This window comes from Macaca nemestrina, chromosome 1 (genome assembly GCF_043159975.1).
Source record: "Macaca nemestrina isolate mMacNem1 chromosome 1, mMacNem.hap1, whole genome shotgun sequence".
Classification (NCBI taxonomy): Eukaryota; Metazoa; Chordata; class Mammalia; order Primates; family Cercopithecidae; genus Macaca; species Macaca nemestrina.
Genome location: NC_092125.1, coordinates 101,101,437 through 101,173,525, shown reverse-complemented (window position 1 = coordinate 101,173,525; position 72,089 = coordinate 101,101,437). Strand labels below are relative to the sequence as shown.

Sequence of the window (72,089 nt, the reverse complement as noted above, 5' to 3'; positions counted from 1 at the left end):
CCTTAGAGACTTACAAAGAGACTTAGACTCCCATAGCCTCGCTGCTGCCTTGCAGTTAGATCACAGACTGCTGTGCTAGCAATGAGGAAGGCTCCGAAGGCGTGGGACCCTCCTGGCCAGGTGTGGGATATAATATCCTGGTGTGTCCGTTTGCTTAAAGCGCAGTGTTGGGGTGGGAGTTACTCGATTTTCCAGGTGTTGTGTGTCTTAGTTCCCCTGGCTAGGAAAAGGGATTCCCTTCCCCCTTGTGCTTCCCAGGTGAGGCGATGCCTCACCCTGCTTCAGCTCTCGCTGGTCGGGTTGCTGCAGCTGACCAGCACCGATTGTCCGGCACTCCCTAGTGAGATGAACCCAGTACCTCATTTGAAAATGTAGAAATCACCTGTCTTCTGTGTCTCTCGCGCTGGGAGCTGGAGACTGGAGCTGTTCCTATTCGGCCCTCTTGCTCCGCACCCCCATTTTCTTTTTTAAAAAAAGACTTTTATTTTAAGTTCTGGAGCACATGTGCAGGTGCAGGCTTGTAATATAAGTAAACTTGTGTCATGGCGGTTTGTTGTACAGATTATTTCATCACCCAGGTATTAAGAGTAGTAATCATTAGTTATTTTTCCTGATCCTCTCCCTCCTCCCCACCTGCACCCTTCAATAGGACCCAGTGTGTATTGGTCCCCTCTGTGTGTCCATGTGTTCTCATCATTTAGCTCCCACTTGCAAGCGAGAATATGGTTTTCTGTTCCTGCATTACTTTACTAAAGGTGATGGCCTCCAGCTCCATCAATGTTCCTGCAGAGAATATCATCTCTTTTTTTAATAGCTGCATAGAATTCCACAGTGTATATGTACCACATTTTCTTTATGCAGTTTACCACTGATAGACATTTAGGTTAATTTCATGTGTTTGCTATTGTGAATAATGCTACAATGAACATATGCACGCATGTGTCTTTATAATAGAATGATTTATCTTGCTGCAATGAACATATGCATGCATGTGTGTTTATAATAGAATGATTTATATTCCTTTGGGTATATATCCAGTAATGGGATTGCTGGGTCAAATGGTATTTCTGTTTTTAGGTCTTTGAGGAATTGCTACACTGTCTTTTGTTACATTGGTTTTGTATCAAAAACTCTCAATTTGGAGTTCTTTATCCAGGAGAAATATCTTCAAAAATTAAGATGAAATAAACTCTTGTTCAGACTGTCCAAAGCTGTGAAAATTTATCACTAACATACTTTTACCACCAGTAAATACTATATATAGCTTCAGGTATATAAAAATTTATCAGATGAAAATGTGCATCTACACAAAAATATGATGAGAAAATAACATGCTAGATAGAAGTGTAAATATAAAATTCATTCTCTTTTATTTAAACAATCTCTTTGAAAGATACCTGATGGCTTAAAGCAAAAATAATAATAAAGAATTGTATGTTTAGAATAGTTGAAGTAAAATACACAGCAATAATAGTACAAATAATAGATTATAAGGATTTTCATTATATATTAAATTATATAATATTACATGAATGGTGACAGTTATACATTATACATCATATCTAGAGCTATGTTAGCTAATGAAGTAATCTTTAGCTCCATGTGAGTATTTAATTTTAAATTAATTATGTTTCAATAAATGTAAAAATTCAGCACCCTGTTTATATTACCCACATTTTAATGCTTAATTAATAGCTACATGTTGTTGTGGACATTGTATTGGATTGAATAGACATGGAATATTTTCATCATCCCAGGAAGTTACCCTAAACAAACATTAGTAAGCCAAAAGTGAGGTAAGTGGAGACATTAAAAGATACTTAATTAATGCTTTTAAGAAGGTGGTAAAAAGAAAAAAAATAGTTTAAGAGAAGATGTCAGATTGGATTAAAAACTAAGACCAATATATACATAGCCTATAAGGATAGTATAAGTCTCTAGAAGAATCTTAGGAGAAAATTTTTGTGACTTTAGACAAAGATCTTTAAATCACAGATATTAAAAGATGAATTCAATACATTACACTTCATGCAAATTAAAAACATTTGCTCTTCAAAAGGCCTTTTACGGAAACCGATAAAGCTTACTAAGTCAAAAAAATTAGCAAAACATATAACTGACAAATACTTGCATTGGAATGCAAGAATAATTCAAACACTTACAAAGACATAAATCCAATTTAAAAATGGGCAAAATATTTGATTAGATCTCAACAAAAATATTTTACAAATTGAAAATTAATAAAAAGATGTTAAATCTCAATAGTCCTTAGGGAGATGTAAGTTAAAATCAACAAGATACCACTATATGCCCTCTAAAATTATCACATCAAAAGACTGACATTATTAATCATTTGTGAAGTTATAGATCAATGGAAATTCTCACAGATTTTTTGTTGGAATGTACAATCATTCAGTCACTTAGGAAAGTTTTCCAATTTTACAAAACTTAAGCATAAACTTTCCTATTTTCCACTTATAATCTCCCCAACCAACCCTCATCTCCTAAAGAGAAACAAGTCTGTATTCACAAGAAAACTTGAACATTCATAGCAGCTTTATTACTAATAGTCCAATGTTGGGAAAAAGGCTTATGGGGTGACTATATAAACTGGCCATAAAAATATGGGACCGTAAGTTGTGGAAAGTCACAGGAGGCCTCTGAGGAAGAAAGCCTCCTTATTGCCATCACGTTCCCATGACCAGAGCGTGACCTGCTCTCTTATCTATAAACACTGGGCTCAAGGAGAAAGACACTCCTTTGAAGCACTGGAATGTGGCCAGATATGCCGACTCCTTGTTAAGCCCACTCCCCCACACAGCTGCTGTCCGCTAAGTTAAAGAATAAATCAGTAGTTAAGTTTATGCTGCTTCAACTCAAAGAAAATTTACCTAAACCGCCACTGCTATAGATTAGGTGTATGACACACCATCCCCCTTTCAACATTTCACCCCTAAACATCTGCTTCTTAGATCTAAGTGATTGTACTCAATAAATATATTGTGTGGAGACCAGAGCTTGGCGTCTTTGCAGCCTCCAAAAGTGCATTGGCCCCTGGCACCCCGCTCTTTTTTATTCTTAACCTGTCTCTTCTCATTCCTTCATCGTCACCAAACTTTAGGTACCCTACGGGTCGTGTTGAGGCTGGTCCACAACAGTCCAAACTAAAAATCACCAAGATTTCTATCAACTGATGAATAGAAAAACAATTGTGTTATATTCAGATGATGGAATATCACTCAGTGATTCCATGTAACTGATGCGTGAAAGAAAATGGAACAGTCTCAGAGACATTATGGTAAGGGAAAGTAGCCTGACACATAAGACTACATATTGGATGATTCCATTTATGTGAATTTCTACACAAGGCAAAGCTAAAGGAGCAGAAAGATTATCAATTGCTGGTGACTAACGGTAGGGGGATGAGTAGGAGATTTGATGTAAAGGGGCATGAAGACAATTTATAGGTTGATGAAAATGTCCTAGAGAACAAAAACATTCATGTTAATTGTTTTTGCTTAAGAATATACACATTTTCTCATGCCTGTAATCCCAGCACTTTGGGAGGCTGAGGCGGGTGGATCACGAGGTCAGGAGATCAAGACCATCCTGGCTAACATGGTGAAATCTCGTCTCTACTAAAAATCCAAAAAATTAGCTGGGCATGGTGGTGGGTGCCTCTAGTTCCAGCTACTCAGGAGGCTGAGGCAGGAGAATGGTGTGAATCTAGGAGCTGGGGCTTGCAGTGAGCCGAGATCACACCACTGAACTCCAGCCTGGGCAACAGAGCGAGACTCTGTCTCAAAAAAAAAAAAAAAAAAAAAAAAAAAGAATATACACATTTTCAAAATTCATTGAACAGTATCCTTAAAAAGGTGAATTTTATTGAATGGAATTACCCTAAAAACATATTTTTATAAAGGTATTGTGTAACATCAATGGGAAAGAACTGAAAAGTAATTTCTAATAAAAGCTCTGATGGGGAAATGTAGAAAAGTTTTTCTTTAATTGCTTAAAATCTTGAAAATATAATGATGTACTTAATTTTTATTGGTGTTTCCTGAAGCTTGGGCCATTCATTGACTTCGAACTTTCTCATCTGCAAGTGAGTCAATTATGATTAGATGGTGTGAGTTTATTTTAATGAACAAATGTCAGTGTCTTTATAGAAAAATTGAAAGGGTCAGAGAAAGTGGGGGGACAGAGTAAGGAAATCAAAAAATCTATAACTGAAAAGATAGAACAAAAATATAAATAACTAGAAGAGATGAAAAACTGATAGATGACAAAGTCAGAACAAAAACATTCATAAAGGAGGAATTGGAAGCAGCAAATAGTCAAAATGTATTCAAAATTCCCATTTTCATTTCTATGTCTGAACATATATTTATTCAATTATTCTTTTGACAAATTTATTGAGCACCTAATGTGTGCCATAGTTGAATGTACACATGAAATATTAGTAAACTAAACAGACAAAAATTCCTCCTGGAATCTGCACTTTAGTGGGAGAAAATTATAAACATGAACAAATATATACATGCAAGGGCAAAACAGTGTTCTGAAAACAAAAATAAATAAACCAATGAGAAAACTGATAGCAGAGGCCGGGTGGTTCAGGAAGCCTTCTTTAATGAGCGATTTTAATGAAGTTAGGAAATCATCCTTGTGTATTACAGGTCAAGGAATCAAGAGAAAAGAAACTAAGGCAGGAAGGGACTTTGATAGTTTTAGGTATAGAAGAAGGCAATTCATTTCATAACTCTTACTCTGTTTTAGATGTTTCCACTGCAGCAGGGTTAGCCTCTCCAAAGAATGCTATACTTGTAACCTCCTTCCCCCAAAAAATTCAGGTATGTGGAAATTTCATGAGATATCACAATAAGGAGACAATAGTCAATAATAAATAAATTGGACATTTTAAAATAACTTAAAGAGTGTAACTGGGTTGTTTCTAACACAAAGGATAAATGTTTGAGGGGATGGCTACTCCATTCTCCATAATGCACTTACTTCACATTGCATGCCTGTATCCAAACATCTCATGCACCCAATAAATTATACACCTACTATGTACCCACAAACATTAAAACTAAAAACAAAAAGAAAATTATGAGAAAATTTCAGCTCTGAGAAACTGGCTTGATCAGTGACATTATTAAAAGGGTATCTGGTCCTGGCCTACTTGTCTTGCTCCAATGTCCTTGACACCCTGGCTAGTCTCTTCCCATTCATAACTTGATAGTGCGTTTGGGAAAGAGGTCAAAGATCCTGAAAGAGATGTGCAGCCACCAAAACTTCTTCCAACTTAAGACCGGTTGGAGTGAGAGAACCTGAACAGGGAAAGAGAATTTGAATTGAAATTTAGTTTGGTTATTTGTTGACTTGACAAGAAATAATCCATGAGAAGTTAGATTCCCTTTGCGATACTATCACATAAGAACAGAGGTGGGGTCTAGAATTTTAATTTGTAAGAGTAAGCAGTTACTGTATTGGGGTCTAGAAATGTGTGACCTCGATCCCTGAGAGCAAAAACTGTCTTTTATGTGGAAAAGAGAGAATCACACAAAAGAATGCTGATTCAATATCCTCTGTGTCTTCCCTTCTTGGGAATTTGAACCAAGCAGTATTTTTTTTTCAGACATAGACAAATTGGCATTTCAAGGATTTCTGAAGGTAAAGATTCAGCATGGTTTTCAAGAGTGCACAGGTATAGATACCATGTCAGCATTCTGAAATAGTTTCCAGAATTAGGAAAAAAATCTCTGTCTTGATCATCTAGCCTAAATTTTTAGTGATAGAGTTGGACTATTTGTGAGGACATGGAACGACAGAGTATAAGGGCTGAGTAGGATTTAGTTTAAGCTTTAAATCTAAGACAAAATGACAGGTCTAGAGAAGTGTGAGGTGGTTGATTGTCAGGCTCTAAATGTAGGCATATCTTAGGTCACAAATTTTGTCTCTCTTCCTTTCTCTCTCTCTCTCTCTCTCATCTGTCTAGTTTATTGTTTTTAAGCATACAATTTCAGCAGTTCTCACTGTTTGCAAAGTTCTGCAACTGGTATAATTACTTAATTCCAGAACATTTTTATCGCCCTCTAAAGAAGCCTCATACTGATTAGCAGCCACTTACCACTGCCCTCTCTCCCTACACTCAGCCCTAGGCAACCACAAATTTACTTTCAGTATCCAAAGATTTGCTTATTCTGAGCATTTCATATAAATTGAATCATACAATATTTAGTTTTCTGTGTTCTGCAATTTTTACTTACCATAATGTTTCAAGGATCATTTATGTTGCATCATATGTCAGTGCTTAATTTATTTTGTGGTTATATCATACTTTGTTCATCCATTCATTGTTCATGGATACTTGGTTTGTTTTCATTTTTAGTTATTATAGATAATGCTGTTATGAACACTTGTGTATAAGATTTTTGTGTGCTTGTGTTTTCAATTCCCTTGGGTAAACCTAGAGGGAAAATTACAGGGTAAACTAATTTTTTGAAGAATTGCCATGCTGTTTTCCAAAGTAGCTGTACCATTTTATATTCTCATCAAGATTACAAGAGAGTTCTAATTTCCCCACATCCCACTGATGCTTGTTACTACCTTTCTTCTTTTACTTTAGTCTTAACATCCCTAGTGGATGTGCAGTGTATCTTATTGTGGTTTCAATTTCAATTTGTTCAAAATTAATTGAATATACATGTAAAGGTTTATTTCTGAACTCTCAATCAATTCAAGTGATGTATATGTCTATCTTGAAGCTAGTACCATGCTGTCTCGATTACCATAGCTTAGCAGTAAGTTGCTACACTGGAAAATGTAATTTGTTCAACTTTATTCTTCTTTACCACCAATTTTTGGCTATTCTCTGTCTCTTTCATTTCCAAACAGACTTTAGGAAAATTTTGTCAATTTCTGCAAAAAAGTCAGCTGGTATTTTCATTAAAAATGTCTTGAATCTGTCTATGAATTTGGGGATTATTGCAATCTATTAACAGTTCTCCAATTCATGAATATAAAATATTTTTGAATTTAAGTTTTCTTTAATTTCTTTAACTGGTGTTTTATAGGATTTAGTGTATAAGTTGTATTTATTTTGTTAAATTTATTATTTTGTGTTTTATTCTTTTTGATGCTATTGTAAATGAAATAGTTTTATGAATTTCATTTTTGGATTCTTCATTGTTAGAGAAATACAACTGATTTTTGTGTGTTGATCTTGCAGCCTGTGAAATTGCTGAAATCACTTAGTTCTAAAATTTGTGTGTGTGTGTGTGTGTGTGTGTGTGTGTGTATTGCTTAGTTTTATCTATACAACACAAGATCACGTCACTTGCAAATGCAGGTAGTTCTAATTCTTCCTGTGTAGAACCTCTAACGCAATGTTGAATGGAAGTAGTGAAAGCAGACATCTTTTTTCCTAACCTTAGGCATAAAACATCCAGTTTTCTTTCTTTTTTTTAAATTATACTTAAAGTTCTAGGGTACATGTGCATAACGTGCAGGTTTGTTACATATGTATACTTGTGTCATGTTGGTGTGCTGCACCCATCAACTCGACAGCACCCATCAACTCGTCATTTACATCAGGTGTAACTCCCAGTGCAATCCCTCCCCCCACCCCCCTTTCCATGATAGGCCCTGGTGTGTGATGTTCCTCTTCCCGAGTCCAAGTGATCTCATTGTTCAGTTCCTACCTATGAGTGAGAACGTGTGGTGTTTGGTTTTCTGTTCTTGTGATAGTTTGCTGAGAATGATGGTTTCCAGCTGCATCCATGTCCCTAAAAAGGACACAAACCCATCCTTTTTTATGGCTGCATAGTATTCCATGGCGTATATGTGCCACATTTTCTTAATCCAGTCTGTCACTGATGGACATTTGGGTTGATTCCAAGTCTATGCTATTGTGAATAGTGCCGCAATAAACATATGTGTGCATGTGTCTTTATAGCCACATGATTTATAATCCTTTGGGTATATACCCAGTAATAGGATGGCTGGGTCATATGGTACTTCTAGTTCTAGATCCTTGAGGAATTGCCATACTGTTTTCCATAATGGTTGAACTAGCTTACAATCCCACCAACAGTGTAAAAGTGTTCCTATTTCTCCACATCCTCTCCAGCACCTGTTGTTTCCTGACTTTTTAATGATTGCCATTCTAACTGGTGTGAGATGGTATCTCATTGTGGTTTTGATTTGCATTTCTCTGATGGCCAGTGATGATGAGCATTTTTTCATGTGTCTGTTGGCTGTATGAATGTCTTCTTTTGAGAAATGTCTATTCATATCCTTTGCCCACTTTTTGATGGGGTTGTTGGTTTTTTTCTTGTAAATTTGTTTGAGTTCTTTGTAGGTTCTGGATATTAGCCCTTTGTCTGATGAGTAGATTGCAAAAATTTTCTCCCATTCTGTAGGTTGCCTGTTCACTCTGATGGTAGTTTCATTTGCTGTGCAGAAGCTCTTTAGTTTAATTAGATCCCATTTGTCAATTTTGGCTTTTGTTGCCGTTCCTTTTGGTGTTTTCGACAAGAAGTCTTTGCCCATGCCTATATCCTGAATGGTATTACCTAGGTTTTCTTCTAGGGTTTTTATGGTATTAGGTCTAACATTTAAGTCTCTAATCCATCTTGAATTAATTTTCCTATAAGGAGTAAGGAAAGGATCCAGTTTCAGCTTTCTACTTATGGCTAGCCAATTTTCCCAGCACCATTTATTAAATAGGGAATCCTTTCCCCATTTCTTGTTTTTGTCAGGTTTGTCAAAGATCAGATGGCTGTAGATGTGTGGTAATATTTCTGAGGACTCTGTTCTGTTCCATTGGTCTATATCTCTGTTTTGATACCAGTACCATGCTGTTTTGGTTACTGTAGCCTTGTAGTATAGTTTGAAGTCAGGTAGCATGATGCCTCCAGCTTTGTTCTTTTGACTTAGGATTTTCTTGGAGATGCGGGCTCTTTTTTGGTTCCATATGAACTTTAAAGTAGGTTTTTCCAATTCTGTGAAGAAACTCATTGGTAGCTTGATGGGGATGGCATTGAATCTACAAATTACCTTGGGCAGTATGGCCATTTTCATGATATTGATTCTTCCTCTCCATGAGCATGGTAAGTTCTTCCATTTGTTTGTATCCTCTTTTATTTCACTGAGCAGTGGTTTGTAGTTCTCCTTGAAGAGGTCCTTTACATCCCTTGTAAGTTGGATTCCTAGACATTTTATTATCTTTGAAGCTATTGTGAATGGAAATTCATTCATGATTTGGCTCTCTGTTTGTCTGTTACTGGTGTATAAGAATGCTTGTGATTTTTGCACATTAATTTTGTATCCTGAGACTTTGCTGAAATTTCTTATCAGCTTAAGGAGATTTTGGGCTGAGACAATGGGGTTTTCTAAATATACAATCATGTCATCTGCAAACAGGGACAATTTGACTTCTTCTTTTCCTAACTGAATACCCTTGATTTCTTTCTCTTGCCTGATTGCCCTAGCCAGAACTTCCAACACTATGTTGAATAGGAGTGCTGAGAGAGGGCATCCCTGTCTTGTGCCAGTTTTCAAAGGGAATTTTTCCAGTTTTTGCCCATTCGCTATGATATTGGCTGTTGGTTTTTCATAAATAACTCTTATTATTTTGAGATACGTTCCATCAATACCGAATTTATTGAGCGTTTTTAGCATGAAGGGCTGTTGAATTTTGACAAAGGCCTTTTCTGCATCTGTTGAGATAATCATGTGGTTTTTGTCTTTGGTACTGTTTATATGCTGGATTATGTTTATTGATTTGAGTATGTTGAGCCAGCCTTGCATCCCAGGGATGAAGCCCACTTGATCATGGTGGATAAGCTTTCTTATGTGCTGCTGGATTTGGTTTGCCAATATGTTATTGAGGATTTTTGCATCGATGTTCATCAGGGATTTTGGTCTAAAATTCTCTTTTTTTGTTGTGTCTCTGCCAGGCTTTGGTATCAGATGATGTTGGCCTCATAAAACGAGTTAGGGAGGATTCCCTCTTTTCTATTGATTGGAATAGTTTCAGAAGGAATGGTACCAGCTCCTCCTTTTACCTCTGGTAGAATTCAGCTGTGAATCCATCTGGTCCTGGACTTTTTTTGGTTGGTAGGCTATTAATTACTGCCTCAATTTCAGAGCCTGCTATTGGTCTATTCAGGGATTCAACTTCTTCCTGGTTTAGTCTTGGAAGACTGTAAGTGTCCAGGAAATTATCCATTTCTTCTAGATTTTCTAGTTTTTTGCATAGAGGTGTTTATAGTATTCTCTGATGGTAGTTTGTATTTCTGTGGCGTCGGTGGTGACATCCCCTTTATCATTTTTTATTGCATCTATTTGATTCTTCTCTCTTTTCTTCTTTATTAGTCTTGCTAGTGGTCTGACAATTTTGTTGATCTTTTCAAAAAACCAACTCCTGGATTCGTTGATATTTTGGAGGGTTTTTTGTGTCTCTATCTCCTTCAGTTCTGCTCTGATCTTAGTTATTTCTTGCCTTCTGCTAGCTTTTCAATGTGTTTGCTCTTGCTTCTCTAGTTCTTTTAATTGTGATGTTAGAGTGTCAATTTTAGATCTTTCCAGCTTTCTCTTGTGTGCATTTAGTGCTATAAATTCCCCTCTACACACTGCTTTAAATGTGTCCCAGAGATTCTGGTATGTTGTATGTTTGTTCTCATTGGTTTCAAAGAACATCTTTATTTCTGCCTTCATTTCGTTATGTACCCTGTAGTCATTCAGGAGCAGGTTATTCAGTTTCCATGTAGTTGAACAATTATTATTGAGTTTCTTAGTCCTGAGATCTAGTTTGATTACACTGTTGTCTGAGAGACAGTTTGTTATAATTTCTGTTCTTGTCCATTTGCTGAGGAGTGCTTTACTTCCAATTATTTGGTCAATTTTGGAATAAGTGTGATGTGGTGCTGAGAAGAATGTATATTCTGTTGATTTGGCGTGGAGAGTTCTGTAGATGTCTATTAGATCTGCTTGCTGCAGAGATGAGTTCAATTCCTGGATATCCTTGTTAACTTTCTGTCTCGTTGATCTGTCTAATGTTGACAGTGGGGTGTTGAAGTGTCCCATTATTATTGTATGGGAGTCTAAGTCTCTTTGTAAGTCTCTAAGGACTTGCTTTATGAATCTGGGTGCTCCTGTGTTGGATGCATATATATTTAGGATAGTTAGCTCTTCCTGATGAATTCATCCCTTTACCATTAGGTAATGGCCTTCTTTGTCTCTTTGGATTTTTGATGGTTTAAAGTCTGTTTTATCAGAGACTAGGATTGCAACCCCTGCTTTTTTTTGTTCTCCATTTGCTTGGTAGATCTTGCTCCATCCCTTTATTTTGAGCCTATGTATGTCTCTGCATGTGAGATGGGTCTCCTGAATACAGCAGACTGATGGGTCTTGACTCTTTATCCAGTTTGCCAGTCTGTGTCTTTTAATTGGAGCATTTAGTCCATTTACATTTAAGGTTAAGATTGTTATGTGTGAACTTGATCCTGCCATTATGATATTAACTGGTTATTTTGCTCGTTAGTTGATGCAGTTTCTTCCTAGCCTCGATGGTCTTTACATTTTGGCATGTTTTTGTAATGGCTGGTACCGGTTGTTCTTTTCCATGTTTAGTGCTTCCTTCAGGGTCTCTTTTAAGGCAGGCCTGGTGGTGACAAAATCTCTAAGCATTTGCTTATCTGTAAAGGATTTTATTTCTCCTTCACTTATGAAACTTAGTTTGGCTGGATATGAAATTCTGGGTTGAAAATTCTTTTCTTTAAGGATGTTGAATATTGGCCCCCACTCTCTTCTGGCTTGGAGAGTTTCTGCCGAGAGATCTGCTGTTAGTCTGATGGGCTTCCCTTTGTGGGTAACCCGACCTTTCTCTCTGGCTGCCCGTAAGACTTTTTCCTTCATTTCAACTTTGGTGAATCTAGCAACTATGTGTCTTGGAGTTGCTCTTCTTGAGGAGTATCTTTGTGGCGTTCTCTGTATTTCCTGGATTTGAGCCCACTTGAGCAGACAGTCTGTCCATTCTCAGATCTCAATCTCCGTGTTGGGAGATCCACTGCTCTCTTCAAAGCTGTCAGACAGAGTTGCTGGCGTCTGCAGAGGTTTCTGCTGCTTTTGTTGTTGTTGTTGTTGTTGTTTAGCTGTGCCCTGTCCCCAGAGGTGGAGTCTACAGAGACTGGCAGGCCTCCTTGAGCTGCTGTGAGCTCCACCCAGTTCGATCTTCCCAGGGCTTTGTTTACCTACTTAAGCCTCAGCAATGATGGGCGCCCCTCCCCCAGCCTCGCTGCTGCGTTGTGGTTAAATCCCAGTCTGCTGTGCTAGCAATGAGGAAGACTCCGTGGGCGTTGGACCCTCCTGGCCAGGTGTGGGATATAATCTCCTGGTGTGCCTGTTTCCTTAAAGCACAGTATTGGGGTGGGAGTTACCCGATTTTCCAGGTGTTGTGTGTCTTAGTTCCCCTGGCTAGGAAAAGGGATTCCCTTCCCCTTTGCGCTTCCCAGGTGAGGCGATGCCTCGCCCTGCTTCAGCTCTCACTGGTCGGGCTGCAACAGCTGACCAGCACCGATTGTGCAACACTCCCTAGTGAGATGAACCCAGTACCTCAGTTGATAATGCAGAAATCACCTGTCTTCTGTGTCATGCGTGCTGGGAGCTGGAGACTGGAGCTGTTCCTATTCGGCCATCTTGCTCCCAACCAAACATCCAGTTTTTTACCAGAAAGCATGATGTTAGCTGTGGATACTCCATAAATGCCCTTTGTCAGATTGCAGAAGTTCCCTTATTGTTCTAGTTTGAGTATGCATGTGTGTGTGTGTGTGTGTATGTGTGTGTGTGTGTGTTTTAATTATGAGGTGGTGTGGGATTTTGTCCAATACATTTTCTGCATCTACTGAGATTATCATGTCATTTTTGTCCTTTATCTTATAATCATATGTTACATAAATTGATTTTTATATGTTGAAGCATTCTTGCATCCACTTGTCATGGTATATAAGCCTTCTTATTTGTTGCTAGATTTAGTTTATTAGTATTTTGTTGAAGATTTTTGTGTCTATATGCCAAAAAAAAAAAAAAGGAAACAAATTGCTATATAGTTTTATTGTCTTGTGATCTTGTAATGTATTTTTCTGGTTTATTATCAGGTAATATTGGTCTCATATAATGAATTGGAACATATTCCCTCCTCTTCTACCTTTTGAAAGCTTGTGGAAGTTTAAAATTAATAATTCTTTGAGTGCTGGTAAGAATCACCATAAAGCCATCCAGTCCTAGGCTTTTCTTTGTGAGTAGATTTTATAAATTATGAATTCAATAATTTTCTGGTTATATGCCTATTTGTATTTTCTATTTATTCCTGAGTTAGTTTCAGTAGTTTGTGTATTTCTAGAAATTTGTCCACTTCATCCAGGTTAGGTAGTTTGTTAATACAAATTGTTCATAATATCCCCTTATAATCTTGTTTATTTCTGTAGGTCAGTAGGGATGTCTTCTTTTTTATTTCTGATTTTAGTAATTTGCATTTCTCTCTCTCCCTTTTTTTGGTCAGCCTAGCTAAAGATTTGTCCATTTTGTTGATGCACTTAAAGAACCAACTTTTGAGCTTGTCAATTTTCCCTATTGTTTTTTATTCCCAGTTTTCTTCTTTCTCTGGCTTTGGACTTAGTTTGTTCTTACTCTTTGAATTTTATAAGGCAGAATGACAAGTTATTAACTTGAGATATCTCTTATTTTTAACATAGGTATTTTTCATCTACAAATTCACCCCAGGCACTGCATTAGCTGCATGTCATATATTTTGTCATATATTCTGAGTTTCATTTTTATTCATCTTGAAGTATTTTTAAATTTCTCATTTGCTTTCTTTTTTTATTCATTAGTTATTTAGGAGTATGTAGTTTAACTTTCACATATTTGTAAAATTTCCTATTTTTCTTCTGTTCTTGATTTCTAGCTTTATTCTATTATGGGTTAGGGAACATATTTTATATGATTTCTATGCTTTTTAATTTATTGAGTCTTGTTTTATGTCCTAGGTCTGTCTTCAAGTATGTCCTATGTACAGTGGAGAAAAATGATGGGTTTTTTTTTGCTGAGTATTCTACAGATGTCTAAGTGTATTTAGTTTCCAGTGTTTCACTTTTATATATCCTTGCTGTTTTATTGTTTGTTCGTTCTATCAATTATTGAAGTGGAGTATTGAAACCTTTGTCTATTATTTTTGTATTGCCTTTCCCCCTTCAATATTGTCAGTTTTCAATTCATATATTTTGAGAATCTGTTGTTTAATGAATGTATGCTTACATTTGTTAAGTCTTCTTGATGGATTGAATCTTTTGTCATTATAAAATGTCCTACTTTGTCTCTAAAACAATTTTTGTCCTTACTGGCTAACATGGTGAAACCCCCTCTCTACTAAAAAATACAGAAGAAAAAATTAGCCAGGCTTGGTGGTGGGCACCTGTAGTCCCTGCTACTCAGGAGGCTGAGGCAGGAGAATGGTGGGAACCAGCAGGCGGAACTTGCAATGAGCCAAGATTGCACCACTGCACTCCAGCCTGGGTGACAGAGCGAGACCTGCCTCTAAAACAAACAAACAAACAAAAAACACAATTTTTGTCTTAAAATCTATTTAGTCTGATATTAACATAATCACTACTGCTCTCTTTTGGTTACCATTTCATGTGGTATAGCTTTTCCATCTTTTTACTTTGAACTAATTTTTGTCTTTGAGTCTGAAATATATCTCTTGTAGAAAACATGTGGCTGGATGTTTTAATCATTCTTATTAATTCTATTGTTGAGAGGCTCTTTTTACCCCAGGATTATGAGGATGACAAACCACACAATACTCAGTACATCCTGTTAATTTCTGTCTTTAGATTGAAATATCAATCTATTTATATTACTTATAAGACAGATTTATATCTGACATTTTGCTATTTGTTTTCTATATATCTTATGTCTTCTCATGCCTCAATTCTTACAATTTTTTTACGTTAAATAGATGTTTTATTGTGTATACCTTAAATTTCCTTGTCATTTCTTTTACTAGATACATTTTTAGTTATACACGGTGTTTGACCTGGGGATTGCAATTAGTTTCTTAATTCACAACAATCTGTTTCAGATTGATGTCAATTTAATTTCAATTGTATTCAAAATATTTGCTTCTATATATCTCTCTTTCCTCCTCTTTGCTTTGTATTATTGTTGTCATATCAGTTATGTCTTTATTTATGATAAGCCCATTAACACAGGCTCTTGAAATTTTGATCATTATGCCTCTAGATATAGATTACTTTAAGTTTATACTATGTAAAGTTTGTTGAACTTCTTGGGTATACTTGGGTATGTAGATATTTGTTTTTGTCAAAGCTGGAAAGCTTTTGGTTATTTATCCAACTATACATTCTTCCTCTTTATCTCTCTCATCTCCTTCTAGAACTTCATTATGTATATATTGGTCTGCTTGATGGTGTCCCATGGGTCTCTAGGTGTATTAGTCTCTTCTTGTACTGCTATAAAGAAATACCTGAGACTGGGTAATTTATTTCAAAAAAGTTTTAATTGGTTCATAGTTCTGCAGGCTGTACTGGAAGCAAAGAGGTTCCTGTTCAGCTTCTGGGGAGGCCTCAGGAAACTTTCAATCATGGCAGAAGGCAAAGGGGAAGCAGACAAGTCTTACATGTCCAGAGCCAGAGAAAATGAGAGCAAAGTAGGAGGTGACACACACTTTTAAACAACCAGATCTCATGAGAACTCTATCAAGAAAACAGCACTAGGAGGATGGTGCTAAACTATTAGAAACCATCCCCATGGTACAATCACCTCCACTAGGCTCCACTTCCAACATTAGGGATTACAATTCAACATGAGATTTGGGCATTGACACAGATCCAATTCATATCACTGGGGTTCTGTTCATTTTTCTTCATTCTTTTTTTCTCTCTTCCCCAAACTAGACAATTTCAATTGTCTTCAAGTTTGCTGATTTTTGTTTTTGGTCATTTCAAATTTAATGTTGAGACTCTCTAGTAAATTTTTTATTTCAATTATTGGATTTTAAATAAGGAATTTCTATTTGTTTTTTTTTTTTTTTTTTTTTTAGAATTTCTCTCTATTGATATTCTCTTTTTAAAAAAATATTTATAATTTAATTTTAATTTTTTTTTGAGATAGAGTTTTGATCTGTCATCCAGGCTGGAATACACTGGTGTGACCTCGGTTCACTGCAAACTTCATCTCCCGGGTTCAAGTGATTCTCCTGCCTCAGTCTCCCAAGTAGCTGGGATCACAGACATGTGCCACCACACTCAGCTAATTTTTTGTGTTTTTAGTAGAGATGGGGTTTCACCATATTGGCCAGACTGGTCTCAAACTCCTGACTTCAAGTGATCCACCTGCCTCCACCTCCCAAAGTGTTGGGATTACAGGTGTGATCCACCATGCCCAGCCTCTCTATTGATATTTTCTACATGGTAAGACATTGTTCTTATGTTTTCCTTAGTTCTTTAGAAATAATATGTCTAATTCTTTAAACACATTTGCAATAGCTCATTTAAAAGATTTATCTGGTCACATTCATGTTTAGGTTTCCTAAGGGACAGTTTCTACTTACTACTTTTTTTTCTGTGTGCAGGCCATAATTTCTAGTTTATTTGCATTCTGAAAAGTTGATTTTGACAATTTTTGCCAGTGTTACTTCTTCTTATATGAAAGTATGAATTTTCAGAGGTTCTTAATCCATCATTCTATTTTTAAAAAATATTTTATTTTATTTTATTTTATTTTAAGTTCTGAGATACACGTGCAGGATGTGCAGGTTTGTTTCATAAATGCACGCCTGGTGGTTTACTGCACCTATCAACCTATCACCTAGGTATTAAGCCCAGCATGTATTAGCTGTTTTTCCTAATGCTTTCCCTCACCCAGTCTCCAACCTCCATGGCCAGGCACCAGTGTGTGTTGCCATATCTGAGAGGAGGGACCTCTACACATCCCCATTCTCTTTTTTTTCCTCTTTGGAATCAAAAAGTCACAAGAAGCTAAAACATTAGGGGAAAACTGAAGGTGTCTGACTATGCCAGTTCATTGGGTACGGAAATTTCTCTAATTGGAGGGTTCAATATTCCTCCAACTTGGCCATAAACAATAATAAAGATAGTTTATTTTATTTTATTTTTGAGACACTGTTTCACTCTGTCACCCAGACTAGAGTGCAGTGGTGAGGTCACAGCTCACTGTAGCCCTACCATCCTGGCTCAAGTGATTCTCCCACCTCAGCCCTACTACTGTGGCTCAAGCAATTCTTCTACCTCTGCCTCCCAAGTAGCTGGTGTACACCACCACATCCAGCTGATTTTATAATTATTGTAGAGATAAGGTCTTGCTAGGTTGCCCAAGCTGGCCTTAAATTCCTAGGCTCAAGGAATCCTCCTCCTTTGGTCTCCCGAAGTGCTGGAATCACAGGCAGGAGCCACAAAGTCTGGTCAAAGATGAGATTTTGATTTTCATTTTGTTGTCTGATTTGTTTTACTTCTCAACTGGCTTAAGAACATGATCAGGCATAAGAGTAGTGATATATGGCTTCATAAAACCCCCAACAGGGAGGGGCGCCTGCTATTGCTGAGGCTTAAGTAGGTAAACAAAGCAGCCTGGAAGCTTGAACTGGGTGGAGCCCACCACAGCTCAAGGAGGCCTGCCTGCCTCTGTAGACTCCACCTCTGGGGGCAGGGCATAGCTGAACAAAAGGCAGCAGAAACTCCTGCAGACTTAAAATTCCCTGTCTGACAGCTTTGAAGAGAGTAGTGGTTCTCCCAGCACAGTTTGAGATCTGAGAACGGTCAGACTGCCTCCTCAAGTGGGTCTCTGATCTCCAAGTAGCCTAACTGGGAGGTACCTCCCAGTAGGGACCGACTGACACCTCATATGGCTGGGTTTCCCTCTGAAACGAAGCTTCCAGAGGAACGATCAGATAGCAACATTTGCCATTCTGCAATATTTGCTGTTTTACAGCCTCTGCTGGTGATACCCAGGCAAACAGGGTCTGTAGTGGACCTCCAGCAAACTCCAACAGACCTACAGCTGAGGGTCCTGACTGTTAGATGGAAAACTAACAAACAGAATGGACATCCACACCAAAATCCCATCTGTACGTCACCATCATCAAAGACCAAAGGTAGATAAAACCACAAAGATGGGGAGAAACCAGAGCAGAAAAGCTGAAAATTCTAAAAATCAGAGCACTTCTTCTCCTCCAAAGGAATGCAGCTCCTCACCTACAATGGAACAAAGCTGGATGGAGAATGACCTTGACAATTTGAGAGAAGAAGGCTTCAGATGATTGGTAATAACAAACTTCTCCGAGCTAAAGCAGGATGTTTGAACCCATCACAAAGAAGCTAAAAACCTTGAAAAAAGATTAGATGAATGGCTAACTAGAATAAACAGCATAAAGAAACCTTAAATGACCTGATGGAACTGAAAACCATGGCACGAGAACTATGTGATGCATGCACAAGCTTCAGGAGCCAATTTGATCAACTGGAAGAAAGGGTGGGTACCAGTGATTGAAGATCAAATGAATGAAATGAAACCAGAAGAGAAGTTTAGAGATAAAAGAGTAAAAAGAAACAATCAAAGCCTCCAAGAAATATGGGACTGTGTGAAAAGACCAAACCTACATCTGATTGGTATACCTGAAAGTGATGGGGAGAATGGAACCAAGTTGGAAAACACTCTGCAGGATATTATCCAGGAGAACTTCCCCAACCTAACAAGGCAGGCCAACATTCAAATTCAGGAAATACAGAGAATGCCACAAAGATACTTCTTGAGAAGAGCAACTCCAAGACACATAATTATCAGATCCACCAAAGCTGAAATGAAGGAAAAAATGTTAAGGGCAGCCAGAGAGAAAGGTCGGGTTACACACAAAGGGAAGCCCATCAGACTAACAGTGGATCTCTCAGCAGAAACTCTACAAGCCAGAAGAGACTGGGGGCCAATATTCAACATCCCTAAAGAAAAGTATTTTCAACCCAAAATTTCATATCCAGCCAAACTAAGCTTCATAAGTGAAGGAGAAAAATAAAATCCTTTACAGACAAGCAAATGCTGAGAGATTTTTTCACCACCAGGCCTTTCTTACAAAAGCTCCTGAAGGAAGCACTATCATGGAAAGGAACAGCCAGTACCAGCCACTGCAAAAACTTGCCAAATTGTAAAGACCATCAATGCTAGGAAGAAAATGCATCAACTAATGAGCAAAATAACCAGAAAACATCATAGTGACAGAATCAAATTTATAAATAATAACATTAACCTTAAATATAAATGGATTAAATGCTCCAATTAAAAGACACAGACTGGCAAATTGGATAAAGACTCAAGACCCATCAGTGTTCTGTATTCACGAGACCCATCTCACGTGTAGAGACACACGTAGGCTCAAAATAAAGGGATGGAGGAAGATCTACCAAGCAAAAGGAAAACAAAAAAGAGCAGGGGTTGCAATCCTAGTCTCTGATAAAACAGACTTTAAATCAACAAAGATCAGAAGAGACAAAGAAGGCTATTACATAATGGTAAAGGGATCAATTCATCAGGAAGAGCTAACTATCCTAAATATATATGTACTCAATACAGGAGCACCCAGATTCATAAAGCAAGTTCTTAGAGACTTACAAAGAGACTTAGAGTCCCACACAATAATAATGGGAGACTTTAACACCCCACTGTCAACATTAGACAGATCAATGAGACAGAAAGTTAACAATTTTGAACTGAGCTCTGCACCAAGCGGACCTAACACACATCTGCAGAACTCTCCACCCCAAATCAACAGAATATACATTCTTCTCAGCACCACATCACACTTATTCCAAAATTGTCCACATAGTTGGAAGTAAAGCACTCCTCAGCAAATGCAAAAGAACAGAAATTATAACAAACAGTCTCTCAGACCACAGTGCAACCAAACTAGAACTCAGAACTAAGAAATTCAATCAAAACTGCTCAACTACATGGAAACTGAACAACCTGCTCCTGAATGACTACTGGGTACATAAGGAAATGAAGGGAGAAATAAAGATGTTTTTTGAAACCAACGAGAACAAAGACACAACATGCCAGAATCTCTGGTAAACATTTAAGGACACATAGAGGGAAATTTATAGCACTAAATGTCCAAAAGAGAAAACAGGAAGGATCTAAAATTGACACCCTAACATCACAATTAAAAGAACTAGAGAAGCAAGAGCAAACACATTCAAAAGCTAGCAGAAGGCAAGAAATAACTAAGATCAGAGCAGAACTGAAGAAGGTAGAGACACAAAAAACCCTTCAAAAAATCAGTGAATCCAGAAGCTGGTTTTTTGAAAAGATCAACAGAATAGATACACCACTTACAAGACTAATAAAGAAGAAAAGAGAGAAGGATCAAATAGACACAATAAAAAATGATAAAGGGGATATCACCACTGATCCCACAGAAGTACAAACTACCATCAGAGAATACTATAAACACCTCTACGCAAATAAACCAGAAAATCTAGAAGAATTGGATAAATTCCTGGACACATACACCCTTCCAAGACTAAACCTGGAAGAAGTTGAATCCCTGAATAGGCCAATAACAGGCTCTGAAATTAAGGCAATTGTTAATAGCCTACCAGCCAACAAAAGTCCAGGACCAGATGGAATCACAGTTGAATTCCACCAGCGGTACAAAGAGGAGCTGGTATCGTTCCTTCTGAAACTATTCCAATCAATAGAAAAAGAGGGAATCCTGCCTAACTCATTTTATGAAGTCAGTATCATCCTGATACTAAAGCCCGACAGAGACATGCACACAAAAGAGAATTTTAGACCAATATCCCTGATGAACATCGATGCAAAAATCCTCAATAAAATACTGGCAAACCGAATCCAGCAGCACATCAAAAAGCTTATCCACCATGATCAAGGCGCTTCCCTGGGATGCAAGGCTGGTTCAACATACACAAATCAATAAATGTAATCCATCATATAAACAGAACCAATGACAAAAACCACATGATTATCTCAATGGATGCAGAAAAGACCTTTGACAAAATTCAACAGCCCTTCATGCTAAAAATTCTCAATAAATTAGGTACTGATGAGACATATCTCAAAATAACAAGAGCTGTTTATGACAAACCCACAGTCAAAAGCATACTGAATGGGCAAAAACTGGGAGCATTCCCTTTGAAAATTGGCACAAGGCAGGGATGCCCTCTCTCATCACTGCTATTTAACGTAGTGTTAGAAGTTCTGGCCAGGGCAATCAGGCAGGAGAAATAAATAAAGGCTATTCAATTAGGAAAAGAGGAAGTGAAATTGTCTCTGTTTGCAGATGACATGACTGTATATTTAGAAAACCCCATTGTCTCAGCCCAAAATTTTCTTAAGCTGATAAGCAACTTCAGCAAAGTCTCAGGATACAAAATCAATGTGCAATAATCACAAGCATTCCTATACACCAATAACAGATAAAGAGAGAGCCAAATCATGAGTGAACTCCCATTCACAATTGCTTCAAAGAAAATAAAATACATAGGATTCCAACTTACAAGGGATGTGAAGGACCTCTTCAAGGAGAACTACAAACAACTGCTCAATGAAATAAAAGAGGATACAAATAAATGGAAGAACATCCCATGCTCATGGATAGGAAGAATCAACATCCTAAAAATGGCCATATTGCCCAAGGTAATTTATAGATTCAATGCCATCCCCATGAAACTACCAATGACTTTCTTCACAGAATTGGAAAACATAGGCATGGGCAAGGACTTCATGTCTAAAACACCAAAAGCAATGGCAACAAAAGTCAAAATTGACAAATGGGATCTAATTAAACTAAAGAGCTTCTGCACAGCAAAAGAAACTACCACCAGAGTGAACAGACAACCTACAGAATGGGAGGAAATTTTTGCAATCTACCCTACTGACAAAGGGCTAATATCCAGAATCTACAAAGAACTTAAACAAATTTGAAGGATATGAACTGACACTTCTCAAAAGAAGACATTTATGCAGCCAACAGACACATGAAAAATGCTCATCATCACTGGCCATCAGAGAAATGCAAATCAAAACCACAATGAGATACCATCTCACACTAGTTAGAATGGCAATCATTAAAAAATCAGGAAACAACAGGTGCTGGAGAGGATGTGGAGAAATTGGAACACTTTTACACTGTTTTTGGGGCTGTAAACTAGTTCAACCATTGTGGAAAACAGTATGGCGATTCCTCAAGGATCTAGAACTAGAAATACCATATGACCCAGCCATCCCATTACTGGGTATATATCCAAAGGATTATAAATCATGCTGCTATAAAGACACATGCACACGTACATTTATTGCAGCACTATTCACAATAGCAAAGACTTGGAATCAACCCAAATGTCCATCAATGATAGACTGGATTAAGAAAATGTGGCACATATACACCGTGGAATACTATGCCTTTGTGGAGACATGGATGAAGCTGGAAACCACCATTTTGAGCAAACTATCACAAGGATAAAAAACCAAACACCGCATGTTCTCACTCATAGATGGGAATTGAACAACAAGATCACTTGGACACAGGATGGGGAACATCACACAATGGGGCCTGTTGTGGGGAGAGGGGGCGGGATAGCATTAGGAGATATACCTAATGTAAAGAGTTAAGGGGTTCAGCACACCAATATGGCGCATGTATGCATATGTAACAAACCTGCACATTGTCCACATGTACCCTAACTTAAAGTATAATAATAGTAATTAAAAAAACCAACACAGTATCATTTATAATCAGGTACTACAAATTGCTAAATTTTTATAATTAGTGTAATTTAAATGAAGGAAATATATTCAAGAAAAACAAAAACACCAGGAAATGTTTTCTTTTCCCTCATGTGCTTAATATTTTTGGTGAATAGTAATTATAGAGCTAACACATGTTCACTATAGAACTTTTACAAAATACAGGTAATTATAACACAAGACATAACTCTGGAGAAAATAATTTGGAAGTATCACTTAAAATCTCTCTAGAATTTTTTTACATACACACATACACGTTTATCTTTCTATCACTAATTATATCTTTATTAGCATAGTTGTTCATAATACCAGTGCCATATAATTTTATATTCTATCTTTTAATTTAACACTAAAATTATTTTGTAACATTGTTTTCTTTCAAAATATGACTTGCAATATCTGTATAGTATTCCATTTTATAGGTATACCATACTTTACTTAAATATTCCAATTATTTGGAAAATGTACATGCTTTTAAAATTAAATATGCTTAATTGAATACATGTGTGCATATAGCTTCATAAATTATAACCCTAATACAGACTCCTATATTTGAAATTATAGAGCCAAGGGAACTATTTCTAAATTTACTTCCAGAGTTTGAAATAATTTATATAACCATGGACAGCATAATAAAATTTTTTATGTCACTTATGTGATGGGTAATATCTCACATAAATAACCAATTAAAATGTTTGGGTATCTTAATCTTGTTTAAATTTTAATTTTTTAATTTATTTTTTATTTTAAGTTCAGGGATACATGTGTAGGTTTACTATATGGGTAATCTTGTATTATGGGTGTTTGTTGTACAGATTCTTTTTTCACCTAGATATTAAGCCTATTACCCATTAATTATTTCTCCTGATCCTCTACCTCTTCCCACCCTGCACCCTCTAATGGGCCCCAGTGTCATTGTTCCCTATTGTGTGTCCAAGAGTTATCATCATTTAGCTCCTACTTACAAGCGAGAATATGTGGTATTTGGTTTTCTGTTCTTGCGTTAGTTTGCTAAAAGTGATGGCCTCCAGACCCATCCATGTTCCTGGAAAGGACACGATCTAATTGTTTTTTATGGCTGCATAGTATTTCATGGTGTATATGTAGCACATTTTCTTTATCCAGTCTATCATTGATGGACATTCTGGTTGGTTCCATGTCTTTGCTATTGTTAATAGTGCTGCAATAAACATATGTGTGTATGTGTCTTTATAGTAGAATGATTTATATTCCTTTGGGTATATATTCAGTGATGGGATCGCTGGGTCAAATGGTATTTCTGTTTTTAGGTCTTTGAGGAATCACTACACTGTCTTTTACATAGATTGAACTGATATACACTCCCACCAACAGTGAATAAGTGTTCCTTTTTCTCCACAACCTCACCAGCATCTGTTATTTTTTGACATTTTAGTAATAGCTATTCGGACTGGTGTTAGATGGTAACACAATGAGATATCACTTCATACCAGTTAGAACTGCTATTATTAAAACCATTCATTGTGATTTTTATTTTCATTTTTCTAATGATCACTGAGCCTTTTTTTCATATGATTGTTGTCCACATGTATGTTTTCTTTTGAAAAGTGTCTGTTCACATCCTTTGCCTACTTTTAAATGGAGTTGTTCGTTTTTATCTTGTAAATGTGTTTAAGTTCCTTATAGATGCTGAATTTAGACCTTTGTCAGATGCATGGTTTGCCAAAAAATTTTTCCATTCTCTAGGTTGTTTGTTTACTCTGTTGATGATTTCTTTTGTTGTGCAGAAGATTGTTAGTTTAATCATATCACATTTGCCAATTTTTGTTTTTTAATATCTTTAAAAAAAATTACTGAGGTTTATTGGCTCCAGTATTAGTTTCCTAGGGCTGCCATTACGAAGTACCAAATACGGTCTCAGTATTTTTGATGTTAGGAATCAGAAATCAAGTACTTGGGAGGGCCATACTCTCTCTCTCTTTCAGCTCTAGGATAACATCCTTCCTTGCTACTTCTAGCTTTTGGTGTCTGCCAGCAATACTTCTTCCTTAGCTTATAGATGCATTGCTGCAGCAACATGGTTGCTTTCTGCCCTTTGTGTGTGCATATTGTCTTTCATCTGTGTGTGTCTGTGTCCAAACTTCCTTTTTATAATGACACCAGTCATATTGTAAATAAGGTCACATTCTGAGAGACTGGGGTTAGGACAACATACTTTTTTGGAGGGAGGGAGGAGTGGGACATAATTTTGCCCATAACAACTACCTATTTTTTAAAATTAGGTTTATATACTTGGTTTTCCACTGAGCGTTTAATTTTTATAAGCTTAAAGTGTTTTTTAATATTTAAGGTTGGTATATGTTATTATAACATTAATAACAAAAATTAGTAATAGTTTTCACTTTGTTATTTAGTATAAACTTAATCTTTTGTTTTTAAAAGCCTTAACAAATTAGTCATTTATGTTATTTGGAGGGAAGTGGATGGAGTCTCCCTATGTTGACCAGGCTGGGCCCAAGTTCCTGGACTCAAGGGATCCTGTTGCCTCAGTCTCTTGAGTAGCTGGGACTACAGGTATGTGCCACTGTGCCTAACAGGCATTAATTTATGTTGATCTTTTTCTTTTACTTCTACAATATAGAGTGTAAAAAAAACCTTTTTCTAACCACCTGAGAGATGAATGGTGGTTTTATTCTTTATATTTAATTGTTTGTCCTTTCTGGAATTTATTTTGATAAGTTGTGTGGAAAAAGTATTTATCTTCCTCTTTTCCTCCCTCCTACCACTTGCTCTCTCTCTCTCTCTTTCTTCCTGATTTTAGATAGATTTTCTACCATTTTAAAACTTGTCTCTCAGCCTGATAACAGAGGTTACTTCTTGAGAACATGTTTCTCTAGTCATGATTGTGTGTACACACACACACACACGCGCACACACACAGAGGAGAGCAGTGTTACAGTACTGGAGATTGGGGGATAACCACAGACAAGACTGAGGAGAAAAGTGTGTCGTGATCATCTCTCAGTGTAAGCCTGAAAGGAATCTAAACATTTTTTAACTACTGAAAACCCCATTTCCCTGGGGCCCACTTCCTCTGCAATGTATGGTCTTTCTGAGGGCTGCCTTTACGTCACGATTCCTCAGACAGTAAATGATGGGGTTGAGGAGTGGAACAATGACAGTGTAGAGAACAGATACCACTTTGTTGGAATTGTAGGCATACATGAGTTTGGGACGGGCATAGGTGAAAAGGGTTGTGGAATAGAAGAGAATTACAACGGTCAGATGGGAGGCACAGGTGGAGAATGCCTTTTGGCGGCCCTGAGCAGAAGGGATCCTGAGGATGGTGGCAAGGATAGCAGCATAGGATGCCACCACAACACAAAGAGGAATAGCAATGACCATGAGGGCCAAGAAGAAGTCCACCAGCTCAGCCTGTGAGGAGTCCTCACAGGAGACGTTAAGGAGTGGAGAGATATCACAAAAGTAGTGATTGATCTGAGGCGTGCCACAGTAGTGAAGTTGCACTATAAAAACCATCTTAATCATGGCAGTCATGAGTCCACAGAACCAGCATCCTCCAGCCAGTGTGCCACAGAGCTGGTTGATCATGATGACTGGGTAGCGTAGTGGATTACAAATGGCTACATAGCGGTCAAAGGCCATGACAGCAAGAAGGATGTACTCAGTGCAGACAAAGGTCACAAAAAAGTAAAGTTGAGTCATGCAACCATTGAAGGAAATACTCTTGTCGTGACTGAGGAAGTCAACAAGCATCTTGGGGCTGATGACTGTGACATACCACATCTCCAGGAAGGAGAGGTGGCTCAGGAAGAAGTACATGGGCTTATGTAGCTGCCCATCACTGTGGATAGCTAAGATGATAAGAAGATTCTCCAGCAGTGTCAGCAAGTAGGTTGCCAGGAAAACGGAGAAAAGAAGAAGCTGGAAGGCTGGCCGTGTTGGAAACCCCAGAAGAATGAAATGTGTTGTCACTGTACGATTATCTACTTCCAGAATTATGGTGGTCATGACTGGCTGTGGGCAGAGACAAAGTCAGTTCCTTCCATGACACAAGCACTAGTCTATGGTTATTTGTATTGATAGAGCCCACCACTAGCAAATTTATCACAATAGGAGGTCTCTGCTTTTTTATCTGACTGCCTCTTGAATTATGGTGAGAACCAAAGCTTTTGAGAAAAGGGAGCTTATATTTTAACTTGTTTTCAAATTTTCTCAAGAGCAGTAACTTGTCCAAGGTCATACGAAATAGAGGTTATAACTTTCTAAATCCTAGTTCTGTGCTTTGCCAATATATCACTTTTGGGCACACAAAAAAAAATGGTCTCCAGACCACCCTTTCGCTACAGGCAAAACATCCCCATCTACTGAATATGGAGAGGAGGAAGAAGGCCCAATTACCCGTTCTCTAGGGGCAATCTGTGTGACTCTGGAGTGGTTGCATGACCCCACTTATCTGTGAAATGCAGAGAATTTTCCCGCTTTTGTCTAACAAGGTGCTTAAGCTTGAATGAAGCAATAGCTGAGCCCACCCACAGGACTAACAGCAAAATCAGGTTTGATGCAATTATTCACCAGCTTTTCAGAGAGCAAACCTCATTGGATAACTTGAAGGGTAATATTTTCCTCAATACAATCCATTGTATAAAATGCTTGCTTAGGAGTTTGACAAAAGTGCATTCAAATCCAACTTTTGTCTTCATATATCTAAATGAGAATACCACATAATCTTTTAGAATACTAGTTACTTTATTTATAAAATGGGGATAATACAATGGGGTTCACATTTTGTGAACATCAAATGGGATTTAGAGTTTAAATTCAGCTCCTGTGATATTTGCTGTTACCTTTCCAGGCTACTCCACTTACCCCCACATACATAGCTCCTCCTCCTTTTAAAACAACACACACTCTACCCCACACACAGAGCTTCCCCCACCCCAACTTTGACCCCTGCCGAAAACAGCACAAAACTGGTGCAAACAGCAGCCATTGTTAATGAGAAAAGGGAGAGGACTGTGGGACTTTTCCAAGGATGCTAAATTAGAAAACCATAATCTGTTGGGAGTAATATCAGAGAAAACGAGCAAATTAGTGACTCTTCTGCATTTCTGTTCATTAGTTTCGCAAAATGTGTTACCTCTTTTTGTGTTAGGCTGAGAATCATTCCCAAACCTATTGATACTGAACACCTTCCCATTTCAGGTCTCACTCTGTGTCCTATTGCTTCCATTCTCTTTTCTGCTCTTCTCCAGAGCCACTTTCACTCTTGTTCCCCATTTCTCAACAGCTAAATTTTATGGTATAAATGTGTAGGACAACTAGGAAAGGGTTTTTTTTTTTTAATTCCTAAAGAATGACCATGAGGTGAAAGAGCCAGAAAACTACTGCCCACACTATCCATTTCCTCTTCCCACTTAGATTTCAGCTTTAGAATCCTGAAAGAAAGGCAGAATAGAAAGGCACAATTATTCCTTGTTAGAGAGGAAAATGGACACAGATAACCCAGAAAAGGCAAATAATATATTACAGTGTAAATGCAAATAATTTTCTTTTCTGTTGGAATACAGTTCCTGAGAAACACACTCACAAACACAAACACACGCACAGTCAACAGAAAACCTGTCCTTGCTCACCACAGCATGGTATTCACTAGGCAGTGTGGGAGTGGGACGTACAAGCAAGTCCCATTATGAACCTCCTAATCTTTTTCTTCATCCTGATTTAAAAAAAAAAAATCTTTGCATCCAAAAATTCAAACCAACTTAAAATCTATTCTTGAAGAGTGTAGGCCAGACTCCACCTTGCTCTCTCTTACTACATCACCATCCTTTTCAATGAATTGATGAAATGAACATGTTTCTAGCTATTGAGGGTAGCATTACTATTTGGGAGGCACTTTCTTGGTTCATAGTAATAGGATATAAGTCTCCAGAGTCATGTCCTTGGGCTTAATCTTTGTGTCTATTTTTTTTTAATATTCTAGAAAACCATAGGCAAGACATTATACCCTAATGTCATCTTTTCTTGGGACCACCCACAGTGTCCTGCAGAAGATGCCTAACCTAAAAAGCAGAGTTAGAATAATTCTACTAAATAATGCAATATATTCTCCATTCCTTTGCAATAGATATTGTCATTCTTAGGGTAGTTGCTTCAGATGTGAAGCTGGAAATAAAAACAACTAATTTAATTTTAAGAATAAGAATAAGTAGATAAAGTGGGAAATATTTTCACAGAACTATGCATTTATTCATTCTTCCTCTAATTCCAGCAGAGTCCAGATGAAGCTCCACAAAGTAAAAATACAAAGAAATAAAAAAGAAAGGGAGTATACAGTATTATATAAAGAACATCTGATTAAGCAGCTTTATCATTTGAGCATGGAATTTAGCTTTGAGGTCTCTAGCAGTCAAGTAGAAGAGGAAAACAATTCAAAGTACAATATGCTCTCATTCAAGTTTCAAAATTATTCACACATATGTATATACAGAATTATGTTTTGATAAATGTGAAAGTTAATGTATAAAGAGGTAGAGTGCTTTATCAAAAGGCACATACATTGTAGATATAATAAGGGTCTAGATTTCCTAATTCCTAAAACTAGCCATAAATTTCTAGGGCTAGATTGTCTGAGTCACATCCTAGTGCCTTCTAAGATTGTTGAGACAGCCCATTGGGCAGGCTTGTAAGGAAGAGAGCAAGGCTCACAGAGTTAACAGCCTTCCCTCCAGTGGAAGTTTTATAGCAACTGGATTCTGAGGAGGCTCTGCTGAATATATGGAAGCATCTTTACTGCCAGATGGTAACTCACATTTGTGTATGTGAAAGCACATTCACATCATTCTATCTGATCTTCACCATCGTGGAGTTAGCACCAATGTCACAGTGCTGACTTGACGCGAAGATATTAAATGTCTAGCTGAATGGTACACAGCTAAGTTGCTTAATGGCAGAATTGGAATTAAACAGCAAATTTATTTTTTTATAATCCACTGATTTTTGTGTATGAGTATGTAGAGGATGATCTATGAATTGGGTGAGGCCTTTTTTTTTCTTCTGAGAATTAAATTGTACCTTTAAAAATAGTTTTAATGGCACTCTATGCAAGGAATGAAAATTTAAGGAGAATCAAAGGGCCAGGCTGAGAGCCAAGAGCCAGTTTGAAGGTTCGAGTACTCTGGATCTCAACCATATTACCTAGCAGCAGGTTAAACCATCTCACTTTTTCTTGTAGCCAACTGTCAGTTATGCATTGTGGACTTGTCTGATGAAATAATAGCATTTTAAAATCAGTGGTATTTTAATTCAGACTTCTTTTTTTCCTCAGATAAGGAAATCCCAAGGTGATTTAAGTGATTTTTCTCTAAGTTTAAACAACTATATAGTGGCACAGTAGCAATTTATTAATGATTACATTTTAGTCCCTGGCAAGCGTTAATCCCCAATTGTCTTATACAATTCATTCAATTTAATTCCTTCTATGGCTCACTGTTATCTTACACACTTCATTCAATTAATTCCTTATCTGACCTAATTATTATTAGCTCAAGAAGGACAAATCACCTTAAGTTTTAGCCTGATTTGAATAGAATCATAAAAGTTAATGTGAGTCTTACAACAATGATTTTCTCAAAAATATATTTTTTAGCTTTCACAATTGCTTGTCCATTGTATTGATCATGTACACACACACACACACACACACACACACACACACACACACACATACACATTGCTAAGCAAGTAGAATGAGATCCTTCAGCTCTAGAAACATAAGATTGTAGGACTGCAAAGAACCTGAGAGGTAACATGATTTAGCTCCCTACCACATTTGTGAATCACCAATGTATAGATGCAAGTATTCACCCAGACTTTGCCTGACTTTTTCCAGGAATGGAAATCCAGTATCTATAAAACTAGCCATACTTTAAATAAGAGAAACTTTTGATTTGGGAGGTGGGAGGCTTTCTCTTCTGAACCCCAATGCACCCACATTCATGGGTCCTGGTTCTGTTTCTGAAAGTAAGTCTCGCCACCTTCTCAAAGGATAGACTTCACTGTTTGAAAATAGCCATAAGGTCCTTTAAACCTCCAATTCCGCCCCCCCCCCCAGCACCCCCATTACCCCTGTCTCGTCAGGTCTCTCCTTTTTTAGATTAAGCCACTCAATTTCCATATATATGTATGGAGAATACACACACACACAAACACACACACACACACACACACACCCGGGTTATCAGTTCCCTAAAGATTGTGATCATCCTCTTTGGATGATTCCAGCTTAACTGGGACATTTAATGGGGACAAATATCATCAGGCTATGGAAAATACAATTGGTATTTAAGGCTTAGTTTCACTCTGGAATCAGAGAATAAGAATATCTTCTTTTTCCCCTTGAGCCTTCCACCAGAAAGTAACAAGAGGCTCTCTTTCTGATTTCCCAGGGAGGGTGGATATGACCTTTCCCATAGCTAGTGGGCAATGAGCCCAGGATAATAATGGGTCTAGAAAATGACCTGCTCTGTTGTTTGTGGGAAAATGAGGTATAGGGAAGAAAATGTATATCGTCAAATTGCTCCTGGTAATGGAGGCATTTAAAAAATTGCCATACAAGCTCTGTAGGGATTGGTTTGGCCAAACTGAGGGTCTCAGAAGTCTTCAAAAATGGAACATAGATAGTGAAAGAAATAACAGAGCAATCACTTGTGCTCAATCTGATCTTCTACTAATTCCTGCAGGGAAGTGAGAAAAAAAATTATAGATTAGCCAGAGGTGGACATATCAGTCTTGGACCCTCAATAGTAAGGCATTTGCTAAAACGTAGGAACACATTCTTGCTCCTTCAAATCGGTTTTAAAGGGATACAATTCTAATCCAGCTCCCTTTTCCTAGGCCCTTCCAGGAACAAATGTGCTTCAGGGTGATATGTGTAACAGCTCCTAGGTCTGTGGTAGGACAGAATGCCTTGCTGCCTTGTAGTGAGCCCCTCTCCACCTCTGTTTCTACTGTGAGTTGGCTTTGAAGACTTTAGCAAAAAAATATCTATTTCATATCCCTGATCCTCTATACTTTATAACTTTCCAAAACCATGACTTGTATTTTGAAATAATTTAATTTCCATCTAGGTCCTTTGGGAAAAGTGGCTTAATTTCTATGGGTCTCATTTGGGTATGATTAATCTTTGCAGTTTATTTCAGGATTTCAAGTTGAAAACAAATGTGGTCACATAATGTGATGCATCTTTTTGACTAACCAGGACAACAGAAAGGGAATTTTTCTTGCTCTACGGCACTATCACTAGAAATTCTAGTATTCTATAGCACTGTAGGATGACTATAGTTAACAATAAAATAAAACATAGTTTCAAATCGCTAGAAGGAGGATATTGAAAGTTCCCAACACTTAGAAATTGTCAGTGTTTGAGATGATGAATATGCGAATTATTCTGATTTGATCATGGTTCATTACATGGATCAAAACATCACTATATACCTCACAAATATATACAATGATATATATATACATATTAATTAAAAATAAAAGAAAAAATGTAGCAGGAGTAATATTATAAGCCATCCGACTCTCCAGACATCACTGTCTGTCAGTCCCTGCTCTTATTTAACATAAAAGCACACATGCTTGCTCACATACCTATGTTCTATCCACCCCTTCTCGCATACACATGTTCATTCATCTACACCGGTCCATTAATTCCATCCTCTATGCCACTTTCCCTTTTTGTGTCCCTTATGTCAGAGTAGATTTGGAAACTGTGCTTTGAAAGGCAGAGTCGTGCAGATGCATTAAGTTGAGGCATCTTCAGAACAGACCTTTGGGAAATTTTCATACTCAGGCCTATTTCACCTAGAGTAAGTTATCACAGTGGAGTCTTAAAATGACATGAGAATCCATATTACACTATATTTCTGAATCCTTAACATATTTCATATGGCTAGATATGCACAGATGCTGAAAAAAATCTTTGCGGAACTGGAATTAATCTATGTATATACTAAATTCCTCTCCATCTATAACTTGTGTCACTACCCATTATAGGCTTAAAGATGACAAACTATCTTGAAAAATCAATAAAATAAAATTTTGGATGAATCAGTAATTTACATACAATTTATCTTCAATTATTCCCTACTTTCCTTCATGAAAATAAATAATTAAAAGATGGCTGAATTCCCTTTTGGAAATATCTGAGAGTCTTTTTTCAACTCACCATTTTCTCAGGAATGTAACCCTTTTCCTACCTAGTTTTATCAAGGATGGCCAGCTTGCGCTGAGAAAAGAGAAGAAATCATGTAGACCAAGAGAAGGAGAACAACGTTCATAAGCCCAGAGAGTTTCTGGGCAAGTCTGGTTATGTCTCTGCTTGAAGAACGCACAGAATGGAGCTATTTGTGTTTCTGCCTGCTTTCAAGCTACTGGAGGAGACAAACCAACTCCCTTCTATCCACAAGAGACCTCCCAAGAGACACAGCCTTCAGGAATACATTTGGCTTTTCCAGGGCTCAAGGGGATCCTGGGAGGATATTAAGGAAGAGCTAGCAAGCTAAGTGAAGTCTCCAGGCACAAAAGATACCCTAGACTGGCTGGAAGTACACTGCCTGTCCTCCCCAATGAGACGGGAAGAGGAACGTGGCAAGGGGAAATGTGTGTGCATGTGTGTGTGTGTGCGTCCTCTTTCTGAGGAACAATCTCACAAATAATGTCTTCCAGAAAAAGACAGTGTAATTCAGAAAATAAGAATGGTAAGTACCCTTCCTTATTTGGGGACCCAAGTGTATGAGCACATGCACATTTGCAAACTCCAAACACACTCAGGTATTGTGCTTATAAGTATACACAGAAGTAACTGTAATGCATCAGTAACTCAATAGATGTGAACAATGAATATACTACATTCAGATGATATATGTATTTTTAAAAAAGAGTAAGAACATGCTATGTATTTACTCTTATTATCTACAACCAGTACACATTCAGAAGCATACAGATGCTCAGAGAATGTAGATGACAATAAGATTATATGGAAAACAAACTGGCATGGACATTGGACAATTATCTCTTTATTTATATATGTTGTTTCCTGGGTTTGGATACCTGCACATCCAGGATAATTAGCTTTAGAACCACAGACCTAGGACTATCGTAGAAAGTGAACAGGCTCTGTTGGGTTTTGATATGCACTACTACGAAGGATGTTGACCATTGTAGGGAATTGTGCTTTTCTGGAGTTGGGAAAGATGAAAACTAGCCAAAAAAGAATAACATCTCCCAATAAAAAATTAAGCTCTTTATTTTAAAATAACAGAATTCCCCTAAGGAAAATAGTGAAACCCTTCAGATTCCAAAGGGCCTAGTTCATATTTTTAGGAGTAACCACTCTTTACTCCTCACCATTTTTCAATTTGATAAAAAATTTTAAAAGGAAATTTTTTCCCATAGAAAACTGGGATAACACTTCATTTATTTCCAGGCAGTCTCTTAGCTCATTACTGGTTCTTTGGTGACATTCTGTGTTACCATTCTATAGGAATCTGACCATTCATTCAATAAATATGTATTGAGTACCTTCTAAGTGTCAGGAGCCATTCTGGTCACATGTCACTACTCTTTTCAAATAGTTTTACTGTAATAGTTTTATTCGGCCCTTAGGAATTTGATGACAGACTTCAAGAACAAGAACCTCTTCTGATAACAGAGGAGGTTCAAACTGAGTGGTATTAAACCTCTGTTTCCTATTTACTATTATCTAAAGTTCAGTAAATAAGATATATAGGTTTAATACCACTCAGTTTTAATTCCATTCTCTTGAAATAGAGAAGGAAAACATGATACAGATAATTAAAAATTGCTGCGAAACGGAAAAGAAAGAGGACATGGCTTTCAAGTCAGCAAAACATGGATTTGTATTGCTCTTTGTCAGCTCTGGGATGTAAGTAAGTTCTCAAACCTTTGGAAGTATTACGTTCTTCATCTTAAAAGGTGACACATCAAACCAAAGTTTAGTCTTGAGTAGCAGCTCCGAGTAAAGACTCTGCAGTTAGAGTGCCATGGTTCAAATCCTGGCTCAGCCATGTCTTATTACGTGACCTTGGGCAAATTATTCTGTCTCTCGGTTTTTTTTTTTAATTGGAAAAGTAAAACAATAAGAGTACTTATCTCTTAGAATTATTGTGATGATGGTATGGGTTATATATGTAAGCTGTTTAGAATAACATTTGCCATACCAATATATGCTTTTCTGTGTGTATTTGTATTATGTCAAGCAAATAGAAGGTGTTCAGAAAAGTTCATTTAATTTCCAATTTCCTTTATAATTTACTTGCACATGAGCATAAGAGTTTTTGCCATTTTTGAAATTTTTAATATATTTGAAAGAAACAATGAAGCTGTTTCTGACTAAGTGACTCATGAGTTAACTGGCTTCTTCATCAAGAGACTGTTTCATTTTTCCAGTTTTCATGTTAAAGTAGAGGCAGAGCCCACTGCATGCTACTTCTTAAATAACTTCTGTTTATTTAGTTTGTAAAATTTGGTGAAACATAGAATGATTGAGACTCTTAAAATTATTTTAAAATTACTAGACTAAGGATTCTCAAGAAAAGAGACTTCTCCCAAGTCATTGCTTTTCGTTACAATGTCTGGTACATAGTAGGCACCTAAAATATCTGCTCAATGAGGAAATGAGTTGAATCCCATTTTATTTAAATAAATAAAAATGTGTAACTTCAGTGGAGAGGAAAATAAGGAATTGCAGAAGTTCCTGGCTCATTAAGTACTATTGTGGGGGGATTTGTAGAAAAAAATATGATTACTGTCTTAGATAGTTAAAAAAAATCTTCCTAACTAGTATCGTGAACTGAGTAACAAATACAAACAAAACCTGGTCTTTTCTTGGTTTATAATCATTTCTCAATACAAAAATATGTAGTTAGAACTATGAGTGCTTAAAATGGAAAAAAATCTAAGTGTGTCATTATTTTCTGTCAAAAAATAAATAGTTTTAAGAGTTAATATTAAAAAAACAATAGACTAGATCTTCGAGTTGAGTGACAAAAAGCACATGCTTATATATTGTCAGAAGTTTGGCTCTGAGAAAATATTCACAATGATTATGCATTTATCTTTGGTGAGAAGAAATAGGGTAATGTTTAGATGAATGAGTTAAAGTTTACTACGGACCTATTTTTCTTTTGTGTTAGTATTTTATAATTCTTTCTGAACATTGTAAAGTTTCTATATCCTCTCTAAAGTCACAAAAATTTTGCAACAGATGATCATGTCTTGTGCCTTCTATAAAGTGTCTTGTAAATAAAGATCATAACATTTTTATTTTCTTTTTAAATTCAAGCCCAATTTAGTCAATTGGATGAATAGTGTTGCTATTTTAAAAAAGATTAATTTCATTCAAAAAATCCTGATACCCCATGTGCTTTTTTCACATTGCATGCCTCTGTCAAAACATCTCATGTGCCCCGTAAATATATACAACTGCTACGCACTCTAATTTTTTAAAAAACAAATTAGATGGCCAATAAAATAATAAAAAAATAAAATCATGATAAACTTCACTGCATGCTACTTTACTGCTCCCTCTCTGTTACCTTTATCTGGTGAAAAGCTGACTGCACTGTGTAGAAATTAAGAACCTTAAGAAATAACAAAACAAAATCAAGTAAAATAAAACAAAGCAAAGTGCATCAAAATAAAATAAAACAGCCTCAGTAATAGTTACTGGAATTGCAGATATCATGTCAGGAAAAAAAAAAAAACCTACTTTTTCCCTGGCTAGTCTTTTTAATTGCAACATTAAAGAGACAGTAACTATAACACCTGATAGAAATGGTTCATTGTTGTTGCACAGAATAAGAAAAGACAACACTTCAAAATGACTATTTGTTTTTATTTTCACTCATCTTATGGGCACTCACTTATCGAGCTTTTTCACCTTTCCAATTTCTTCAAATGTCGAACAACCACAGAATGTTCGACGTTGAGTTCTTTGGCAACTTCTCATGTAGTTGTAAAAGAATCAGCTTCAAAGATTGCTCTCAATTTATTGTTGTCAACTTCTGATGGCCAGCCACTATGCTCCTCATCTTCAAGGCTCTCATCTCCTTTGCAAAACTTCTTGAACAACTGCTGCACTGTACATTTTTTAGCAGTTCCTGGGCCAAATGCACTGTGACTTGCAAAGAAAAGTGGATTTTATGTAACAACTGGTGATGACCAGCTCAGTGGTGGGATGGAGAAGAAGCTCCAAAGCACTTCTCAAAGCCAAACTTGCACCACAAAAAGGTCATGGTCACTGACTGGTGGTCTGCTGCCGATCTGATCCACCACAGATTTCTGAATCCCAGCAAAACCATTACATTTGAGAAGTATGATCAGCAAACCAATGAGAGGCAACAAAAACTGCAACACCGTTAGCCGGCACTGGTCAACGGAAAGGGCCCAGTTCTCCAGAACATGCAACTGCATGACACACAACCAGTGCTTCAAAAGTTGAATGAATTGGACTATGAAACTTTGGCTTATCCACCACATTCACCTGACCTGTCACCAAACAACTATCACTTCTTCAAGCATCTTGACAACTTTTTGCAGGAAAAACACTTCCACAACCAGCATCATGCACAAAATGCTTTCCAAGAGTTCATCAAACCCCGAAGTACGGAATTTTACACTCTAGGAATAAACAAACTTATTTCTCATTGGCAACAATGTGTTGATTGTAATGATTCCTATTTTGGTTAATAAAGATGTGCTTGAGCCTGGTTATAACGGTTTAAAATTCACAGTCCAGAACCACAATTCCTTTTACGCCAACCTAGTTCAATTTTTCAGCCATACGACTAAACACCCATGATTTTTATACATTTCTGCATCTCTAGCCTTAGTGTGTTGAACTTTCTTCCCATATTTATTACCTTCTAGATGGCTGTTGGAATTCCAGGCATCAAATCCAGGTTCAGAAAAGGGAAAGGGGCAGTGCTAGCACCAGCACCAGCCATCTCTTTCTCTCTAGAAGATAACCTCTCCAGCAGAATTCCATTTATGTTTTATTGGGAAAATATTAGATATATAGCCAGTCTTAGTTTCAAGAGAAGCTGAGATATCAACTGTATGGCAGAAGTGTAGGTTTATTGCCTGGGTCAGGCATGTTTTCAGCTTCAAAAATTTAGGTTATCATAGCAATGAAAAATGAGGTCGCTTTTGGCCAGGCAACTAAAAAACAGCCACTTATTTTCTTAATCGAAACTGAGTTGCAAATAAGAACCATTTGCAAAGCATGTTTTATATTAAAAGCACCATTGTTGGAGTAAAATAGAATATTTGAAGAAATCTGTGAAGTAAGTGGTTAAACCCATCAACACCATGGGAATCTCTCACAGTAGAGGAAGAACAAATCAAAAGCACTGTGATCTCCCAATGGGAAAAAATATGACTATGACATGATGAGAGTCATAGAAATAGCAAGTTTTAATCATTTTTTAAAGGAGGAACTTAACTGACTCAATCTGATGACATCTTGGCACAATATTAGATTGTACAATTGGGAAGGCTAAACTTTCTGATCAACTTGTTACCTACTCCACATAGTTACAAAGTTGCTTGGAGCTTTCCTTTCTGTATGTGCCTTAGAGAAAGCCAATTCTCCAATCTCAGTTTGAGTAAGAGTGAGTTTAATACGTGGTTAATGGAACAGGCATATCCTTTAGAAGCATATCATGATATTTATAATGATAAAATGATAATAATGATGGAGGTTGGCATTTATTAAATGCTTACTGTGAATTAACGGTATTACATGCCAGAAGGTCTTCTTAGGTTCCAGCAAACAAACCCACACACTATCAAAGGCCTCACCTGGCATAAAATTAACTCAGGGAAACAGGATAGTAAATCCAACATTCCAGAAGGGCAGTTTTAGGAGTTTCTCTTACGGGAAAGAAGTCCTGAAAGCAATTGAAGGCATAGACTCTGTCATTTAAAGTCATAGCTCAGGTAGGAGGACATAAAATTTCATCAAGGGGTGCAGAGTTCACCTTAACTTGGAATCCTCAAGCTCTGTAAGCGCCTATATCACTTGTAACAATTTCATAGGCATCCATAGCTTCTAGAATTCCCTGCCAAAGACATGCCAAGTTACAAAAGTAGCCTGAAGCTATTATTTCCCACTAGATATCTATAACACATTAATCATCCTCCCAGTTCAGGGGTCATTTGCTGATCAGAGATAATTTGTGCCATAAGTGATGTTGTGTAGTAATGTTTATTAGGTTTCTAGGAAAGCAGAACTAGAAATTAATCCAAGATCAAATTTATCCACAAAGAGAAAACAAAGCTAACCCTTTGCCCACATATGCATTATTTATTTAATATTCGCAACAAACCCATATGATGGAAAGGGCATTATTTTTATTATCAAAGAGAAATTATGAGCAGAGATGTAAAGTTTCTTGCCTATGATCACATAACTTGTTATTAGTAAAGCCAGGATCAAATTGAAATTTGCTGGTTCTAGGGTCTGAATTCTGAACTCCATGTCTCTCATAATTCTATGGAAGGAGAGGAGAGTGTAATGTAAATTGAGCTATGTTCAGAGATGTTTCTAAGGCTATTTAGAAATTTTATGAAAATAAAACAACTTAAACTGTTTTAAGTATCAGCTCTTTTATTGTTATTTTGTTTTTAATACTGGAAAAGCTAAAATGATTGTTGATACAGGAGTTTGCATTGATGGACACATATCTTTTTCTCCCTCAAAATCTGTCTCAGAATAGGCAAATGTGCACTGATCAACAGTCTGTGTTTATTGGAATTTGTTCAATTGCATATTTATTTCGTGTCACATATCCCGCATCTAAATAATCATTGAATTTGGTTCAATATGCAGAAATTTGGGTTAATGAGCCTAGATTCAAGATAAGAAAAACTTCTCTGAGCAATTCAAGTAACTTTCCAACAATCAAAGGAACTTGCTAGAATACCTATGATTCAGACTATGAACCTGAGACATCCCAATTGCCATAGAGATATCTGCATCCTATCTATGGCTCTTCAATCTTCTTTCTTATGGAGGCATTTTCTGTTCTTACAGTCCTTTGACTAGGAACATAATTTAAAATATTTCACAATTGGTATGGCCCTGGCACTAATTAGTTAAAACAAGTGCTGGCCATAGTGAAAGAGAAGATCTGTATATAAGCTTTGTAGAACATTTTACCTACTACTTGGTCAATATTTGTTAGGTCAACCAGCTTTATATTCCCCTGAGACTCAAAGAAGGGAGAAGGAGGGATATTTAGCCATATTGAGTCATGAATATATGGCTAAATATCAGCATTGCATCTCTCTCTGCTTTGACTTTCAATGAATATGAGTTTTGTAGAGGTAAAGGGTATTGATAAGATGATATGAAATTAGGTCTTGGGGTATAACATACTTGTGCAATTTCTTATGAATGTGGGATTTGAGAATCTGGATCTTTGAAATTGTTACGTGGAAGTCTACCAAATTTTTTTCTTGAGCTGTCCACCAGTAAATTCCCTTTTTTTCTCATATTATATTTTCTCACTTATAAAATAATGAGCTTGGTTTAGACCAGGGAATCCCAAACTGTCTACGAAATAGGAATCCCAGGAAGTTTTAAAAATTATTCATGGCAGGGTAACATTCCAAACATGCTCAGTAACACTCTCCACATATTTTTTGCGGGGAATCCTTATTTTAACAAATTTCCAGGTGATTCTTATGTAGCTAGTCCAACCTTAGTTTGAAAACCCCTGTAAAAAAATAAATGATTCATAAGTTTTCATTTGTATCAGAAGGTCCCAGACAATATTTAGAGAAAATGTTGGCAAATTATATTTGTGTTCCCTTTAAGCCCATTCTGAATCCTTGAGGAGGCCCTATTAAGATTCTGCTATTTTCGCCTCTCCCAAGACCTGTTGTATATCAGTCCAGAACATCCTTAGGATAGTGACATCTGCCCATCACTGCCTTCCTGAAGGCCTCCTTCACCTCCTTGTTCCTCAGGCAGTAGATGGCTGGGTTGAGGGATGGTACAATGACAGTGTAGAGCACAGAGATAATCTTGTTGTGGTTGAAGGTGTACATGGCCCGGGGCCGTGCATAGGTGAAGAGAGTGGAGGAGTAGTAGATAACAACCACTGCCAGATGAGTGGCACAAGTGGAAAAGGCTTTGCGGCGTCCCCTGGAAGTAGGGATCCTCAGGATGGCTGCAATGATGGCAGCATATGATGAAACCACAGCCAATAGAGGGAGGAGAATCATCACCAGGGCCAGAAGGAAGTCTACTAGCTCTGCTTGCTCCTTGTCAGAACAGGTGAGGTTGAGTAGTGGTGAAATATCACAGAAAAAGTGGTTGATAACGTTGGGTCCACAGTAGGACAATTGGGAAATAAAAAGAAGCTTCATCATGGAGCTGAAGAAGCCACTGCCCCAAGAGGCAGCAGCAAGGCGAGTGGCCAGACTGGAAGGCATGAGACTAGGGTAATGGAGTGGTCCACAGATGGCCAGGTAGCGGTCATAGGCCATAACTGCCAACAGCACACATTCAGTACAGGCTAAGGCAATAAAGAAGTAGAGTTGGGTCATGCAACCTACATAGGAGACTCTACTATCCTGGGTAAGAAAGGCTGCCAAGAGCCGAGGAATGGTGACGTTGATGTACCAAAGCTCCAGGAAAGAAAGATGGCCAAGGAAAAAGTACATGGGGCGATGAAGGCTTGGAGTGAGCCATATTGTGAAGACAATGAGTGCATTCTCCAACAATGTCAGAAGGTAAATTGCAAAGAAAAGGACAAAGAGGAGCAGCTGGAAGGGAGGAGTGGTAGGGAAACCCACCAAGACAAACTCTTCGACATGGCCTCCACTCAAATTTCTCATGGTCTCTGTCCACTTGAGTGCCTCAAATAAATCACAGGAAGAACAAGAGGTTTGAAAGGTAGGTGCAACAAACTGCCAACATACTCTCACAGGTTATAACCACTGAAGATGCTTAGTGGTATATTAATTATTATATCATTTTCCCTCTTCACTTTGCTGTTTTTTCTCTCACCTTATAGGAAAAGTTAACAGACCTGAGTACTCAATTACCTAGCGATCTTAACTACAGTGGGTATTTGATAAATACTTTCTGAGTGATTTCAGAACTGCCTTGGCATTTTGATTCTTGTCCAGGATGTGCTCTTCCTTTGCACCCTTTAGAAACAACTATAAACTCCTAAGCCCACAGCACCTTTACTCAGTAGTTGTTGAATGAGTGAATAAAAGAAGGTGTGACCTCAAGTTGGAGCCTACAAGCTTATCTCTCAAGGGAAATTGTACTAAGAGGAAGCAATAACTCAGGGAGATTGCTTGAACTATAATGCAAGGCAACATGACAGTATGCAGATTGGTTTGAAAAATATTCATTTCCAAATGGAGAGACAATTCAATACAAAGGAGATTATGAAGCTCTGCTCCAGAGAATAGTTATTTTTCCATTCACTTTACATTTATTTTTGAATACATTTTTAGTGCTAGAATTAGACTGTCTTATTTCCAGGAGGTATAATATGTTAAAAATTGACCTCCTGAAAGTTGTACATGTCTTAATTCCTGGAATCTATACATCATATGGCAATTATTTTGCAAATATGATTAATTAAGGACTTTGAGATGCAGCGCTTATCCTGGATTTTCTAGGTGGGCCTTAAATACAATGAAAAAGGTCTTTACAAGACAGAGACAGAGTGAAACTTGAAACAGATGCACAGAGGAGAAGGCAATGTAAAGATGAAGCAGAGAGAGATTTAAGGATGCTGGCCTTGAAGACTGCAATGATTTGGCCACAAGATGTTTATCTTGAATGAATGCCCACAGCCATCAGAAGCTAAAAGATGCAAGGAAGAATTTCTCAAGAGCCTCAAGAGGGAGTGCGGCTCTGCCTATGCCTTGAATTGAGCCAAGTGATACTGATTTCGCATTTCTGGCCTCAAGAACTGTGAGAAAACAACTCTCTGTTGTTTTAACCCACCACATTTGTGGCCGTTTATTACAGCAACCATGGGAAACTGATGCAACTGGGAAGGCAGGAAAATGAAAGAGGAAGTCATTTCCCCAACCATTCTTCTACGCTTTTCCAGTCCTCCATTAACATTGCCAGTGACCTGACATCTCCAGGGAGACCCTGGTAAAATTACAAGTCTGACTTGAGATTGGGTCACATGTCATTAAGCAGTTTCATTTTTGGTGTGATTTAGGTACCTGTCTTTAAACATTATTTTCCTCTAAGAAATTTAAAAAATGATATACTAATTTACATAGTTTTAACTTGACATCAATTTTTTTTTCTTTTTTTTTTTAAAGATGAGTCCCTGCTGTGTTCTTCAGGCTGGACTCCAACTCCTGGGCTCAAGGAATCCTTTCACTTCAGCCTCCTGTGTAGGTAGGACTACAGACACAACATCTATTGTTTTATCAGACATTTATGTGGCCACAGGGAGTCTAATTTTTTACTGCATTATGAGAATTGAACTTTCAAATGAAACAGATTACTTCTTTATATATTCAATGAAATCTAGTGAAATCTAAATATCAGTGCTAAGGTAATGATATCCACCGATACTTGTTTAAACAAGTACACAAATGAGCATATCTTTTTAAAACTGGAAATTTTACATCACTTATTTCACCAAAGTCACAATTCATGGTATTGTAATATATTTATAATTGCAAGTCTTTTATTGATTTCTCTGTATCTACCTACATGTTTTTTGTTTCCTGTACTTTTAAGACTATGAGTGCTTTATAAAAGATTTTCTTTAGCTGTTATATAATTAGCATACATTGCCAGGAGCGGTGGCTCAAGCCTGTAATCCCAGCACTTTGGGAGGCCGAGTCGGGCGGATCACGAGGTCAGGAGATCTAGACCATCCTGGCTAACCCAGTGAAACCCCGTCTTTACTAAAAAATACAAAAAACTAGCCGGGCGAAGTGGCGGGCGCCTGTAGTCCCAGCTACTCCGGAGGCTGAGGCAGGAGAATGGCGTAAACCCGGGAGGCAGAGCTTGCTGTGAGCTGAGATCCAGCCACTGCACTCCAGCCTGGGTGACAGAGCGAGACTCCGTCTCAAAAAAAAAAAAAAAAAAATTAATTAGCATACATCTACCTAAAGCAATACAAATATAAATATATAAAAAATCTAAAACAAACATTTGAACAAAATGTTTAAATTTACTGGAAAACTATCTCATAATAATGTATGTTATGCTTTTATCCAATGTTTGTGTGTATTGTAAGACTTATTACCACAATGAGTAAGATTTCAGCATTGATTCTATTCTGAATTTTCATTTTGGAGGTGTAAACACTAAGAAAACTAGTTCACATATAAGTGATATTGAGGTACCATAGCTTCATGAATGAAAGTTTGTTTTGTTATAGAAATAACACTAGATTATTTAAACTTTTTATTAGTTGTGTGCCAGAAAATAAATATTCAGTAACATATCATCAAAATTATTTTCATTCATCTATTAGCTGACAACTTGATTAGCTTCTATTTCAACTGCATTGAAAGCAAAAGATTGTTAACCACTGACCTGCAAAAGAATCTGATACCCAGTTATTAGCCCTTTACTTTCTCGACACTGACTTTGGCATTGACACTAACTTACGCTCTTGGACACTTCCATATGGCAAGATTTTGCTATGCCTTTCCTTGTTAAAAAAAAAATGAAAAGAGAAGTGGGAAAGGACACTTTATCTAGCAGATCAATTTTAAGAGCTCTTAAGGGATTTGAAGATGAGAGAATCAGTCCTTTGGAACTATTCCTGCCTGGACATTGGGAGATTTTTATTTTTATTTTTGTACCCTCAAGTGTCCAAAAAGTCCAGTTTGGAAGCAGTGACTTTAATGCATCAGATACTTTTCTGAGAGAGTTTAAAGAGAAAGCATGTGTGGTAAGGTTAGGGACAGGGTAGGAAGGAAGCCCAACATGCCTCAGGAGTAGGTAATAACAGAGGATGGGAAAAACTTGAAAATGGTGGCTGGAAACTCTCAAGAGACAAGGTAAGGGAATTGAGATGCTAAGGCAGACTGAACAATGACAGAACATCTGAAGAGGGACTTGTCCTCACCCCTCTATTATCAGTGTAACAGAGCAGTAACAAAACATAGTAGGCACTCAATAAATATTACCGGAGTGAGTTTCAGTCTTGATTTGTACAGTCTTGAATTTATATCATTCAGATTCATAATATATCTTGAAAATATAGATAATTGAACTAAAGGAAATTAGCGTTCTTTTCCAGTTATTGCATTGCATAAAATTGGTTGAAATTCCAACTTACCAGAGTCAGTCCTGAGGGATGTGGGAGAGAAGTTGTTGGAAAATGGAGTGAAGGATGGGAAGCAGTCTTAGAAATTTACTGACTGTTCACAAGTCTGTTGGAAGCCAATCTTGCTCTGTAGCTACTGTGGCTTAGATTGTCTGCTGATTCAAAGTCTGCAAGTCGGTCCCCTTGTGCCCAGAGGTGCCCATACTCCTACCTCTTGCCCACTCCTCAGTAATATTATGTTATCATCTTCATGAGTTTCAAGCTCAGTTGTTGAAAACTGAACCCTTTTTGCTATTTCACCTGGCCTGCTACTGCCAAGAACTTTCTTCTCCAACCAAGGCAACTTCAGCCCTTATTGTCCACCAAAAATGGTCTGTTATTTTATTCTTTTTCTGCTCTCAGTCTGCTCTCCCTTTTTAAAGACACTCTCCTCGATAGACTACTTTTGAATCATAGTACTCAGATCCCTTCTGTAGCTCTGAGTATATCATAGCATTGTGCCCTCTGAACTCTTCTTGTATTTGTTCTTTTTGTTTGTTTGTTTCTTACTTGCTTTAACTTCTAGGTGTGTCTTCTCCATCATCAGTCTGGGAGCCCTTCCTCTTTAGTGCTGCACAATTTTTATATCAAGGGAGGATTCTACCATCAGGGCAGCAGAGTACAGCTTAGCCTGCAATGTCAGCAGTCACACAGTGATGATCTCTTTAAACATACCCTTCTCATTTGGCAACTTAGATTCCAAGTAATAATTAATGAGGCACACCTTGAAGATTTCTCCCATTGCATTTTCCCTCAGAACCAAGAACAGCTCTTTATGGGTTGGTCTTCTCAGGACTAGATGATATTGATGCTGTTGTACAATTTATCTTTTATTTGCCTTTGAATGCTCCCCTTCAACATTACCCTCCCCTTTACTCCTGTTTTCCATTCCTCTTATTTATTCCTGCAGTTACATCAGAGTTCTTCAAGACACCACTCTGTTATTTTACCTCTCGTCTTTTGCACGTGAGTAAACATAATAAACAACAGTGTCTCTGTAAGGACTTTGTCCAAAAGGTCCTTCACACTCACAGCTGCTATTATGACCATGACTCTATTAATAAATCTATGGGGTAGCTATGTATCTTCCCGGATTTTTCCTCCATGGTAGCAGAGATCTCACTCATTGCTCTATTCTAGTTAAGTTCATTACTTTGGCCATAATACATAACTGATGCATATATATCAAATTAGTTAAGAAATAAATAAGGTAATACTTTAAGAACTTTGGAATTTAAAAGGTAGAATGTTATTTCAGGGGTGGAATATCGAACCTGTTTTATTATTTGTAAAATAGTTCTGCTGCTGCCACTGCTGGTAACATTTGTCATTCCTACTTCATTAGACTATATGACATTAAAAGAGATAATTAGCTGAGAATTATTTGCCCATAATATGACACAATTTATTACTGTAAACCACATTGGTGATGCCATAGCTCTGTGGGCCTGAAACCATGTAGATGTCACTTGGATCTTCCAAATTAGCTATTCACACCAGCACATTTGCCTGGATTCCTGTTTAACCTCTACCTTCTAGATATTACATAAGCGAAGGTTAGTAGTAGATGGCCTGGTGTTCAGTGGTGCTCTATGGGAAGCAACACAAGCCTTCATCTGGAGACACACTGGGCAGAGCTCTGTGCATAGGCATATCCCACTCCCAGAGAAAACTGCCTGTTTTGTTTTCCTTTGTTTCCCTTGAATTCCTCATTTATCATCACAAATTGAAGAATCTTAATGCACCAACCAAAACACTGGTGAATTAACAACTGAGGACTGTTTGAAATTATTATAATTACTGTCTTCGTCTGTATCTACAAGGCATATAAAGAAGATATAATAATAATTGATTACTCTGTGAAGGGTAGTGAGTATTTTTCATATGTTGACTTAATTCTCACAACAGCTCAGTGAGTTTAAACACCATTGTTTCTATTTGTAAATGACACAGAAAGAGGAGTGATTTTTTTTTCTCAAGATCATACATCTAGAAAATTGTGGAAGTGGAATAAACCTAGATATCTTGCTATGAAAATATGGTGGGAAATTTAACCTGTATACTACACATCTTCCATGGAAATAAGTAAATGTCCATGGGTATAGCCAGGTGGACTCATTTATATAAGAATAAAGGATTTTGTTTGTTTGTTTGTTTGTTTGTTTGTCTGTCTTCTCTGTGTATGGCAGTCAAATTCATTCAAAAGATTTTTTTAAATCTCATTTGAATTCATAGATGTAGACTTAATATGACAGCTATTTCTTTGGGTCTTGCCTTAGGGCAAGGGAAGTGCTACACCCTAAACACGTCAAGATTGGCTTCTGACTCTCTTATCATGGCTTTCTTCTTTCTGGGTTCCCCTTTCCCATATATATTTTCCTACCCTGTCCAATGCATTTACAAATCTCTAACATTTTACCACATTGCCACTTAAAAAAAAAATCCTTCACCCTCGTGAACGTTTTGGATGCATTTCTCGGGTGCTATATTTAGAATCCTAAACATATGAATAAAAGATTAAAATGACAGGGTACTCACTCTGAGATGTTCGAATGATTAAGCTTTTTCAAATTTTAAGCACTTTGTATATCTTGAGAAATTCAAGCGATTTTCGGGATTATGAGGAACTGAAAATCGTAGGGAATGGATGAAGGATTTGAGGGTGTCTAACCTGAATAAAGACATAATTTGTCACAGAAGAACACCTACTTCTTTGCTTGCCTGTCTTCCACATCCGCACACATACCCTGCCTTTTGATATTTGTCAATAGGTTGCTTAACTTTTGTTTCTGGGCAGGTATGGTTTGCCCTAGAAACTCTTCAATAAAGTTGATACTTCATGCTGGTCTCTAAGTCGTTTGTGGCATGGCAGGGCTGAGGTTTTGCAGATGGAGCCCTGAAGCAAACAGAGGCAGCAGTAGCCAGCCCTTATTACATTTCCCTTATTGCATTCTCATCAGGGACATAGCCCCTTAGTAGACATTGTCATGGTGACCTATCTCTCCCCAACAAGACCGTGTCCAAGTCACCTCAGGGACCATTTGTTCTAGGGCATAGGTGATACAATGAAAAAGCATTGTCCAGAGGGACACGGGTGTGCACTGAAGTGGAGTAAAGTCCTCGGGTTCATTTCCTGAGTGTCATTTATGTAGAGCTTCCCCAAACCCTATTTTCAGAAGTGCCTAAGAGGTGCCTAGATATGTTGATAATTCAGGACTAAAATTCTTTTGAGGAAATAAAACAATAAAGTAAGAGTTATGGGCAAATTAATTCTGATAGGTTATTTAGACTATTACATTTTTTGAGAAGATGTTTATTTGTTAAACTCTGTTCACCATTGCCTCTTATCACTTGTTTGTGTTTATATATGAGGGAGAGATGCTTTATCTCTCTTCTGTAAGTCTACAAGCTCCATAAGGAAAGCCTGTATGCTGCTTGCCCTTCTTTACAACCCTTTGTTAATAAAACTTGGTGCACGGGGAAGATCTCAGGATAATTAGTGGGAAGATGTGTAGAGGAGTGCTTGTGAATTCCTGATTCCTGCCCCAAATCTGCATCTGTTTCTGAAAATGATGGGGTTTTCTTTCTCTTTCCACACTGGTTTTCCTGACTGTTATTCATACCCATGTTGCTTCTTTGCTTCTTGGTCTACTGAACTGTCACAAATGAAGTAGGGTACCTCATAGGGTGTGCGCTAAGCAGCCTATCACTGAAAGTGTTCAAGCAGAGCCTAGACGACCTGTTTAGGATGCAATATTGGAGAGGAAGTGCCTGCAGTAAAAATGATGGCTCTCTTCTCTTGGCAATAATGGCAATTTGTTGTTACTGCAGAACAAGAGAGCTGTAAGTAAGTACTTTGCAAAAGATTAAATGATGCTATAAGGAGTTGGAGAAATGCAGTTATTGCTGAGATTTTAGCTCAAAGTGGTAAGGAGATGGTAACTTTCAGAAAACACAGAAGGCAGAACAACATGAGAAAGCCAGGGATGATGTCAGTCTTGACATATTAAGTTCAAGGAAAAGGCAGATATATGCAGCAATAAATCAGAAATATTGGCTTGGATCTTCTTTCTGCCTTCAGTTTATAAACTTGGGAGTCAGCATTAATAAATATGTAAAATCACACTTGATAAAATGTAACCAGAGGAACAGAGCTGAGAACAAAAAGAAAGAGAAAAATGGAAAGGAAGTGCTTGAGAAATGCAGACCAAAGAAGGAAAAAGACCAAAAATTGTCCCAGACAGGAATTGTAAACACTTAACCTCCAGTGTTTTCTGGAGGTTAAGGGGCTAGACAATTTCAGGAAGGTGAGGGTGGTGATAAAATAAGAAAAAAGTGTTAAAATTAAAAAGAGGAAGCTGTTTTTATACTTTTTCCTATTGGTGCAAAAAATACACAATTGCTATTTACTGAACAATCACTATGTAATATATACAGGACATTTTGCTAAAAATTTTATACATACTTTATTTAATTATCTTAGCAATACAATGCAGCTACAATCTAAACTACCAAGTTTAAATTGGTACAAAAATATAACTGCTTAAATCAGACAGAATTTATTTATCTTTCATATAGCCCTACAGTGGTGAGTGGTCCACAGTTGGCAGGGCCTGTGGAACAGCTTGACTTCACAAGATTGTAAAAAGCACAGGCAGATGGTTGGTTCTCCCAGACTCAATAGAAGGCTTCTATTGGAAGTCCAAGGCACTATTCTGTTTTTCCATGTCCTTTCCATCAGGAAAGCAGAAAGAGAGAAACTGATCTTCAGAGAGATATAGAAGTTTCACCCATCATTTCCACTTATATCTCATTGATTAAAAACTTGGTCACTTAATAGTCAAACCTGGCCACAGAGAAAGCTAATAAATGTAGTAACTAACTGGCCATCTGTGTACTCAGCTAAAATTCCAGAGGGTTCTATTACTAAACTCATAGCAAGAATATATATTATCACTGGCAGTTTCAGATTCAAGAAATTATGATCCTGTTAAAGAGGTAAAAATGATGCTTTCAAAAGGTAAGTGATTATCACAGAATCACACAGTATGTGGCAGAGACAAATTAAACTCAGATCATATTGATTCCGAGTTTATTTTTAGATGACTGTAGATTCATATGCAATTATGAGAAATAATACAGAAAGATCTCATGTATCCTTTACTCAATTATCCTCAAGAGTAATGTCCTACAAAACTATACTATGCTGTGACAGCTAGGATGTTGACATCATTACAGTGAAGGTACAGAACATGTCAGTCACCACATGAATCCCTCTTGTTGCTCTTTTATAGGCACATTAACTTTTCTGTTACCCACATTTTTTTTTTTTTTTTTTTTTTTTTGTGAGCAATAAAGCTTTTTATTCACCTGGGTGCAGGCGGCCTGAGTCTGAAAAGAGAGTCAGCAAAGGGAGATAAGGGAGGGGACATTTTATAGGATTTGGGTAGATAAAGGAAAATTACAGTCAAGCAAAAGGAATTTCACAAGATAATGTCATCGCTTAAGGCAAGGACCAGCCATTTTCACTTCTTTTGTGCTGGAATGTCATCAGTTAAGGCAGGGTATGGCTTTTGCACTTCTTTTGTGATTCTTCAGTTACTTCAGGCCATCTGGGCTTATATGTGCAAGTCACAGGGGATGTGATGGCTTGGCTTGGCTTGGGCTCGGAGGCCTGACATTCCTGCCTTCTTAATAAGAAAGATAAAACAAAATAGTGTTGAAGTGTTGGGGCAGTGAGAATTTTTTTGGGGGGGTGGTATGGAGAGAGAATGGGCGATGTTTCTCAGGGCTACTTCAAGCGGGATTAGGGGAGGCATGGGAACCTAGAGTGTGAGAGATTAAGCTGAAGACAGATTTTGTGGTAAGGGGTAATATATGTAACTCACATTCTTAACCCTTAGCAGCTTGGCAACCACTAATCTATTTTCAATTTTGATAATTGCTTCATTTGAAGTATGCTATACACACACACACACACACACACACACACATCTCTGTGTGTGTGTATATATATATGACAGAATCACAAACCTAGTATGTGACAAATACAAAAATTAAACTGAAATGTAAATATTTATGTATTTATAAATATAGTATTTATAAATATATATGTATACACATAGCTGTATGGATTTATAAATATACATGTATACATTTATAAAGGTACATACATATATATTTTTAGTGCTCTTGTGAATTTTTCTCTTCAGTGATTATATTTTCAACTCTAGAGTTTTCATTTGGTTCTTACTTACATTTATTTATAGTATGTACCTTTAGTGATATTTTTCATTTAGCATAATTGTCTAGAGATTGATTTAGATTGTGTGTTTCTATCAACAGTTTATCCCTTTTCATTGTTGAGTAATATTTTAAGACATAGATATGTACAGTTTAAGTAGTTTCTTCTTGAAGAAAATTTTCGTGATTTCCAATTTTGTGTGTGTGTGTGTGTGTGTGTGTGCGCGTGGGTGTGTGACAGTTTCACTCTTGTTGCCTAGGCTGGTGTGCAATGGTATGATCCTCTGCCTCCTGGATTCGAGTGGTTCTCCTGCCTCAGCCTCCCAAGTAGCTGGGATTACAGGTGTGTGCCACCATGCCTGGCTAATTTTGTATTTTTAATAAAGACAGTGTTTCACCATGTTGGTCAGTCTGGTCTCGAACGCTTGACCTCAGGTTATCTGCCTCCCTAGGCCTCCCAAAGGGCTAAGATTACAGGCTTGAGTCACCACGCCTGGCCTCCAGTTTTTGATTGTTTTAAAAGAAGACAATTTTAAAATCCTTGAGATTGAATTCTTAGTTGACAAGTTTTGTTTTGTTTTTTGAACACTGAGTATGTTATCCCACTGCTTTTTAGTCTTCGTTGTTTCTGCTAAAAAGTCAGCTGTTAAACTGGGGCTGACTTGTAAATAATGGGCCATTTTTCATTTGATGCTTTTCAAAATTTCCTCACTGTCTTTGACTTTCAGCATTTTTGCTATGATGTGTCTTTTTGTGTACCTCTTTGCATTTATCCTATGTGAAATTTGTTGAGCTTCCTAGATGTGTAGCTTTATGTTTTTCAATAAATTTGGAAAGTATTCTGCCAGTATTTCTTCAGATATTTTGTTTCTTATCCTTTCTCTTTGCTCTTTCTTCCTGGTACTCCCATTACACCAGTTTTGGTGTGTTTAATTGTGTCCCAGATTTCTCTAAGGCTCTATTTTTTCATGGTTTTTTTTTTTTTTTTCCTCATTTTCCTTTGAGCTGCATATTTTTTATCACTCTAAGTTCATCATTTTCTTTTCCTGTTAGTTCAAATGTATTGTTGAGTGCTGTTGTAAACTTTTTAGTGGTTATACCTTCAATTCCAGAGTTTTAATTTGGTTTTTATTTATAATTTCTGTCTCTCTGTTGGTATTCTGTATTTGATGTAACATTGTCATATATCTTCCTTTACTTCTTTAATCATGATTTTCTTTAGATCTTTAAATATATTTACAATGGTTATTTGGAAGTCCATCTTTTAGATATGGCATCTAGTCACACTCTCGCCAGCAGTTTTTGTTGTCTGATTTTCTTTTTTTTTTTTTTAATGTATGGGTCATATTTTTCTCTTTCTTTGCATAGTTTATATGGGAAACTGGAATTTTGTATAATATATTTTAGAAACTCTGGTTACTGGTCTTTCTCCCCTCTCTCCCCACTAGGTCTTGCTTTCATTATTTGCTTGCTTACTTGTTCAGTGACTGGCTGGATTATTTTTGTAAAGTTTATCCTCCCCTATACTTCTGCTGTGTTAAGTCTTTGATGTTGCTTTTCAGAGGACACACATATGCCTAGTCACCCTGGGGTGACAATAATTTTGGCAGAGCTTATGTTGTCCCCTATCCTGACTACATCCAGCTTTTAACCTAATAATTACCTACTGATTTCTCCATTGTTTCCAAAATGCCCTAGAACATAAATTTCTCTACTGAGTAATTCAATAAAATTCAGACTTCTTTGAAGGAATGATTACTGAAGTCAGAGTTTGCAATTTGTTATTACCCAAAGAGGGTTCCTCCTGGCTCTTTCTTTTTCCTGTTTAGAGGATGTATTAAATGATATTCAGGTAGAACAGTCTATTCTGGGGATGTTGGCCAACAATATGGGTAAATCTTATAATGATCTTATGTGGGTACTATATCTCCTGAGTGCTGCCATAAATCTGTATAACCCTTAACTCATATTACATCATAATTTCTTAGCCTTCCCACTAGTAGAATGTAAGTTTTTTGAGAGAAAAAAATATGTCTTGTGTGTTTTTGTTTTCCTCATGGTTAGTGTAGTGTCTTGAACAGAATGAGTTTTTCATACATATAGAAGAGACAAATGGATATTTTTTCACAAAAAGCAATCTACATTTAATGCAGAACAGAAGTAAATTATCTCCTATTTTGATTCTTCATTAATGTCTTACTATATTGCTTATTGACAGGAGAGAATATTTTCATTTCTTCCCATTAAGGAAATTTCTTGGGTATAAAAATTTAGAAAACCCTAATGAGAAATTGGGTCAGAGATAAAGTCTTGAATTATAATAATATCTTAGATTATAGAAGAAAGATATGATATAAAGAGGAAAAAAAGAGTTTCACATGTATGCTGAAGTATATAGCTATAGTTTATTCATTTTTATTACTACATACTGATACATACATGAATATACCATAATTTTTCTATCTATTCTGTAGTATATTAGCTGAGTAATTTTCAGCTTTTGCCATTTTGCAAATATTGTGTCTAAGGACATCTATGTATGTCTTATGATACACATGTGCCGACTATTCTTTAGGGCATGCACATAAGAGTAGAAAAGTTTAACCACAGGGTATGAGAATCTCCAAAATAAGTTTATAATACTAGACTGTTTTCTAAAATGACTGAACAAGTATACACTCTTATTAAGAGCACTGTTGGCTCATGCCTGTAATCCCAGCACTTTGGGAGGCCATGGCGGGTGGATCATCTAGATCAGGAGTTTGAGATCAGCCTGGCCAACATGGTGAAACCCTGTCTCTACTAAATATACAAAAATTAGCCAAGTGTGGTGGCAGGCACCTGTAATCCCAGTTACTCGGGAGGCTGAGGCAGAAGAATCGCTTGAACCTGGGAAGTAGAGGTTGCAGTGAGCCGAGATCACAGCATTGCACTCCAGCCTGGTTGACAGAACAAGACTTATCTCAAAAAGAAAAAAAAAGAAAAAGAAAAAAAAAAAAAAGCACTGAAGGGTTCTTGTTGCTGTTGCTTCATGTTTCTTTTTTGACACTCGTTAATCTAGACTTTTAATTTTAGCCATTCAAGTGAGTATGTGGTAGCACCTCATTGGCTTTTTTTTTTTTTTTTAATACTTTAAGTTCTAAGGTACATGTGCACAATGTGCAGGTTTGTTACATATGTATGCATGTGCCACGTTGGTGTGCTGCACCCATTCACTCGTCATTTACATTAGGTATATCTCCTAATGCTATCCCTACCCCCTCCCCACAATAGGACCCAGTGTGTGATATTCCCCTTCTTGTATCCAAGTGATCTCATTGTTCAATTCCCACCTGTGAGTGAGAACATGCGGTGTTTGGTTTTCTGTTCTTGCGATAGTTTGCTGAGAATGATGGTTTCCAGCTGCATCCATGTCCCTACAAAGGACACGAACTCATTCCTTTTTATGGCTGCATAGTATTCCATAGTGTATATGTCCCACATTTTCTTAATCCAGTCTGTCACTGATGGACATTTGGGTTGATTTCAAGTCTTTGCTATTATGAATAGTGCTGCAATAAACATATGTGTGCATGTGTCTTTATAGCAGCATGACTTATAATCTTTTGTGTGTATCCCCAGTAATGGGATGGCTGGGTCAAATGGTATTTCTAATCTAGCCTTTTAAATTTAGCTATTCAAGTGAGTATGTAGTAATACCTCATCGAGATTTTTTAAATTATTATTGGGGTTTTAATGTTCATTTTCATGCTTACTAGTGAGACCCAGCACCTTTTAAGGTACTTATTGAACATTTGGATATTCTCTTTTATAAAAGATCTATTTGCATCTCTTAGAAATTTTTCTATTGTCTTTTAATTTATTTTTTGAGAATTTTATTTCTTTTAGAAATTGTTTATACAGCCATATACCACACAATAATGTTTTGGTCAATGACAGACCACAAAGACAATGATGGTTTCACAAGAGGATAAAACCGTATTTCTATTGTACCTTTTCTATCCTTAGATATGTTTAGATACATAAACACTACTGTTAGAATTGCCTGCAGTATTCCGTACAGTAACATACTGTACACATTTGTAGCCTAGGAACATTAGGCTATATCATACAGTCTATGTGCGTTGTAGGTTTGTGTAAGTACATTCTGTGATGTTTACACATTGACAAAATCACAAAGAGACACATTTCTCAGAATATATCCTCATTGTTAAGTGATGCATGACTGTATATACTAAATGAGGGCCTTTGCCAGTTACATGTTACAGACTTTTTTCTCTTTCTGTGCATTGCTTTAATCCTTACATTATAAAATAAAATGTAAACACAGAAAATTATCTAAACAAATACATAGCTTAGTGAATCTTTCACGAGCAAAACCCTTTGCAATTACTACCTAGACCATCAGGAGTTTTTCCTCTGTTGCCCAGGCTGAGGTGCAGTGGTGCGATCTTGTCTCGCCGCAACCTCCTCCTCCCTGGTTTAAGCGATTCTTCTGCCTCAACCTCCCTAGTAGCTGGGATTACGGGCGCACGCCACCACACCTGTCTGATTTTTGTATTTTTAGTAGAGACTAGGTTTTGCCATGTTGGCCAGGCTGATCTCAAACTCCTGACCTCAGGTGATCCGCCTGCCTCAGCCTCCCAAAGTGCTGGGGTTACAGGTGTGAGCCACCGCACCTGGCCCAGGAGTTTTTCATGTGACCCTCGCCCCTGCCCAATCACAGACCCTCCTTCTAAAAGTAATTATGATCCTAAATTTCATACTTATCACTCTGAAATTTCTTTATAGCTATATGATTTGGCTTTCTTTTCCACTCTCTCAATAGTGTCTTTTGATGAATAAAATGTCTGAATTTTGGTTTAATCTGCCTTTTTCACTTTAGTCAAAAATTTTACATACAATTTAAACAGTATTTTCTATCCCAAGTTGGTGAAGATATCTTCTTAATTACCTTTAAAAAGTTTTTTTGCTTCACTTTTCAAATTTAGTTTTCGATTTCCTGAAATTGATTTTTTTTTTCAGAGTTTGTTTTTCCCGTATGGATATGTTATTTTCCTAGCACCAGTTATATTGAAAGTCTATCATTTTCTCACTGTACTGAAATGCTCTACTTGTCATAAAGCAAGTGCCCATATGGGTATGAGTCTTTGGGTATTTTCAGCTTCCATTTACTTACTTATTTCTGGCAACTAGCAATCCCCACCACAGTCACTATATCAGGCACAAGCAGGCTAATTGATCCAAATTTAGGTTCAGGATCTTGAGTCTAGACTTGACGTAACATCCTCTGCATCCATAATAAGGGAGTAAATAGTATTTATTTTTGAGACTTTTAGCTTCCCTAGATTGAATAACCAATTGTCAGGAGTGGAACCAAAGTAAAAGAAAACGCTTGCCACTAAGTAATGGCTGCAGATTGAAGGTAGCAGAGATTTTTGTCTGCACCTGTGTCATGAAAATAATCCCAAAGAAAGAGTGTCATGGTCAGGGATAAATTTAATCAGTTAATGTGCATAATAAATTTATCCATTATTTCATTTGTTTCATAACATTCCCAAAAGTAACAGAACTCAAAATTACATCAATACTCTTACATCTCTTATCAGAAATGATTTGTGTCATGGGAGGTGCATTTCAGTGCTTCATAGCATTTGCCTAAAAAAAATCCTTAACTTTTACATTTTTTATTGTTGTTATTATTATTGTTGTTATTATTATTTGAGATGGAACTTTGCTCTTGTCACCCAGGCTGGATTGTAATGGCACGGTCTCTGCTCACTCTGCCTCTTGGGCTCAAACTATTCTCCTCCCTCAGCCTCCCGAGTAGCTGGGGTTACAGGCACCCCCCACCATGTCCAGCTAAATTTTGTATTTTTAGTAGAGAAGGGGTTTTACCATGTTGGCCAGGGTTGTCTCAAACTCCTGGCCTCAAGTGATCTGCCCACTTCGACCTCCCAAAGTGGTGGGATTACAAGCCTGAGCCATGGTTGACATCTTTAGATATTTAAACATCTCTCAGTGCAATGGTTTTATATGCTGTTTTACAAGCCTGAGCCATGGTTGACATCTTTAGATATTTAAAACATCTCTCAGTGCAGTGGTTTTATATGCTATTTTTTCCTTCCACGCTTTTTACTCAATTCATGAATAGTGCAGGACGCCTGGAAGTTGATTATCAGAATCTTATATCTGCAGGGACATTCTTCTTCTGACACTGGATAGTAGAAGGGTTGGACAGCTTCTCTAACAAGCTAAGTAGATGCCTGTGTTGACTTAGTTCACAGTCTGAGTCACTTGCTTCTTATATCCCAACCTCTGGAACAAGGCAAATGGTATAGGTTTCTCCAGAGGTCACAGGATAAATGCCCCTATTGAATTCTGGGGACATTGAGCCATTCTTCAAACAAGCAGCAACAACTTAAGATTATTTTTCAAGGCAATTGTGTTTCCCAACATTCTTCTAAAAGAATTTTTCATGTCCTTATTCCTCAGGCTGAATATGATGGGGCTGAGGAAGGGGGTAATGACAGTATAAGGGACTGCTATGAGTGTGTCATCTCCTGAGGCTTCTGGCTTCAAATAAACAATAGATGCAAAACCAAAGTGCATTATAACCACTGTGAGATGGGAGGCACAGGTGGAGAAGGCCTTCTGCTTGCCCTCAGCTGAAGGAATCCTGAGGACAGCAGAAATAATGAAGACATAAGTCAGGATGATGAGCAGAAAGGTACCCAGCAAGCCGGACACTGAGATCAGTGTTACAATGAATTCTGTGAGATTACTGTCTATGCAGGACAGCCTAATAACTGCCCGCATATGGCAGAAGAAGTGTTTGACAAGGTTGGGTCTGCAGAAAGAGCCCCTGAATATCAGTGCAGTCTCTGTAAGAGAGATAAAGAAGCCTGCAGTCCAAGCAGAGGCCACAAGTTGTCCACATACAATGTTGGTCATAAGCAGTGGATATTTTAGAGGGTTACAGATGGCAAGGAAGCGGTCATATCCCATCAAAGTGAGGATGATACACTGTGTACCACCAAGTCCCAAGAAGAAGCACATCTGTAAGCTACAACCTATAACTGAAATGCTTCTGTCCTTGACCAGTAGATCTTTCAGCATCTTTGGGACGATGGTCAGTGTGTAGCAGGTCTCAGAGAAGGAGAGTGAACGAAGGAAGAGATACATAGGGCTGTGGAGGGACCTGTCCACCCGGGTTAGGCCCATGATGGTCAGATTACCTGCAAGGGTGAGAAGGTAGAGACAAAAGAAGACCACAAAAAGAAATGTCTGTACATGTGGGTACACAGAAAAGCCAACAAGAATGAATTCCTTCAGGACTGTCTGGTTGATCCTCATCATTTGAATGTCTGAAATTTGAAAGAAACAACAATAAACATTCAACTTTTGAATGATACCTAAGATAAATCATCAGAATTACAATTATCACTGCTTTTTCATGTAGTTTAGCAAAACTATTTATATGTAGATAATGTGTTTTTCTCGTTTTTCATCCATTTATTGTTTCCTTTATTCAGCGGCTAATTAGTGATGACTTAGTATATGACATCACTATGTATATGACAAGAAGGCTTGCTCTGGCCTATTTTTAAAAGGATTTTATGAGCAGATGATATAATATGGGAGGAAACACTCCAGTTGATGCTCAGATAAAGGAGGTTCAGATGCATTAGGTGAGCTTTATTTGGATGAGCTTCTGAACACAGAGAAAACTTTTAGGTGGATAATAGACAGAGTCAGGGTCCAACACATAAACTTCCACACATTGTATGGTCTATAAATATTTACTGTGTAAATATCGAGAATTGATTTCCAAGTAATTTAGGACAAAACTTGGACAATGACTTGCAATGTTGGAGAAACCCTTCTTAACCCTTCTTGGAGAATATATTTAGGTCCTAGAATTTTAAAGGAAAGTAAAAAAAAAAAAAAGAAAAAAAAAGTGTCATTATTTCTACTCTGAGAAGAGGGAAAGAAGAAAGGGAAGCCTAGGACCTTTAGGATTAATAGTAATTAATTAAATCTGTGGATGGTTTGATAAGCAGACTACACAAGCATAGTACAGGTGGCAATTGAGATTGTGTCTATTTTGTTAATTCCAAGCTCAGCATTCAAAGAAAATAAGTGGCATTTAATAATTGTATAAATTTCTCAATAATGCTACATCTGATTTAATCTCATACTCCTCTGATTTCTATAGCATGTTGTTTGTCCTTATATTTAACACATTGTTTCAACCCTGTAGTATATTGAGCTACTGTTTTCTCTGCCCCATATGTCAACATATTTAATAACTAGCATTTATGAGGTTTATATTTTTCCAAATTATTTCAAATGTTTATTGATTTTACTCTTCACAGCATAAATGTAAAGTGCATGGGACAGCTGTGAAATGGGCAGGACAAATGTGATTACTTATTTTAGAAATAAAATTGTGTCTCGGAAGTGGCATATTTGAGACTAGATGCAAAGAGTTTTGACTTGAACTGTATATTCTTTTCATTTATCAATGTTTAGTGCTTCAAGAAAGGGACTATAAGTCTTATATTTTTGTATTTTTCAGAGTAATAATATAGAACACTTTAAGAAGATAATAATTCCTGGCGAATGTTAGATGGATGAGTTAATCATCAAAAAAGTGGTTAGTATATAAATGATTTTTGTTTTCCTTTGTTATTCAGCACTGCATAGCATTTGATTTTTGAGCATGGAGGTTAACAGACTTTCCACTCTAATTAAGTTTTGTTTAAGCTAAGATTAAGCATTCTCATGGCAGAGTCTAACTTATCACTGAGAGTCAGAAGACACAGTAGAAAAATGATCTGAATTATAAGTGGCTCCTGAAATAATCCACAACCCTCTGGACTCTACTTTAAAGGCGCCTTTGGTTTTTTGTCTTCTTAGACCTTACAAGATTCTTACTCTCTGACAGTCATACATGAATCACATGACTTAATCTTTTCTTATCTCCTATCAACTGTTTCTCCATTCTGTTTCCCTTTCACTCACTGTATCTATTCTTCTTAGTGAGCAGTTATTTCTCAATAAGAAGATTATTTTTCTGGTCTCTTACCGAAGGGAACATTATAGAGGACCATTTCTATTAAAACCCGGGGCTTCCTCGTGAGGCCTTTTGGTGTGAGCCTCTTTAGTAACCACATTCAGTATGAGTATCTTTGGTTTCCAAATCTCCTTGTAGATGCTTGTTCCACTTTTCTCTATGATCATCATTCTGCTACATTTTCAGCTATTTCAGAGGCATCTTTTTCCTTCCAGAAGTATTAGGCTTCAATAGGTTCCTTCTACTTATTCCTAAGCCACTGTAAAAAATTCCTCCTATTAGTAGTGCGCTTCACACACCAAGGCTCCAAAGCACTCTTGACCCTTCACAGTAACTCTGTAAGAAAGGAAATTATGTGGATTCTAGAACTGAAGGATTAAATATAGCAAAGGGAAAATATAAAACAGATTAGTATAGCAATAAGTTATTTTAGTACTTGATGTCCTTGGTACAAAACCCAAGCTTTTTCTAACATACTACCAGAAAAAACAGTCTGATTTTACACGTGTTCTACCTCTTCCAACACAGCCCTGGGATTTGAGGCAGGGACTAGGAGGCAGCTAAGGGGTTGGAAGAGGTGCTGTTTTTAAAGTCACCATTAAATTCATAAGCATTTTGAAAATGCAAATAATCACCCATACAAATTCCAAGATAGGTCTTTCCTTATCTAGTCCTTACTTGACTGTGTGCTAAATATTTTCTTGGTGAATCATCAGCAGTAGAGTATAAATGTCAGAATCTCTACTTCTGGTATATTCCAAATGTGTGCAAGATTGTGTGTGTGTGTGTGTGTGTGTGTGTGTGTGTATGTATGTGTTGTGAGGATATTATGTCCCACCTTACCTCATCTATCTCTGAAGTTGTCCCTAAATCCACCTGTGTCAAATTTAATTTCAGTTATGAATCCACTGACACACATATATATGTTACATACATATATATGGTGGTATATATATACACATATGACACACATATGACACACATATGATATATATATATGACATATGTATGACACACATATATGTGTGTATACACATACATACACATATGCACACACACTTTCCAAAGAGAAATGGTGATATGGAAAAGGTATGTAATTTTATCCCAATGACCCTTCCTTTTTGTAGTGACAATTAGTTATGAGGAGAAGAGAGTAAAACCATCTAGAATAGTTTCCTACCTCGTTTATTTTATCAGGCTCCAAAGCCAATTCACTGTCACGATTACATTCTTCCAAAAGATAATCTTCACAATATCGCTGGAAGCATACTTTTTTCACCGCTCGAAAGAGACAGAGATTGATTTAATATGAAAAACTTGGTGTTAGCTTAGTGACATTGCGAAAGCTGCTGCATCTTCTGAATTTGAGTTTCCCCAGATGGGAAGTAAGAAAAAAGGTCCTGAGTTCATGCAAGCTGTAATATTCTACGGCTCTAGAGTTCTGTGACAGGAGTTGTGAGGTTAGGCCATACCTGATGTGATCAGCCCCCACTGCCCACTAAATTACAGTGGTTTAGAACCTCCTTTCTATGGATTTAGAGGTATGGTTTGATTATTATAAGCGCTTGAGATTCCTGAGCTCTAGAGGTTTGGTTTTGGTTAGGAGATCCTAAGGGATTCCTCTCTCTTTCATCAGAGAAAGCAGATAACTTCCTCACCCAACTTTGTAATTTGTTCTCATTAGTTACAGTGCTTTGTGTAACATGTGACTTGTAAAACTCTTCTGGGAGTCTCTGGAGATTTTAAACTTGCAGAGTTTATATCCTGCCCATAAACAATGCTTTCTGCTACTTTATGTTTTGTTTTTGGCAGCGAGGGTGAATAAAATTTGCAACCCTAATGCTTATTCAATTCATTCTCTTGCTGACAAAAGTGCTCACCTAGACCAGACTTTAGTCACACTCCTCTAAGCTCTCTTCTCAACTGGACTTCAGATTGTCCATCCTTGTTGAGTCTGTACCACCTAGTTGTAGCAAGAACCTTGCTAAGTCAGGTTGGAGAGAATCCCTTACCGTTGATATTCAGTCACCCTCAATAGCTAATAAAATTCCTCATCCTCCACCAACCTCTGGGTAATATATAATCATCCTGACCTGTCTTCAGCAAGTGTTCTGTTAGATCAGTTCAGTGAGAATTCCTCCTTACTCCTGATGTGGAGTCATATTCACTGACTCCACTACCCATCCTTTGGCTATGGATCCCCGCTTTTCCACACTGTATTCAAAATTAAACCCAGTGTTAAATGGACATCTGTTTTTCTCTATTGCAATAGCTCCTGAATAAAATACATTTTGCTATCTTAACTACTGCATAGCTCTGGATTTCATTGACACCACTCACCACAAATACACTCACTATTTCCCTTTAATCACTGACTCCCTTTCTGGGTACTTAAGAAAGGTCTACAGTGTATAAAAGACTGCTCCAAACATTGCAGGAGAACTCAGAAAAATACAAGAAATGATATCTTCTAACAAGAGGTTTATACTCCTTTGGAGGAAAGAAGGTTGTGTCCATGAAAAGTGTATTATAGTAAGCAGCACTGTAGTAAGCTGAGAACTACAACAATGATTAGATGAGGTAAGATAAAAACAACTGGACCAGGTTGTCAGAAAGACATATAGAGTAGGGGTGTTAGGAAAGACTTCTAAAAATAAGCAGCAAGTCGGTGGTGTTTGCTCATGTCTGTAATCCCAGCGACTCAGGAGGCTAAGGCGGGGAGGATTGCCTTAGGCCAGGAGTTTGAGATAAGCCTGGATAACATAGTGAGATCCCATCTCTAAAAATAAATAAAATAATAAATAAAATAGAGTTGAAATTCCCGTTTCCATTGTACTATAGGTTGTACTATCTTGTGGCAGTTCAGTACAAATATATAATTAGATGGGAAATAAGTACTTGAAAAGATACTCAGCCTTATCATTTATTAGACAATACAAATTAAAAACACAATATGATTCTACTACATAAGTGTTCAAATATTTAAAATTAAGAAAAAAAGATTGACCATACCAGTATTGGTGAGGATTTGAAAGAACTATAACTCATACACTATTCTTAGAGATGTGTAAGTGATAAAATAGTCTGAAATTTTGAAAAATAATTTTTCAGTCTCTTGAAAAGTTTAATCTATTCAGGTTCCCAGACAAGATGATGTATATTCACTATTTTTCTGTCCTTCTTCTCTAAATACAACTAAATAACCTGGAAAGAATTCAATAGACAATCAAAAAATGACTCTAAAAGGTGAAAAAGAAAGAGAAGGTGGACTGACCACATACCTCAGGACTTGAAGAACAACACCACAGTAAGCTTCCTAGGATTTATTTTATCTCTCATAAATCCCAGACTGGGATGTGGAAAGTCCTACAGCTCAAAACCTTGAACTGGCAACAGGCATAGACAAAAACAAATAAAGGAAAGGTAAAATCCATTGTCTTTGGTCAAAGGAAAAGAAAAAGGAAGCCCAACAGAGGCTTCATAGGGAGACTCATCACCAACGGCAATGAGAGCTCTAATCTGTTTGTAGCTGCACTACCAAGAAAGCTTGAATCCTAATTCAATCCCCATCTTGCACCAGCCATTTAGACCTCATCTGCCCATAGATGCATGGCCAGCAGTGCCTAGAAGAGCAATCTATCCTCTGTCTCACACAAGCTGACAGTAGCAGGATGATCATTGCTAGAAAAACTTGGGAAGTTCAACTTGTCTCTTGGCCCAGTGTTGATAGGTGGTGAGCTCTTTGACTCCAGAGTCTGTGTCAACAAGGTCCGGGATGGTTTCCAGAACCTACGCACTAAGTCTAAATATGGAGACCTTACCATACTATTAAACATGCCAAGATTCAACTGAAAATCATCCCTGATACCAAGAACCAATACAATCTCAATTAAGTGAGAAAAGACAACCAATTGATGCCAGTACCAAGTGAACAAGATAGTAGAATTGAAAATGATTTTAAAGTAGCCTCCATAAGATTGATTCAATAAGTAATTACAAATTTCCTTGAAACATATGAAAAAAATAAAAATTATAAAAGCCATAAAAATGGGATTACAGAAATGAAAAATATAATAAGTAATATCTCAGATTGTTTCAGATCGGCTTGGGAAGTTCCCTTTATATTGGGGACTGCTAAATATTTATTTACATATGGAGATAAATAACTATCATATATTATATATATTACTGTTTTAATATAGTCCTGTTAGCTCATTTTAAAAAATGTATTCAATACAATTTAAATGCAACAGTAATTTGTTTTACATCTTCCATTAATATATATCTTATTTTTCTTTTTGAAAATTTCTAATACACACACACATACCCCATATATATTTATGTTTATACATCTTTTGTTGACTGCCTTATACCTTTACTTATACTTTTGAACATTTACTTATAGTTTTGAACATTTCTAATACACACACACACACACATATATATATACATATATATATACACACATGTATACATCTTTGGTTGACTGCCTTGTACTTCTCTATAACAAAATCTTTGTTCGTTGATTGCAAAATAAGTTTTTATTATACATTATATAAAAGAGAAAATGTTAGTAAGTGTGATAGTTAAAATTTTAAAGTAAAATTATCCCCGAACAAAAACATTGCTTTAGAATTACTTCATATATCCATGATAAGTATTTATTTTTATAAAAACAAAACAGATCAGAATCCATTTTATTGCAAAATGTTTTATTTTTACAGACAGAAACACTGGAAATTCTTATTTATGGTAACATGAAGAAAATCTTTAAAGGAGTTTTAATGAATTTTTTTTTTAATAGTAATGCTACTCGATTCTTTGAATTCCATCCAAGTTATATACCATTCATAGATTAATGATCTATCACTTAAAGTTCAATTCAGTAATTTAAATGGAAGATAATTTTATCAGTTCCTTTTTCTATGTTCCCAAAATAATAAGGACTCTACTTGACTTGTAAAGAAAGGTATTCACTGTTTTTCATTAACATTCAATTTTCTTTCAGTTTCTGAGTAATTCATCGTAAGTTTTCCAGTTATTATCAAATGATTGTTAAATATGATTGTTCAGCTGTTTCTTCTGAACACTTTGTTTAAGGTTTTATGTCCAGAAGTTTGGGATAAATGAAAATACTGTTTATTTCAATCACCTTGGTTCATAGATATTTTGGTAAAATCCTTTTAGCCTACAATATACTTTAGCTATTTATACTCTTCTATTCACCCTATCTCCCATGGAAGTGTTTGTGGAGACCATGTAGGAACCTGGGATTTCCACCCTCACTTGGAAGAAGCAAGGCACTCTGTGGTGTCGAAGACACCTACTGCAGAGTCAGGACTTTCACCACTTCCCAGAGGTAATAAAAATGAAATAGAGGTTCCTCTTCAAAGGGACTTTCCTCCCAGTCAAATTGAGAATAAATAGTAACCTCTCTGAGATTTACTCAAATATCTGTGCTAATCCTCTTAAATATCTGCTGGCCATAATAAAGAAATCAATATACTTTGTGTTTTTAGCTCCTACATTTTAGCCTAAGATATCTGCTCTGGCATGCCTAAACAGGTCCAAGCAAGCATTAGGTCATAGCCTGTTCCTCTTCCTTATTTGGAGGTGTTTTTGCTTTTCTCAGCATTCCACAAGTTACTTCCTCTATTCCTTTGTTCTCCTCTGCTTTCACCTCTTTTGGAAAGTTCTAAGTTGCTAGCCAATTGGGACAAGGATAGAATGTGAGGTCCTGTTCCAGCCGATGGAAACTGGACACAGACTAGGATGGATGAGTCAGGTTATAAATGACCCTGCCTCCTTCGTTCGTGTGTGCTCTCGTGGCAAGACTGCTAGCAAGTGGCACCCTTTCTGCAGAAGGTAAATTAGGCTTGCTGAGAGATCCTTTGTCTCAGTGTCAATTCTTATGACACCAAATACCCATTCCCAACATAATCCTCAGTGATGTCAGTGGAGGCTAAGGGAGCCCTAAAGGGGCACCCGTTCAGAATGGTCAAGATAGGGTAAGCAAAAGAGAGTGGGGAGCTGGAAATCCCACCCAGCCCAGCAGTAAGGAGGATTCTCTCCTTAAGAGTATTCCCTTTTCTGAAGTCAACAGAGGCTGAATGGAGAATCTGGACTTCTAGCCTAATCTAGTAGTAAACGTGAGCACTCCCACTTTCCCCTGTTGGAGCAGTGTTAAAAGAAGCAAGGTAAAACGGAAGGTTTAGGCCAGGCATGGTGGCTCACGCATGTAATCCCAGCCCTTTGGGAGGCCAAGATGGGTGGATGACGAGGTCAGGAGATCAAGACCATCCTGGCTAACATGGTGAAACCCTGTCTCTACTAAAAATACAAAAATAAATAAATAAATTAATTAATTAATTAAAAAACATAGGCATAGTGGTGGGCGCCTGTAGTCCCTGCTACTCGGGAGGCTGAGATAGGAGAATGGCGTGAACCTGGGAGGCGGAGGTTCAGTGAGCCAAGATCACGCCACTGCACTCCAGCCTGGGAGAGTGAGCGAGACTCTTGTCTCCAAAACAACAACAACAACAAAAACCCAGAAGGTTTAAATAAGATCCAAAGTGTCATAACAAGATAACTCAAATACCCAGGTTCCAATGGAAAACAGCTTATCATGCTAAAAACGAAGAAAGTTTCCACTTACTTTTTCTTTCCATTTTCTTTTGTTATTGTTGAGCAAATGCTAAACAGGATAAAATCAAATAATTCTATACCAAGACACATCATAGTAGAACTTCCAAAAGACTAAAGACAAAAATATCTTGAAATGAGCAAGAAAAAGTGATATTTTATCTACAGGGAAAAACATGTTTAGCAAAGAAGTGAACATTTTTGGCAGTTGATGAGTGATATGTGTTTTCAGTATTCCATTAAAGCATGAGACCTTAACAGAAAACTAAATTATCAGTTTAGCCAGCAGTTCCAGCTTAATATCATTTAATTGTCTGAATATCAGATACAAACGGTCTAACTCTGACAATCATCTCATTTCAAGCGTTTAGCATCAAAAAGAATACCAACTCATAAGTAAGACACAATTGAGGTATAGTTATAATGCAGTTTACTTGTCTCAAAGAACATATGTCTTTTTTAGGAACTAACATATATAGTATTTTGTTTAACTTAAACACAAATTCACATATTTACTTTTCATGGAAATAAGAGTTAGGTTTATGACAGTTATAAAAACAGAGAGTTGACTCATCCAAAAGTGAACATCACATTTCATTTTAAAAAGCATCATAAACCAAGGTAATTTTACAATGTGTACTTTCTCTAAACTGCAAATATTTATTGATTCTCTCTTCAATGGAAATTTGTTTTCATGGCTATTAAAAAGCCAAAAAATAACAGATGTTTGCAAAGTTGTGGAGAAAAGGGAATGCTTAGTCACTGCTGGTGGTAATATAAATTAATTCAGTCACTGTGGGAAGTAGCTTGGAGACTTGTCAAAGACCTAGAGGTAGAAATTTGACCCAGCAATACCATTACTGGGTATATACCCAAAGAATTTAAATAATTCTACCATAAAGACACAAGCATATTTATATGTTTGTTCATCACAGTACTATTCACAATATGAAAGACATGGAGTCAATCCAGATGTTCATCCATGGTAGAGTGGATAAGGAAAATGTGGTATGCGTACAACATGGAATACTACACAGCCTTAAAAAAGAATGAGATCATGTCCTTTGTAGCAACATGGATGAAGTTGTAGGCCATTATTCTAAGTGAATTAACCTAGTAACAGAAAACCAAATACTGAATGTTCTCATTTGTAAGTGGGAGCTAAACATTGAATACAAATAGATACAAAGAAGGAAAAAATAGACACCAGGACCGAAGGTGGCAGGAGGGTGAGGATTGGAAAATTATCAGGCCTTTTGCTGATTACCTAGGTAACAAAATTATCTGTACATCAAACCCCTGTGAAACCCAATTTACTCATGTAAAAAACTTGCACATATACCCCCTTGAACCTAAAATAAAAGTTGGACTGTAAACAAACAACAGCAAAAAACCTAAAAAAAAATAGCGATAATACCACATGCTGACAAGGCTGTGAAGACACAGGATCTCTCATAAATTGCTGGTGAGAATGCAAAATGGTGCAGCTACTTCGGAAAAATAGTTTGTCAGTTCCTTTTTAAACAAAACATATACTTACCATACCACCTTATAATTACTTTGGGCTTTTCTCTCAAGGAGATAAAAATTTACATCTATACAAAACCCTGTATTCAAATGTTAATAACAGCTTTATTTGTAATAACCCAAAACTGGAAATTAAAAGATATCCCTCAATAGATGAATGGCAAAACAAACTGTGGTATATCCATATCATGGCATATTTCTCAGCATTAAAAGTGAATGAACTATTGATATTGATTTAGATGAGTCTCAAGTGTATTATGTTGAGGGAAAAAATTGTAAAAGGTCACATACTTTAGGATTCCATTTATATAAAATTCTGAAAATAGCAATTATAAAGAACGAAAACAAATTAGTGTTTGTCAGGGGTTATTACTGGTGAGGGTAGATGGTGAGTGTGACTATAAAAAAGTAGCACAGGAGAGATAGAATACATCTTGATTTTGGTGATGGTAAAATAAACCCACACATGCCATAAAATAACATAAAAATATACACACATATTCCAATATCAATTTCCTGGTTTTGTTATTGTCTTATAATTATGAAAAATGTAATGATTGAAGTAAACTAAATTAAAATTTTTAAAAAAGAATCATTTTCCAAGAAGACTTTGTCAAGCTTCTGTATCTGCAATTCACATCAATAAGACAATATATTTTTTAATTGAGATATTATTTAATACAGTAGGATGCACAGATCACGAGTGTAGAGTGAGTGTTGACAAACACATGTGCATAGGAAATCAGATCTGAATTCAAGATCCAGAACATTTTTATTACTACAGAGAGGTTTCTCATATTTCTTTCCAATCAAAATGCCAGAGACAATCACTGAACTGATTTCTGTAACCATTATAACATTTTCTTGTTCTGTAAACTCATACATGGAATCATACTGTATATGTACTCTGTTGCTTCTCTCTTCTTTCACTCAACATGTTTTTCAGATTTATCCATGCTGTTGCATATCGATTCCTTTTAATTGCTAAATATTATTTCATTGTATGAATATTCCACAACCTATTTATTTACTTGCTTATGAACATTGGGATATTTCTAGTTTTTCATTATTATGAATTAAACTAAAACTAAAACTTATTTCTACAACTCTGTGGAAATATATATACTCATCCATGTTTAGCTAAATAGAAATAGGTATTTCTTATAAAGTAGTTTTATAATTTCCTCTGCCTTTCTGCTCCTTGATGAGCAGTTTTTAATTTTCATACTTTCATTTGTTAATTTTCTAAGTCTATGTGTTTTACGTTCTGGCTAAAAAATCTTTTCCTACCCTACCATAATGAAGATATTCCCCTATGTCGTATTGTAGCCACTCTATATTTTTGTTTCTTCATTTAGGCCTGTGCTCCATTTTGTATAATTTGTGTATATAAAACAAAGGAGGAATTAGGTGTTTTGTTTTTCTTATACCAAAATGCAGTTTATTTTCGTACCATCTGTTGGAAAGATTTTCCTTTCTTCATTTCATTGCACAGGAACCTTTGTGGAAGTTAAATAGGAATATATGTATGAGTTTAGAATTAGTCTATGAATTTCTATAGCAAAGCTTCTTGGAATTTTGATTAAGAAAACATCAAATATGTGGATAAGTTTGGGGTATTCATATGTTTACAATATCGAGTTTTTAAATAAATTAATATTGCATTTGTTAATTTTCTAAGTCTATGTGTTTTACGTTCTGGCTAAAAAATCTTTTCCTACCCTATGATAATGAAGTCATTCGTATTTGGGTTTAACTTAATTTTTACCCATTAACTTTATAGTTTTAAGTATAGGATACTTTATCATTCTTGTTAAATTTAATTCTAATTGTTTTATATTTTTGATGCTACTAAAATTGACATTTTAAAATTTCATTTCTTATTTCTGTTACTAATATAAAAAATTAATTTGATCTGTCATCTATTTATTTACCTATCAATCTATCATAACCTGAGATCTTGCTAAATGAACTTATTAGTTCTAGTAGCTATTTTTGTAGATGTAGTGATATTTTCTAAGTACTCAGTCACATCATCTGCAAATGAAGAAAGTTTAATTATTCCCTCCAAATAAATGTACCTTTTATATCTTTTCTTGCATTAGCACACTGGTTTGGGCTTTTAATAAGATGTTGTACATAGTTGGCAAGAGTGGACATCTTAGGAGAAGGAGTTCAATATTTTGCAATTAAGTGTGATGTTAGCTTTATGTTTTTCATAGAAACAAAGTATTTACCAAAAATAAATATTGATTTTTACAAATACATTTTTTCACAAATATTGAGGTGAATAGATCAATGTGTCACCTTTTGTCTGTTAGTGTAGTGAATTATATTAATGTATTTTTAAAAAATAAATCAGTCTTGCACTCTTAGCATAAATCTCCTTTGACATGGAATATTATCCTTCATATGCATTGATATAATATGTTTTCTATTATTTTGTTAGAAACATTTTTGAAAGTATTTTAATGTATTATAGTGGTCTCTAATTTTGTTTTCTGATAATATACTTCTTGGGTTTCAGTTTTAGTGCTATTCTGGTTTCATAAAACGAGATGTTAATGATTCTCCAACATCTTATTTCCTGAAACAATTTGTGTAAGCTTGTTTTATCTTTTCTCTTAAATAATGAAACAACTGTGAACTAGAGTTTTCATCCTGGGAAGTTTTATAGTTTAAAATCAATTGCTTAAACATAATTTTTATTTTTGGTAGGTTGTGGTTTTAAGAGAATTTGTTGAAATCTAAATTTTCTCCTTTATTGACAGTAACTTGTTCCCAATATTGTAGGACCTGAATTAATATTCTCTCTTTCATCTCTGCTTTTGTAATTTCTTTCTTTTTATTCCTGGTCAGTCTTCTTAGGAATTTATCAATTTCTCTAAGAACTGCAAAGACTCAAATTGTGATATTGTTGATTTCCTTTTTGCTCTTTTTAAATTCTTTACTTTTCATGTCCTTATTATTTTCTTCCTTCTCCTTATTTTTGGGTTAAATTTACTTTTTCTTTTACATTCTTAATTTTAAGCATAGATTATGCTTTTATTACTATCTTCTTTACTAATATCAGAATTTAAAACCATCTCACTCTGCTGACAATATGATTCTATATCTAGAAAACCCTAAAGACGCCACCAAAAGGCTACAAGACAGATAAACAATTTTAGTGCTATTCCTACCAAACTACCACATCATTCTTCACAGAATTAGAAAAAAGTATTCTAAAATTCATGTGGAACCAAAGAAAGATCACAAATAGCCAAAGCAATTTGAAGTAAAAAGACAAAGCTGGAGGCATTACAACACCCAACCCCAAACTA

The 72,089-nt window shown here is 36.7% G+C and overlaps 3 protein-coding genes across 3 annotated transcripts; all 3 read right to left on the bottom strand.

Moving 5' to 3' along the window:
* Positions 1 to 25,896: 25,896 nt before the first annotated feature.
* LOC105498119 (olfactory receptor family 6 subfamily Y member 1) lies at positions 25,897 to 26,874 on the bottom strand. The gene has a single exon (XM_011769977.2). The coding sequence runs from the start codon at positions 26,872 to 26,874 to the stop codon at positions 25,897 to 25,899; it is 978 nt and encodes a 325-aa protein (XP_011768279.2).
* Positions 26,875 to 40,845: 13,971 nt separating this feature from the next.
* On the bottom strand, positions 40,846 to 41,799 carry LOC105498273 (olfactory receptor family 6 subfamily P member 1). Its single transcript, XM_011770274.3, has one exon. The coding sequence runs from the start codon at positions 41,797 to 41,799 to the stop codon at positions 40,846 to 40,848; it is 954 nt and encodes a 317-aa protein (XP_011768576.3).
* A 16,121-nt stretch (positions 41,800 to 57,920) lies between these two features.
* LOC105498274 (olfactory receptor family 10 subfamily X member 1) lies at positions 57,921 to 70,926 on the bottom strand. Its single transcript, XM_011770275.2, has 6 exons — positions 70,848 to 70,926; positions 64,250 to 64,399; positions 61,778 to 61,878; positions 61,441 to 61,473; positions 60,610 to 60,682; positions 57,921 to 58,933 (listed from the first exon to the last, which is right to left on the bottom strand). Exons 1-6 carry the CDS (start codon positions 70,924 to 70,926, stop codon positions 57,921 to 57,923), a joined length of 1,449 nt encoding a protein of 482 aa, XP_011768577.2.
* Between the last annotated feature and the right edge of the window lie 1,163 nt (positions 70,927 to 72,089).

Excerpts from the sequence above, each read along its gene's own strand:
- LOC105498119 (XM_011769977.2), bottom strand. The coding sequence starts at position 26,874 with ATGACCACCATAATTCTGGAAGTAGATAATCGTACAGTGACAACACAT.
- LOC105498273 (XM_011770274.3), bottom strand. The coding sequence starts at position 41,799 with ATGAGAAATTTGAGTGGAGGCCATGTCGAAGAGTTTGTCTTGGTGGGT.
- LOC105498274 (XM_011770275.2), bottom strand. The coding sequence starts at position 70,926 with ATGTCCACTCTTGCCAACTATGTACAACATCTTATTAAAAGCCCAAAC. Across the intron at positions 61,879-64,249 it reads TCCTGCTACTGTCAGCTTGT|CGGTGAAAAAAGTATGCTTC; the intron begins GTGAGACAGAGG and ends GTCTCTTTCGAG. Across the intron at positions 61,474-61,777 it reads AGCCTGATAAAATAAACGAG|GTGGATTTAGGGACAACTTC; the intron begins GTAGGAAACTAT and ends AATTTGACACAG.